The sequence below is a fragment of the Monodon monoceros genome, unplaced genomic scaffold (assembly GCF_005190385.1).
Source record: "Monodon monoceros isolate NGI ecotype Baffin Bay Population unplaced genomic scaffold, NGI_Narwhal_1 Super_Scaffold_15, whole genome shotgun sequence".
Classification (NCBI taxonomy): domain Eukaryota; kingdom Metazoa; phylum Chordata; class Mammalia; order Artiodactyla; family Monodontidae; genus Monodon; species Monodon monoceros.
In genome coordinates this window covers 18,853,294-18,925,382 of record NW_021703771.1, presented here as the reverse complement: position 1 = coordinate 18,925,382, position 72,089 = coordinate 18,853,294, and the positions used below count along the sequence as shown (strand labels likewise).

At 42.2% G+C, this 72,089-nt stretch overlaps 1 non-coding gene and 1 pseudogene across 1 annotated transcript; both read right to left on the bottom strand.

The window, feature by feature from the left end:
* Positions 1–22,911: 22,911 nt before the first annotated feature.
* On the bottom strand, positions 22,912–24,008 carry LOC114896360 (annotated as a pseudogene).
* Positions 24,009–51,483: 27,475 nt separating this feature from the next.
* Positions 51,484–51,590, bottom strand: LOC114896383. The gene has a single exon (XR_003793764.1). It is a non-coding gene; the product is annotated as a U6 spliceosomal RNA (small nuclear RNA).
* Positions 51,591–72,089: the final 20,499 nt, after the last annotated feature.

The following is a 72,089-nucleotide window of genomic DNA, read 5'->3' as shown; positions in this document are numbered from 1 at the left end:
GTTGGTTAAGTGAGCTGTGTAGGCTTCCAGGTAGAGCGGACTGGTGCCTGTGTTCTGGTGGATGAGGCTGTATCTTGTCTTCCTGGTTGGCAGGACTGCGTCCGGTAGTGTGTTTTTTTTGTTTTTTTGTTTTTGCAGTACACGGGCCTCTCACTGCTGTGGCCTCTCCCGTTGCGGAGCACAGGCTCCGGAAGCGCAGGTCTAGCTCCATGGCTCACGGGCCCAGCCGCTCCACGGCATGTGGGATCCTCCTGGACCGGGGCACGAATCCGTGTCCCCTGCATCGGCAGGTGGACTCTCAACCACTGTGCCCCCAGGGAAGCCCGGGTAGTGTGCTTTGAGGTATCTGTGCACTTAGTATAGTTTTAGGCAGCCTCTCTGCTAATGGGTGGGGTTGTGTTCCTGTCTTTCTAGTTGTTTGTCTTGGGGTGTCCAGCACTGGAACTTGCCTGTCGTTGAGTGGAGCTGGGTCTTAGCATTGATACGGAGAGGTTTTGGAGAGCTCCCTGTGATTGATATTACATTGTCCAGGAGGTCTCTGCTGGTCCAATGTCCTGAACTCGGCTCTCCCACCTCAGAGACTCAGGCCTGACACCTGGCCGGAGCACCAAGAACCTGTCAGCCACACGGCTTATGGTTGAAGGACACTTTCTCAGATTATCTATCTTCTCTTGTCAGATTCTGAGCTTCCTTAGCAGTGTTCTGGTTATAGTCTGACTTCTCACTATAGATTTGCCATACAATTCAGCAGTTGCACTCCTTGGTATTTACTCAAAAAGTTGAAAACTTACATCCACACAAAAACCTGCTTGAGGGCTTCCCTGGAGGCACAATGCTTAAGAATCTGCCTGCCAATGCAGGGGACACGTTTTGAGCCCTGGTCTGGGAAGATCCCACATGCCGCGGAGCAACTAAGCCCATGCGCCACAACTACTGAGCCTGGTCTCTAGAGCCCGTGAGCCACAACTACTGAAGCCCGCATGCCTAGAGCCTGTGCTCTGCAACAAGAGAAGCCACCGCAATGAGAAGCCCATGCACCACAACGAAGAGTAGCCTGCGCTTGCTGCAACTAGAGAGAAAGCCCGTGTGCAGCAGCAAAGACCCAACACAGCCAAAAATAAATAAATAAAATAAATTAATTAAGAAACAAAAAAACCTGCTTGAGTGCTGAGGCACCTTCTAGTCACCGTCCAGATGACTTTTTTTAACGTAATCCCTCTTGGCGCTGGTGCAGCTGATCTGGGTCTCGGTCTCTGCGCTGCTGCAGCAGTGGCAACTCTGGTCCCTGTAGGTGGTTGCTGCGGGGGCCAGGCGCCTACGCTGCTGTCGCTGCCCAGCTCACTATGGGCTCTGTGGCTGTAGGGGGCACCGGGAGGCCAGGACGCACGGCTCAGGGGGATGGCATTGGCCGTTTTGGTCTGGACAAAGAGGCTGTGCAGGGGGGCTGTGGGGCCCTGCGACATGCTGGTGGTTTGGCGGGGCGAGTTGGACTCGTCCAAGTCCTCGCAGTAGATTACGCCATTCTGTGAGACTTGGATGCTGTGGGCGCAGCCCATCCCTCGGCCAGCCTGGGTTCTCATTTGTGTTCCATTGGCCTACTTGTTTTTCCTTGGGGTAATTCTACACTATCATATGTGCTATAATTTTATGAGTCTTTATATTTAGTAGAGCAGATCTTCCTACCTCCTTTTTCTTTCTCGAGAGTGCCTTGATTCTTTACACATCTGTATAATTATCAGAATCAGCTTGTTGAGTTACACACAGACACATAAAATACTTACTGTAATTTTGATTGAGATTGCATTGAATCCACAAGTCAATATGGAGAGAACTGATAGTTTTATAAAGCTGAGCCTTCCAACGGATGGACATGAAATCCACCCATGAGGCTACCATGCTGTAAGAAAGTCAGGTACATGGGGAAACCACAAGTAGACTCCTGTCAGCAATCCTGACTTCAAGTCCTCCCAGCCCAGGGGCCGGGCATGTGAGTGAACAAATCCTCAGATAATTCCAGTGCCCAACTATAGGGTCATTCCCAGCCTTCAAGTGTTCCCAGCTTAGGCTCTAGACATCATGAAGCAAAGATTTTTTTTCCTTTTCTGAATTCCTTACCCACAGAAAATGGGTCAAAATAAAGTGATTGTTATTTTAAACACCTAAGTTTGGTGGTTTGTTGTATAACAATAATAAATAGTAATAGATAAGTCTTCAATTTCTCTCAATACAGTTGTATAATTTTTCACTAAAGGTCTTGCACATGTTTGTTAGATTGACTCCTAAGTATTTGATAAAGTTATATATCATTGTAAATAACATATTTTCATATTTATTGATCATGGGATACATTGTTTTATTTAGTTTTCTAACAGATTAATTGAATTTATATTTAAGAATTGATTCTGAACTCAACAACTTTATAAACTTTCCTATTAAGTTAAAAAAATCTTGTGCACATTTAAAAAAATTTTCCACGTATACTCTTTCTTGTGGTAATTTATTGGCTCACATAACTGAAAAGTTCAAGATAGTTTTGTTAGACATGGCTGGGTCCAGGTATACTCTTATCACCTATAAATTCTGTCAATTTTATCTCTTCCTTTTTTTTTTTTTTTTTTTTTTTTTTTTTTGCGGCACGCGGGCCTCTCACTGTTGTGGCCTCTCCCGTTGCGGAGCACAGGCTCCGGACGCGCAGGCTCAGCAGCCATGGCTCACGGGCCCAGCCGCTCCGCGGCATGTGGGGTCTTCCCGGACCGGGGCACGAACCCATGTCCCCTGCATCAGCAGGCGGACTCTCAACCACTGCGCCACCAGGGAAGCCCTATCTTTTCCTTTTTAATACATGTAAAATAGATGATATTTATTTGGTTGTCTTGCATGGCTATTCTGGCTAGGCTCTCCAATACAATGGTGACGATCTCTAATGTAGTGGCGTTGGCCAAAAAACTTGTCCTATTCCTGATCTGAAAGACCAGTATTCCACCATAGGTTTGTTGTGGGTTTATTGTAGGGTTAGGAAGTTATTTTTTTATTTTTAGTTTACTAGGAGTTTTTATTAAATGTTTAAAAAGCTATTTAATGCCTATTCTTCATGTATTTAGATAAACATATGTTTTCTATACATTTCTCTGTTTGCTTTGCAGATATTTTGCTTAGACTTTTTGAATTTACGTTTATGATAGGCCTGCAGTTTTACTTTCTTGTTCTGTCTTTGGTTTTGGTATCAGTGCTGTACTAGCTTCATAAAATAAATAGAGAAATATTCCCTCTTTTTTTATTCTCCGAAAGAGTTTGTGAAAAATGGAAATGTTTGTAAATGTTTGTTCTTTCAGTATTTGGTAGAAATCATATTTAAAATAATCTGGCCCTGGTGTTTTATTTTGTGTGTAAAGATTTGTAATTCTGGAGTAAATTTTTTTAATCAATAGAGGAAAAGTCAGGATTTCTATTTCTTCTTAAGTAGTGTGTAAATCTATATATTTTTAAGAATATTTCCATTTTACCTATATTTTAAGTGGTCTATTTGGTACAGATTCTTTGAAGTTTGTGGACATTTGCTTTATGGCCTAACATTTTTCAATGTTTCAAGTTAACAAAAAGTTGTTCATTATATTCTTCTTTATCTTTATAATCCATGCTGCAAACGTGGAGTTATAATCTTTTTAGTTCTTAATACTGTTTATTTGTGCCTTCTCTATTTTGTTCTTGATAAATCTTGCAAGAGATATATCAATTCTACTAGACTTAACAAAAAAGGAAGCAAACTTTTAGTTATTAGATTAGCTCTAATGTGTCACTGTTTTGTATTTAATTAATTTCTGCTCATATTTATTCCCTTTCTTCTGTTTTCTTTGGGGTTTATTACATTATTTTCTTTTTCTAACTTTTTAAGTTGATGCATAGGTCAGTTATTTCAACTTATTTATTTTAATAAAAAAATGTAAGGCTTCACATTTTTCCAAGTGTCATTTCCAAGTCTGATAAGTGTTTTTCATGATTGTGCATTTTTGATTATTTTTAAATTTCTTTGATGTGTGTATTATTTACAAGTATATATTTCAATTTCCTAATACAAGTGTGTTTTTAGTTACTATTTTCGTCTTAATTTCTAACTTAATTTTGTTGTTATAAAGTGTGGTCTTCATGCTATAGAATCTTCGAAATTTGTTGAGAATTATTGGGTCTACTTCTTGTTTAATATTTGTAAATGTTTTTTTTTTTTTTTTGTAAATGTTTTTTGTGTGCTTGAAAAGAACGCATTTTCCAGTCGCTGGGTGCCATATTCTATACGTGTCTACTGGCTCAAGGATAATATTTGTGTGGTATCATTTGTGTGTTTCTAATACCCTTTGGTTGTTGATTGTGAGCCCTGCTTTCTTTTTTTTTGGCCACACCCCTTGGCATGTGGATCTTAGTTCCCAGACCAGAAATCGAATCCATGCCCCCTGCAGTGGAAGCTCGGAGTCCTAACCACTGGACCACCAGGGAAGTCCTGTGGGCTCTGCTTTGACCTGTATGCCTGTTTGCAAGAGCATTCCTTCTGAGCTGACTTTCCTTTGCCTCTGTCTGGTGGGCATATGAGGGCACTGTCATGTGAGGCCATTTTAAACTATATTTTTAGTTTAGTTTTTTTGTTTGTTTGCTCTTTGACCATGTAGGTGGCATAAATTCAGGCCCCTATATCTGTCCTCAGTGAGTGTGGCTTGAGGTTAGGAATTAATTCTCAGTGGGAGAGACAGAGGGGGGCAGGTATTGGCATTGTCTCCTTCCATGGAGTGGATTTTATTCTATTGAAACCTCACCCACTGAGAAAACTGGTTCCCAGAAGTCCTGGCTTTTAAGTTTGTGTCTGTGACCTGAAGCCTGCCCTGCTCAGAGCACTAATGATTGGCATATATCTCCCAGACAGATGCTGGCTCCAGCATTTACTTACCCCTGAGGATTTATGCTTTCTCATCATTTCTGACATCTGAGGAATTCCATTACTCTCTAGCCAACTTATCCATGCATTAAAATCATGATTCTATATTTTAACTAGCAGTTTTATTTGTGCAGTACTTGGAGGGGTTTCCACATTGATAGAAAGATAAGTCTATAATGTAATTTGGGAACCAAGAAAAGTTAGAGTAATCCAGCATCAAACTATGATTTCAGGTGAAAATGGCTCTGGATTTAATTTTCCAGTTAGACTGTTCCAGAGTACAGGAGGAAATAGTGGAGTTAAAAGAATAAATGGAAAAAGAACTAAACAGTATGGAAGATTTCTCATCTCTATAATGAAATTAATATTGTTACTTCCCAGATTTGTGAAGCTTTAATAAGGAAAATGCTATATGTGGGACTTTGCATAGAGAAAGAAAGCACTCAGTAAGTGTGGGGTAGCACTTCATGCACGTGCTAATCTCAAAATGAGAACTTTGACTAAATCAAATAGAATGGTGATAGGCAATTCCACAGGAAAAGAATCACTTTGAAGCAAACATTCTTCTGGGTGCCCTTTAAACACAGGTCTCTGAGAATTCCCACAAAGTTCCAAGGAACATGGGCTCACAAGAACTCAAAAAACTTTAAGCCTGATAGATTTTAGACACCATTCTGATTCTTTGATTCTCAACAGGGCTGCTCATTTGTGACGGTGGTAAATGGGAGACAGTTCCCTGGATCCTAGAATCAAGGATAAAATGTCAAAACTTATTCTTACTGCCTTCATTCTTATTTGATTTTTTCCCATGTGCATTTTTTTATAGAGTGGGTAAGTTTTAATTGCTGAAAGGCAGAAGAGCAACTTTGGGTCATTTGGGTATGCAGACTGGGAATCCCGGGATGCCTTACAATCCAGTGAAATGTGGAGGCTTCAACTTGGCTCACTCAGGGTGAGCACAGATTATCTTTGACATTTACTGGATGGGGACATTCTTGCCACAGGAATGAAGTGTTTTCCAGTTTATTTTAAATGGAGAACGCTCAATTCACTGTGATAGTAGGTTTGGCAGAGTTAGTTTCCTTTCAAAACTCCCCCACCTTGAATGAAACTTAAAATGACTCTGAGTCCGGATAAAGAAGGAAAACTTGACAGAGTAACCCTGGGCACTGAGTATGAGTCATAGCAAAGGAAAGACATCAAGGGCATCTGTCACTTCACATCTCAAAGACCTTGAATGATGTGAGGAATGGACTCCAGGTGGTCACCTGGTCACACCCGTAGCTTCCTCCCTGGCACTTGGACCACTTCTCATGTTACTTAACGAAGGCTATGGAAAAAATTGCCTCCAGCATATATCACTCTCAGATCCTTTATAATCTGCACGTGTGTACACATACACATACACACACGTATGATGAAAAGGGCAGTGAAACAAAAGAATAAAGATAGAATGAGGTATTTCCACCAATGGTTAGAAAATTTGTAAAGAAAGAAAGTAGTGTAGTGCACGTGAATTGCTGGAAGAAAAGCAGAGTTCATTAAAGAAGTATATTATGGTTTCATCTGCATTTCTTTTTGACTCTGGACATGTAAGTATGAGTTAGTAAGCTTATAACGTGCACTATACAATGTTAGGCTCTTATCAAAGGCTTGTTATCTAAAATAGTTACATGATTAGATTGATTTATAAGTATGCGTATTTTACAATGACAAAAATGGGATGCAAAGAATATTTTCAATTACATCTATTATTTCACTATGAATATAATAGCAATAGTTATTCCTATGATTTATTTCACTTGCATACTGAAAAAGACACGAACTCTTAGATTATTATGTTATGCTTTCCCATCAAGAACATTTTCATAGAACTGATTAAGAGTAGCATCAAACAGGCCCATGTATCAAACGTTTTGGTCCTCTGAAATGAGATACATTTTTCTTTTCTAGAACACTTGATAAAGTTTAGCTTCCTGTGGAATTTAATTTGATTCCAATCTGCAAATCAAGCATTGTGTATTTTGTTAATTGATAAATATCAGATGTAATCTATGTGAAAACTAGAGAAAGGTTTGTTTCCTTTTAAAAACACAGTTTACTACATTGGGCAAGGGTTCCCATCTGAGGCCATGAATCCCCCCAAATGTGCAATATTTTGTGTATGAGAAGTAGTGCATCTGTGTAGGTTTGTGTGTGTGTGTGTGTGGTGTGTGTGCGTGTGTGTGTGTGTGTGTGTGTGTATGAGAGAGAGAGAGAGAGATGTTTGTTTGTTGATGTCATTTTTTTTTCTGGAGCAAAGTCTATAGCTTTTATCAGATTCTTAAAAAGGTCTGTCGCTAAGGACCCCTGTCCAAAAGTAAGAACACTTTCTCAGGTGAGTTATTTGGTTATAAGAGCCTTTTTTCTGCAGATGGAAACAGATTGTGTTGTATTTCTGAAATAATCTTTTCTAAAACATTTATCATCAAAAATCTTAATGTTGGAGAAATTAAAATGGAACCTTCTGCTAGTGTTTAAGAAAGAAGTGTTCAAAAACAGCTTTTGGGAGAGCCCCAGAATTTTACAGTATTCTGCAACTACGGCCTGTTTTCCTGAGACATGAATAATAAAGATATATGGCTCTATTTGACTCAGCGCCTTAAGGCTTATAATTTAGTTGTTCCATTTCACTTTGTTGTTTGCTGAGTGTTCACATCCATAGTTCTTCAACAGTGTCTAGAATTATGAAATTCAGTTATGAGATGATTGGAACTTTAGGATAGCATTCAGATAACCACCCTCCCTTCCTTCTTTTTTCCTTTCCTTCTCTTCTTTTTGTTTTATTCTTTTTACTTTTTGTAGTAGTCTAAAAATGGGTGTGTTTTGCAAAGAACTCTGTACAATATTATAAATAATAACAACAACAATAAAGCCTGATCACCTAATATCTTTCTTATATTTATTGCTTATGATTTATTTCTTTAAGAAAAAAAAGTCTCCTACCTCATTAAGTAGGAAAAAATAGCTATCCTTATTAAACTAACATCTGATCTACTGTAGTTCTAACTTCCATTTCAAAGCATTAATAACTTCTCATTGGTAGAAATACTCTGAATAGAGTACCGTCCCTGATTGACTGCAGGGCCATAATTCAATCACCAGCCTCTGCTGACACTGTGATCCCCAGGGGTGTGGCTTGAGGCTTTAGGAATGGCAGCTAAATCCCAAACCTGAATTACAGCCCCGTTATTCAATCTGGAGCCATGCTTTGTTATTTATAGTACTTAGAAAAAGAGTGTGGACTTTTCAAAGAGGAAAACAATAAATCACACTAACAAGATGACTGGCTCTAATATTAAAATGTAAATCTCTATGATGTAGAGGTAGAAAGATTAATGAGCATATGATGTAGGGTTATTAAAGGTGTGATGGGCGGGAGAGGGAATGGATTATGGGGAAATTAAATGAAGTATTTCACTGGAAGGCAATCAAGTTCCGTGGAAGTTTTTAAATGACCAGCTAGTAGAGCCAGTTTTACTACCATAGTGACCTAACCAAAACTCACAGGCCTTTCTCAGACACCCTTTCTCTTAAAATCCCCAAGTCTTGATGTAGTGACATACAATCACAATGGCGTGCAAACACAATTACATGTTACCGCAATGCTATTGATTCTTTTTTACAGTTATTGCTCTCCTGGGATGGGTAATCATGTCATTTGGGAAGACCTGAAACAAAGGAATAATAAAGTGATGGTTATCAGGAATGACCACCAAGTAATAAATGTACCAAGATCATTTGTCCGAGATCATTCAAATATATTAATATAGGTTAGAGGAATGAGAAGAAAAACATGTTTTCTGATGGTTTTGCTTGAGATAATACACCAGTTAAGATATTTACGAGTTAATATCAGAGGATCCCAGATTATTGACTCCTGTTTCTGTATAACAGAATCAGTTGCTAAAACCAATTTCTCATCACACACCTTTTAACCTTTGCTGTGGTGTTTTTGCAAAATCCGTTTACCTGATCCCTTCTTCCCCTCTGCTTCACCATCCCTTCAATACTTAAGCCTCATTTCCTGACTAGCAGTTCATAAAAGAAAAATATCAACCCCCTAACCCTCACCCAGGCCACCCTCCTTTTCCTTCAGATTTATAGGTGTTTGTCTTACAGTTTTAGTTATTGCACCTTTGTTTTAAGTTTATCAACCTGTTAAACCCAGCGAGTCCAAACCTTCAGAAATCTGCAAGTTGACGCTCAGTCTAACAATTGAGGTATCATTTGCTTCAGTGCAGAGTCCTGAGGCTGTATCAGAGGAACCTCTGTGAAATGTGGAAAGGGAGACAAATATGGTGTTAAAAAACCCACTCCACCAAAACAACAAAAAGCCTTAACTAGATATGGTTTATACGTTTCTTCAGGGTATATGAACGTCACTGGAGATCCAGTGGGACTGATGGATCTGGATGCTTTCTGTGCCTTCAGTCACTTCTATGGGGTCTAAGAGGGACTTGACCCTCTGCTAAATTTCACTCCAGAAATGTATTGAAGTAAAATTACAGGGACTGCTTACTATAGTTTCTTATGGAGGAACAAACATTTTAAAATTTGTACACTTAAAGGTTCTTCTCTATTAAGCAACTGAGCCTTAAAAAAGAATTTTAAAAATTCTTTATATAGAACTTGGTTTGCTAGTGTTGATCAGTGAATTGTTAGAGAACTAATGAGATGCAGTTCCTTTAACAAACACTTCTATTGTTACTTAGAGTATTTTATATTTTTCTTCTCTTGAGGGGAGAGATGATCTCAGGATGGTAGAACTGAAGAGGTTCTTAGATATCTGTTAGTTTGCTAGGGCTGCCGTAACAAAGTACCACAGGCTGGGTACTTGAAAAACAGAAATTTATTTGTCACAGTTCTGGAGGCTGGAAGTCCAAAATCAGTGTGTTGGAAGCTTTGGTTTCTTGTGAGGCCTCTCTCCTTGGCGTATAGATGGCTGCCTTCTCACTGCCTCACATCGTCTTTTCCCTGACTGTCTGGGTCCTAATTTCCTCTTCTTATAAGGACACCAGTCAGCTTGGGTTAGGTCCCACCTTAATGACCTCAATTTTATTTAATCACCTCTGTAAAGGCCCTATCTCCACATACAGTCACATATAAAATACCAGGGGTAGGGCTTCAACATATGAATTTTGAGGGGCATACAGCTCAGCCTGTAACTATATCATAGTCTCTTTATTTTGGACAAGAAGAAACTGAGACCCAGAGAGACAGAGTAGATTGTCCAAGGTCACACAGCTAATTATTGGCACATCTGGCCTCAGGATTGGATCTCAGACTTTGTAATTATTAGTGTCCTCTTGGCCAATGTTTAAACGAAAACAAATAGAAGCTAATAGAGAAGAATGTGAGGCCCCAGCATTGGTCAAAAAGTAAACATTCAGTAATATCTATTGAATGACTGACAGCCTTTCTTGAATTAGAAATAAGGACTTGTTACAGATTTGGTGGCTTTTTAAAGTGTGTGTAGGCAATACATTTAAAAGAATAAGGAAAAGGAGAAACACTTGCAGAATCCATGGAAGAATATTTGGAAGGATTTAATAGGAAGTAACTATTTTAAAAAGTCTTTTATTGATAAAGATGTATTCATTTTTGTGGCAAAGAGTAAAAATAATTTAAGGGATAAACTGAAGTAAAAAAAGAAATTATTCTATTGAACAGTAAAACCCTCTATTTCTTTAAAAATAGATTTCTTAAAAACAAAATAAGATGCCAGAAAGGAATTTCTGAAGGGGTGGTTTTATTTTGCTTCTTCAGACATGAGTTATGTTAGAAGATTACATGCTGTACATGTTTTATATTCAACAATGTGTGCACATTCTAAAGATAAAAGCAAGACAAGGGCAGTTATTCCCAACAATATGAATAATAAATTCCTTCTTACCCTGGAAAAGCTGTCTTCATAGGGACATTTACTTTGAGATAATTTTCCCTATTTTTAGTCATTTAGTGTACTATTAGATATGCCTTTTCTTTTTCCGAACTTCAATTTCCAGCCTCAGTCTAAGTCTGGAAAGTTATTAGAACTTATTTCTTTATATTCTTTTTACCTGTGGTTTAGGGAAAGACACATTTCCCAACTATTACTATTTTGGTGGACCAAATTCATACATACCCTGAGTATTAGTGGGGATATACGTGAATTTTATATACATGGTCATATCTCTAGTAGAAATTGGTTAGCATAGACTTTTAGAGATGCTTACTCTTGCTTTAACAATCATTAGTAGGAATCAACAGAATGGAGTGATGGGAAGAACATGAGCTTAAGAAGCTGACCTGCCTGAGGTTGAATCCTTGGCTGTGTCCTTAGGTAAATTATGAAACTCTGAACCATGATTTTCTCACAGTATGATAAATAATTCCCTGAATTTAAATGAGGTAATATATTGCAAAATATGGCTCTTAGTGGGCACTTAATACTTTTAGTTTCCTTTCTTTTTTCATCAAGCTTATTTCCTATTCAAAGATAGAATTCTGGTGAACTACATGGGCACTTGGGAACATGTTCAAGGCTGATTGATATTACTTAATAAATTCATTGGTTATTCCTGCTAATCTGAGCCCACAGACATCCCTGTGAAATCCTGCCAGAGGTCCTTTGGAAGATGGCATTAGTATAGCATTGACAGCTAAGGGAACTAGAAATAAGCCAAAGGTCCTAAATTGCCAAGCCTTTTACAAAGCCAAACATGATGGAAACTAAATGCCATTTTGGGGGTGATTTGAAAAGCACATGGTTTGGAGTTATTTTGACGGATTAAGTATTTTTCCTGAATCATCTAGGTTAGAAGATTAAAACTTGATTATAAAATAACAAAATGTTTTTAGATATAGGAATAGTTGAGCATAAATCAAATACTCTGGGTTCCTGAGAAAATAATCAAGTGGACAAGTAATGTGGTATTCTTTTCTGTCTGATATTGGAACTAAGAAACATTACAACAGTTTATTGTTCATAGAATAATATATTCTTACAGAATTGTTCTGGAATGCAGGCACTACCCAGAGCTGATTGGTGTTTGGCAACACACCAAAATAATGCCCATGATGAAGGAAAGTTATGAGAATGTAAACTTTTCCCCCTAGTACCTTATGTCTTTTACTTCAAATCCAGATAGAGGTGGTTTCTTAACTCTTCTATGGTTGAAAGACATTCCAGGATAGAAGCTTTCTGGCAGAAAAAGTGACATGATTGTCTAAAGCAATGGGGCTTAACTTTTTGAGTCACAGACCCATTTAAACAAGCTTTGTGGAAATATTTAAAGTCTGTATGATAATATGAAGCCCCCCAAAATGGCTGTGAGGTGCCATTCCAGGTTCTTGGCAGTTATAGCCAGTCTCAGTGAGACTTGCCATGTGATGGGAGAAATCCTAACCCTTGCCCCTGATCAGTTCTTTATCCCATTCTCAATAGCTATTCCTTAATTTACTCTTATTTCCATAATTCTTGCCCAAATGCAGTCTCAGCAGGGATCTTTTTTCCTTTCACTAAAAAACTTTAAAATGCTATGTGCATGAACCATCTTAATATCATCCCCACTCTATCCTCACCCCTCTCTCTTTCCCTCTTTCCCTCCTTCTCAAATTCAACCGCCTGTGCTTCAGACTCCAGGTCCCTTCTATTTCTTCCATAACTTTGCTGGAAGATCTTCCGTTTTTCATGATCTTTGACCTCTTCTTTTCTAGTGGTGATTTCTACCCCTCAAATAAGCACTCTTACCTCTGCCTGCACTTATGCTAAGAAAACTGGAAACAGGAAAGCTCTCTATGTATGCATTGTGGAAAGTATCAGAGGGAAAGGGTAGCCAAAATGACCACAGCAGAGAAGAAAGGGGCAGGGGGTGCAGTTGGATGGATATGAGAGGAATTTCCTGGCCACTTCCAAGAGCATGCCTGATCGTGCAGGCTGGCCCTGGGGGTGGAGTGAGCTAAGGACCGAGGGAAGGTGTTGCCAAAGTGAGACTCAGAATGAAGCCCTAGAAATGGGGGAATATGAGCACAGGAGAACATGAACAGCACGGAGGCCCTGCATGCCAGCCCACGAATTAAATTAAATATCTCTGGTTGTGGATGAGGTACACAGATGGTGTAGATCAAAATCACCAGAAATTCTCCCTGTTTCTAGGCAGGCCATCCATGGATGATTTAAGATACGCTGTACAATGTGACATTTCTGGTCCACCAGACTTTTTGATGTGACTTTGTGGTAAGAATTCTAATTCAGTATTTCGGATGTACCCAGGGGTACTGGGAGAGGGTCAGACTAGGAAGAGGAGGGCTTGGAAGATGGGGAAAAAGAGCACATGGCTGAGGTCTATGAATAAGATCTTATGCAATTAATAACCAGAGGAAGTGAATGTCACAAATGCATGGATTGAGGGATGTTTGTCAAGTACATGGCTAAAACAAAGACCCATCCACTGACTCTAAAGCCCTGATTTACTTCTCAAAGAATCCTACAAAAAACATGGTGTACTCAATGTCTTGAAGAAACAGATGTCTCCTTATGCTTGTACGATTATGTTTCATTAATGATCACAATCTGCCACTTAGGTAGGTCAGGGTAAGAGTTTCATTGTTCTTCATTTATATACGAGGAAATTGTTGGTTGGAGCAGTAGAGTGGTTTGATCAGAGAGGGAAAGAGTAGAATTGAATCCCACTTACCTGTCTAGAGTTCTACCCGTTGGAGTTCAGCTTCCCTGCTGCAGCCAAATCGTGTCATGCCATGATTTGATATCGTCTCTGGAGAACACAGCCACTCTGGGGGACCCTAGTGCTCTCCCCACCCATGGGAGCCCCGGGAGAAAGCAGCCCCACCTCATGGCTCTGCTGGCTATGGAAGACCAACCTCCTTCCCTTTGCCTTTTAAGGAGTACTTGGTGTTCTCGCTCTTTATAAGCGTCAGTCAGATTTTGGTTATGGAGGGCTTATTGATACTGTTTCATGGATGTTTTAACGCATTTTCATAGCTGGAAGCTAGTTGAGGAGCCAGTTTGAGAAGCTTGTAAATGAGAACTACAGGGAGTGGTCTTTCCCTAACAAATTCTGACCAATTGGCTTCTTAGTATCACATGAGTTTTTGTCATTTTCTGGGTGGACTTTTCTTCCTTGATGAATCTGAGCCTTGTTAGCTTGCAGAAGAATAAATATGACAAGAGTACATATGGGAAATAATTGTTTGCACAGACTTTTGAAAGCCTTCAAGCCCTGAGTCATGTTCTAAGGGCATGCAGGTTGCCCTGATCCACTGTCGGGGGCCAGCACCTTGAGGGCAGGGGTTGTACCTGGATGGGCAAAATCCCCCATCCTCAGAGCATCAGGGTCTGTGGGAGTGGAGCCCTTCACCCTCCCTTCCAAAGCCTGGAGGCCTGTGACTTAATTTTTCTTAAAAAAAACTATTCATTGTAGAACAGTTTTAGATTTATAGAAAAATTGCCAAGATAGTACAGAGAGTTCCCATATACCCTAGGCCCAGTTATCCCTTTTACTCACATCTTACATGAGTAAGATGAGTACATATGTTTTCATGAATGGACCAATATTGACACATTATTAATACTGTTAACTAAAGTGAGCAGCTTATTTAAATTTCCTTGCTTCTTCCCTAATGTCCCTTTTCTGTTCCAGGATCCAAGGCATCCACATTACATTTAGTCATTTAGTTATCGTGTGTCCTTAGGCTCCTTTTGGCTATGTGAACTTTTTAGGCTTTCCTTGTTTTTGATGACCTCGACAGCTTTGAGGAATACTGGTGAGGTGTTTTGAACACTGTTCCTCAATTAGGATTTGTCTGACGAGATTCTCATCATTCCACTGTGGTTATGGGTGTTGGGGATGAAAACTGCAGAGGGGATGGGCCATCCTTATCACATCATATCAAGGGTACATATTATCAGCATCACTGACGTTGAGCTTAAGCACTTGGCTGAGGTCATGTTTCTCCACTGTAAAGTTACTTTCCCCCTGATACCAGTAGACCAGGGTTCTTGGCCTTCCCCAATCAATAGAAATTGATAAGAGACCAGTCAAGAAATTCAGTCAAGGCTTTATTGGGGCCCCTGCCGCAGCAGGGGGGAGTGAAAACAAGTAACAGGTTCCCTTGCTCGCTCCCCTGTGGGAGGTGAGCTGTTTCCTTATATGGGACGAGGGTAGGGGTGTGTCCAGGGGTCGGGCCAGTGGGGTGTCTTTTAGGTGGTTTGCGCACCCCTTTGGTGGTGCTGAGTGCAGGGGCCATGTGCAGTACCCTGCTTTTTCTCCTGGCTCTTCAGAAGTGGCAGTTGGGTTTTTTTTTTTTTTTTTGGTCTCTTTGTATCTTATTGTCCAGAATTTGCTCAAACTGCAGTGCACACAGTAATTTTTAGTCCTTTATAGTTTCTTTTTATTTTGTTGTTGGACCAGATGCTTGTCCAGGTGCAAGCACTGCAGCAAAGGGTCCCAGATCCCAGGTCCCAGCCTATCTCAACCCTACCTTTCTATGCTGTCCTCTCTGAAAGGAAGTCACTTCTTGCAGTCCATGCTTGAGAGGGGCATTATGCTCAATTTCCTTGAGGGTAGAGGGTCTATGTAAATTATTTGGAATTATTCTACATGGTATGTTTGATTTCCCAATTATTTATCTATTTAGTCATTTATTTATATCACTATGGACTTGTGGACACTTACTTTATACTTTGAATTATAATCTAATACTACTTTATCTATTTTGTTGCTCAGGGTTTCCTAGCTCTGTCTATTGGGAGCTCTTTCAATTGGTTCCCCTGTCCCTTTGACATGCCCCTGTTTTATGGGGTTAAAAGTTTCAGTGTTTCCTTGCTTTCTAGTGCTACAAGATACTCCAGGCTCATACTGTATATTTCAAGCTCTAGAATCAACCATTTCTCCAAGGAACCCTGGTTCCTTTTACTGAAGAATAGTATTAGAAACCATGATATGTGTCCTAGTTGTGCTGGTTGCTTTTGGAATGTCATTGCTGCACTCATATATATCAGGTGTGCTGATATATATGAGTGTATACTGACCCATGTATCTAGACACATCTATAGATAGTCCCATAGGCAACCATCTGTTTCTATACGCAAATGTGAGTTTACACTGGTATCAATAACTCTAGAGACCGGAACTGAAATTTGACATATGATAGTGGGTTTTCTCCTTTATTCTGGAAAGTTGTAGCTTTCTCCTTGTTTTAACCAGAGATTGGAGGGGCGGCAGATGGGTAGTGCAAGGAATGGGAAGAATTACAGACGGTCCATAGCAACATGAGAAGCAGCAGAGGAAAATAGAGGCAGCTACGGTTAGTAGAAATAGAAGTATCAAGTAGAACATTCTGGGTGCATTTTGGTGTAGGCGCAACACTTTAATAGGCCTATTGTAGCCACCTAAAGAAAAGTGTCAAGAAAGAGAGTCAAAACTCCTACAGATGAAAACAGTTTAGAAGTCTGGGCTCTTAGAGAAATAATCAACAATGCCTATAACTCGGCAGAGTCACCAGCATTCTTCATTGCGATTCTGGTCATCAAGAAAGGTTGTGGCCTGTTTACTCTATTTATCATGGTTGGGGGCACATAATATATTTTGGAAAAAATTCTATTAGAGTGGTTAAAAATTGTTTTGGTGCTTTAAGCATTATTAGATTTGAATTTTCTGCCTTAGAGTCCACATTTGCTATGAACCCAGATTGCTAAATCCAAGGCCTCCCGCTGAGATTTCTAGAAGCCCAAATTTTGTAAAAAATAAAGTTGCTTATAAGAAGATTTGATTTTAATGAATTTCTGAACTGTGTCCCTTGAGCTGCAGTGTTACTCTGCCCCGCTTTGCCTTGGTCCCTGGCCCTTGGCAGCCAGAATTTCTGGTTAATCAGTCCCTCCATTCCCAGGCCTGGGGAAGTCTGCCTTTTTTGAGATATTCACTGCCTGTTGCTAAATGAAGTCCAAGGAAGCTGCTTCCAGCTGGGTAGAAGGTCTGAATACTTTGGACCCTCAAAAGGTGGCTTCAAGGATCAGAGATGCATGTCACCCACACTAGCCACTTAAACCCCACCCTCCTCCCTTTCTGAACAGGCAGGTTTAGGGGCAGTGATGTTGAGAGGCAGAGAGAGGTTCTGTGTCTTTCCTTCTCTTCCTCTCCTTCCCCCTCCCCCTCCTTCCTCCCTCTTCTCCCCACTCTCTTATTTGTTCAACAAATATGTCTGGCCCCTTACCATGTCCCTGGCACTGTGCTGGCTCTGAGGAGGCCAGTGGAGTCATGGACTTTGATATGTTGGAGCCTTCACTCTAATTGGAAAACAGACATGAAACAGTGTACTCAGCTCCTCAGTTATTCAGTTGTGTTAGGTGCCAGCAGAAATGGGATCTCACCTATTTGGTTGAGGTGGGTTGAGGCTTCTCTGTTGATTGAGATCTAAAGGATTCTGGTGTTCACTTCGACTAACTATAGTCCTGAGCTAAGCAGTCTGCCTGTGCTGTCCTATCTAATTCTTCTACCAGTACATCACCTACTTGGCCACTCTTACCCTATTTTATCTTCAGTTTACAGATGAGCATCCTGAGATACAAAAGGCTAAGGAGCTTGCCCAAGGGCACAGAGCAATGAAGTGAATGTTTCAGGACTTGCTTGAGGTCAATCTGGATACAAAGCCTGTGCTCATTGCCACCTGGTGTCCTACCCACCTCCCTGCTCCGCAGGTCTCATCAAGGGAAAAGCAAGTGGGGGGTGGGAGGGGAAGTCATCAAATAATGAGTAGAAGTTTCCTGTGGTCAACAATCTAGTCACCTGTTCCACTCATTTCACCAGGGACCATTGAACAATATTTAGCTATAATTATTTTTAAAAGGCTGACCAAAGGTTTTCGTCTTTGAGCCCCACAGGTACAGGATGGTCCTTGTCTGAGCCTTTCAGGGATGGATTAGAACAGAGCAGTTATTACTCAGCCACCGCAGTTATTACACCACATAGAGTATTCACTGAATGTATGTGATACGTTAACGTTGGTTAATTTGTTTTCTTCGAGACCTTTGAATCGTCCTCTCCATCCAGCTGCCACTGCCTTTTTTATTTCTGAGTCATTATCTCTGGCTTAGACCAATGCAATGCAATCTTCATTTGTTTTTCTTCTCATCTCTTTTCAATCTATTTTCTGTTGCCTCTTCTGTTTAAAACCCTGTAGAAAACCTCCACTGCTGACGGAATAGAGTCCAACACAGCCTCCTCATGGCCTGCGGAGACCTGCACTTTCTCCCTTCTCAGCTGCATCTCCCTCCACACCTTTGTTCTCCCCCCATGACCTAACCATTCTCAGAAGCCCCCCTCCCCTTTTGCCTGCTATCGTCTGCCTTTGCCCTTATTCCCGGCTGATCCTCCGTGCTTCCGCTCTGCGCAGGCGCTCCTTGGCAACCCATCCCCGCCTCTGTGGACTGTTGCATTATGGAACAGATCTCTGTTATCATATGGTCAGCAGACCTTTTCTGTAAAGGGCCAGATAGCAAATATTTTTGGCCCTGCAGGCAACAGCATCTTCAATGCAATGACTTAGATCTGCTATTGCAGTTTGAAAGCCACCATAGTTGATATATAAGCAAATGAATGTGTCTGGGTTCCTATACAATGTTACATACAAAAATTGGCAGCTGGTCGGATATAGCCCCCAGCCTGTAGTTTGTTGTGGAACATTCCAATCATTTGTTTACTTGTCTCCCATCCTTACTAGCTGGTGAGTTTCCTAAGATGAGAGAGCGGGTCTTGTTCATCTTTCTATTTTCAGCGTCTAATCTGGGCCTGGCACATAGTGAGTGTTGAATAAATCCTGCACGGATGAATATGTGAGTGAATAAATTAATCAAGTCAAATCAAGTTGGAAACTAAGCATTTAATGGTGTCAGTAAGACCCGTGACTGAGTGAATCATGGTGCAAGTAGAAACATCAGGTCTGTACAGGGGGGAATAAATATTTTTTGCTCATCTTAGGGGACTCAGATATAGTACCTTTGACAGGATCTGGATCAGTGTGGCTAGAAAGCTTTGACCCTTCCGTTGTTGGGCTGCCAAGGGTTAAAAGGAGCCTGAAGCCTTGGGCGGTGGGACCAGTTCTCCACCATTCTAGTGTCTGTAAATAAATAGTGTTAAAACTCAAGAGTAAGGTTATTAAATGTGGATTTTGCTTCGTACCTGCCACTTTCTGTGGAGGAATCTTAGTCACTGATGGGTTTACTCCAGGGGACGCTAAGTGTTTGCGTGCACAACCCTCAGCCTTTATGCAATTTAGGATTGGAAACTGCTATAGCCCAGCATTTACTGACACACAAGGGTTGGCCAGGCCTTATTCATTCAGCCCAAGGTACTGCAGGGGTGACCAGTTCCCTGTGGTGGGAGAGTTTGTAGACTTTCTAAGTAAGGTCTTCTGAGTTGGGAAAGGCTATCTGGAAAATTCACTTACTCTGAGCATCTCTTTCCTTGACAAAACAAGAAAATGAAGAAATTAGTGTGCTACCAGGGAAACACATCATCACTTGTTGGGTCTCTAAGATAGACTTTTTAAAAGAACTTTTCAATGTTACAGACATCTTATTGAGCCAAAGAAATTACGGAGTTATGTTGAGTAGCATTTGGGTATTGACTTTTGATTTGGTAGGAGAGGAAAATCATGGGCACACAGGGCATTTAGAAATTTTTTCCCATGTGTAAAATGGAACAGAGGAACACAGGATAGACACTTTGATTGGAAAAGGGAACAAATGACTTGCACTTAGCTGAATTGGATTGATTTTCCTTTTTACTGAATACTTTCCTCTATTTTGTGCTATTTCAGTTTGCTTCGCAATACCAGGTCCAACTCCTCCCATAGGATTTTCATACCATGAAGAAAGGAAAAGTAAAGAGCCATTTCTGTAAGAATCCTCAAAACATAGTATGATAAACCTAATGCATAGATATATTTTCTAGGTTATTTTTGGTCCAAATGTGTAGATTTCCAAAACTGTATAAAGCTGAACATTAAAAAAAAAAGATAGCAGACATTCCAGCCTTTCAATTGGACTCAATAAATATTTGGTGAGAGCCTCTTTTGTGCCTCTAGGTATCATACTATAAACTAGGATACAGTGATGACTGAATGTTTCCCCACTTTCCAGGAGCCCAGAGTCTGATTGGGAGGTGCTCCAGTTGCCTGCTTTTGGGTAACAAACTGCCCTAGACTGAGTGACATAAAACAACAACCGTTTTATTTTGCTCACAGATTCTGTGGCTCAGAAAATCAGACCGGGCATGGTGGAGTAGGCTTCTCTATGCCCCACAATATCTGGGAACTCGGCTGGGAACATTCCAGTGGCTGGAAGAGACTTGAGTGGCTGAGGCTGGAATCATCCAGAGGTTTCCTTACTCCCATATGTGGTGTCTGGGTTGGGATAACTCAAAGTGTAGGCTCAGCCAGAGCTGTCGATTGGAGCATCTACACATGACCTCTCCATGTGGCTTTAGTTTCTCTAGCATGGAAGCTGCCCCCAAAAAGGAACACCTAAGAGGGGCATCCAAAGAGAGAGCTTTCCAAGAGACCAGGGTAGACGTTGAAAGAGCTCTTTTGAACTATCCTTGGAAGTCATGCACTGTTACTTCTTCCACATTCTGTGGCTACAAGTAAGTCACTATGGACACCCCAAATTCAAGGGGAGAGAAATTGGACTTTACCTCTTGAAGGCAGAATGGCCAGGATACAGCAGAAGAGTATGGGAGATGTTGCTGCAATCACCTTTGGAAAATCTAGCCCGCTGCAGAGAATTAGACGTGTAAACATGTAACTATAATATACCATAGGAAATGTTTCAGTTACCTTGCTGGGAAATAACCCACTCTGTAGCTTACTGCCTTGAAACAACAATTATCAGTTATCAGCTGGTGGGTCTGTGCCATATGGAGTTGAATGGGGTCACCCATTTGGCTGCATTGAACTAGGAACTTGGAATGCCCAAGATGGCTTCACTCATGTCTGCTGCCTCAGCTGGGGTGGCTGGAATGGCTTGGGGGCTCCTTAGTTCTCTTCCACATGGTCTTGTGTCAAATAGTAAACTCGTCCACGCTTCTTTATCTGGTGTCTGGCTTCTTTTAAGGCTTAGTCCCAGAGCTGGCACGGGGTTACTTCTACTGGATTCTAGTCAAGTCACAAGGCCAGCCAAAATTCAAGGAGTGGAAAATACACTGGAGGAGTGGCATGTACATAAAGGGATGGGGAAGGTTATTGGTGACCATTTTTGGAGAAAATCTACCACATTAGAGGTGTCAAAAATGCTCTGAGATCACAGATGGAGGACCAGTTTTGTCAGGTGGCCTCTGAGGGTTTCTGTGTCAGGCTGTGGAGACAGGGTGGGTGTTGGTGGGGGCATGGTAGATGGTGGGGTATCCAGGGAAGATGTAATATTTGAACTCTGAATGCCCTAGGTAGACAAGATGTGGAAGCATTATAGGCCCAGGAAATCCCATGAGTAATGACAGGGAAGCTGGAAAGGGCATGGGGACTAGAGGGCGGTGCAGTAGAGCTACAGCAGTATGTGTATATATTCGGGCACGAGAACGTGGTGGGTCTGGGGTAGAAAGAAATGTCAGGAGATCAGGCATGTTCGTGAAGGACTTTCTGGGTCTTGCTGAGGTATTTGGATCTCATTATATTGGGAATATGAACTGAGAGTTTTTAAAAGGAGGGAACATAAGAGATGAACTAGAGGGAGGAGAGATTAGATGTAAGGAGAGCAGTTGTGATGATATTGTGACAGCTCAAATGAGATCTAATCAAGATTTGTACAACAGACAGAAGGGAAAGGAACCTCCGTGAGGCAAGATATAGAGAAAAAGCAAAAACCATTTGTTCAGAGAAACTGGACCAGCAGGGACAGTGTTGTATATAATCTGAGGGCCATCAGGAGGGTAACCTGCCAAAGTCCTCTTCTATTTATTGATATTATCATTCTGGAATTCTCCTGTTGTGGTTGGTACATTTGTATTAAGACTTGCCTGTTCCTTTAGTCCCCAGAGCAAATCCTAGTGTCCACGACTTCATCAGAACTATTTCCTTGGAACAAAAAAAATCCAAAGTAGTATACAACCAGCATGGAGTTTTTAGAACTGCTGCCTCGGAAGCATTGACATTAATCTGAGCTTTATGGAAGCTAACTGGATACTAGAGGCGTTTCATTTCTACATAGGCTCAAACTTCTTACCACTGTACAGGTGTTTCCAGTAGAACAGACTAGCCATTCACCCATCCAATAAATATTTTTCAAGTGCCTACTATGCAAAGCACTGTTCTTGGAGATGGATATGGCAGTGAGTAAAATAAAGTCCTTGCTCTCATGGATGTTCTTTATATCCTAGTAACATGGATTTATCAAACTCAGAGAGGCTTTGAGAACTGGATATGGAGTTTTATCAGGCTGACCTGGTATAAGTGATGTCCTCTCCTCAGTGGGTTAGGTGTGCATTTTGTGGTGTCTCAGACCATAGAGTTGGCTGCACTTACCACTCATCATTAACTTGGGCGATCACTTATCATTAACAAGGAAGTCATCCTACGAGCCTGAGCACAGAAGTGACAGTATGTGGCCTCCCAGAGAAGGAAAGGGACATGCTCAATTGCTGGGACCCAAAGTTTTGTCTGCTTGTGCCTATTCAAAGTCTGACATCTGAGGAGTATGTTCATTCACATTGTGCATTTGTTTCCATCCCATTTGATTTATTTTTTAACACCCATTAACTGTCATGCCTTTGCCTCTGAAATGGGTCTCCAGTAATTGCTTGACGGGAAGGATTTTGGCTGTGAGGGAATGTGTTTCCAGTTGCTGCCTTTTCTAGTAGCATGCACAAGTGTAAAGCAGAAGCCTAGGGGCCACATGCCACAGAGAATTAGAGCAGTTTTTCTCTGGGCTGTATGTATGTATGTATGTATGTATTTTTTCAGTGTCTACAATCAATTTTGATTTAATATGATCTAAATGCACACCGTTTAGAAAATATCAAGAAAAACTTATGTACAAGAGTTGACACTATTGCATTTGGTTAAAGCTGGCAAGTTCTTGCTACTAGCATAGCCCAGGAAACACCAAGGAAACGAATATATTGGAAAAGATGTTGTGGTGTTTGGCCCACAATTTGATAGCTCTCGGGGTTAACCTGAAATTGTCTATGTTTGGTACTAGATGTAAAATTTCATCAGTTACCCTGCAACTATTAAGACTTCTTATGCATCTTATATCTAGATTTTTAAGCAGACTTTCATCTCTTAAGTCCAAGTCTTCTGGGGTAGTCTGTGGTGCTAATCTTGCAAACAAAATATCAATCTCTATCCCAGCAAAGCACAGTTTGATAACTGGTACAAAAACCTCCTCAGCAGCTCTTAAATCTTTTACTTCTTCCTGTAATTTCAGCTTATCATAGAGTGAGGTGAAAAAGTCACTTCAATCAACATGCCTTGGTGCAACACACAACTCATCAATATCGGCACCTTTTGTATGTACTCTTTTTTTTTTTTTTTTTTTTTTGCGGTACGTGGGCCTCTCACTGCTGTGGCCTCTCCCGCTGCGGAGCACAGGCTCCGGACGCGCAGGCCCAGCGGCCACAGCTCACGGCCCAGCCGCTCCGCGGGCACGGGGGATCCTCCCGGACCGGGGCACGAACCCGCGTCCCTTGCATCAGCAGGCGGACTCTCAACCACTGCGCCACCAGGGAAGCCCTTGTATGTACTCTTAATCCATAAGATCCAAATGTAAAAATTTTCCCCCCAATATTTTCAATTACAGACTGTGGAAGATTCTTGCTTTCACTGATTTCTTGTATCCACTCTTTTACCAGGTTATTTAATTTTCCCCAAATTAAAATTCTGTGCTGCAGTCCCTCTTCCTCTTCAAAAACCCCAAAAGGCTTCAGAGTCTCAGTTCTTTCCTGTGTAAGTCAGTCTCCTTGGGGGCTGCTAAACTGATGGGAGAGGTAATGCCACAGTGCTTCTGTGGCGGCTGTGTTTGTTGTGATCCCTGCGCTGTAACTGGAAAAGGCATTGTCTCCTGCGCGGGCACCGTCCAGTCACTCCCCTGCTGCTGCTGCCTTGGGCATGACCCACTGAGGCAGGAAGGAGGGGGGTGCCTGCCTCAGCCCTGGGTCCAACCCCACTCCTGCACCCTCTCCCGTGGCTTTAAGTGCTTCTCCTCTGGGTTGTATAATATTTAGATGGGCACTTAGAGCAGTCCAAGTCTTGACATTAATAAAACTTGGAAGGGCTACACTGCAAGGTAAATGTCTTTCTGGGTAACTCTGAATTTCACCTATAGTAAACCTTCTGGTATTCATCAGAATTCTGTTAGCTGGTACTTGGATACAATTGTAGTTAAGTGATATTTCTTGCTAACCATGGTGACTATAAGGCTCAGAAATATTTTGAAAAACCTTTAACTGCCTCATCAAAGAAAGGGGATGTTCTTTTAGAGTACTAAGTATATTTTATGATAGTCTAAATTACTGATTCACATATGGAACACATATTAACCAGAGCATCTCCCTCGGCAACCAGGCAAGATAACTAATAATTTATGATAAATTTTTTTAAGCTCAAATTTTTAACTTCCTTTTTTAGCCGACTTGCATTTTTTTTTGGACCATGTTTTTGTTCAGTTATGTGCACCGCACTCTCAATGACTTAAATGGTAAAAAATGGCCCACAGTTTATCTGAAATTCAAACAGCTGTTGTCTTTACATTTTTATTAATATGTATTAATGTTTTCAAAGTAATTTTGCTGCTGGAATGAGAGTGTGCTTGTGTGTGTGTGCGTGTGTGTGTATTGTGTATGTGCACACGCACACACATCATTCTTCTCAGAGGCATTTTTGGCAGATAAGAACATGATCTGAGTAGCAGATATATGATCTCATTTTTTTTCCTGGGTAGTTTGCAATTTGGATTTAGGCTCAAAGGATTAAGTGTTTTAGCCTATGATGATTTCATAGACACCAATGCCTAGAACTTCTAATCTGCACCCCTAAGCTATTTGGTAATTTTTGACTATACAAATTATAGAGCCTCTGTGAGCCCATTCTACTAAGATGGAAAGGAGTGTGATGCCTGTATTTTGGGAAGATGACTAGAACCTTTGAAGCATTTAATTCTTACTTTCAACATTTTGTTCCTCAACAAGGATATTTTGGAAGCAGTAGTAGCAGGAGTTTACTTTTTTTTGGAATTTCCTCTATGTTCATTTTTGGTGGCAGTTTTTGATGAAAAAGACACCAAGGATAACACTCTATGCATACCTATCTAAAAATGAGAAAGTGAGGATACTGCCTTTCAGCTGGAACCCTCAAGGCGTTATCTAACCACTGAAAACTTGATCTAAATAAAAATGGGATTAAGAATAGCAGAGATCAGAGGTGGGCAAACCCTCACATCTGCTGTGTCATGTTGCCTTTTCCTATTCATTCATCCTAAACATATTGGATGAACAGCTATAATGTGCCAGGCACTTTGTGTGTGTGTGGATATATCAGTTAAAATAGATAAAGATCCCTGTTTTCATGAACTTTACTTTCTAGTAGGGGGAGATGGGCAATATAAAATAGACATGATAATTAAGTAAATTGTATGATACACTAGAAGGTGATAAATGTTTTTCAGAGATAGAAGAAGGAGAGCAGGGTAAAGGAGATTCTGAAGCTTTGGAACTGGTGGGGGAGATTTGCAATTTTAGGTAACCATATTAGGTCTTACTGAGGAGTTGGCATTTAACTGAACTAGTGAGACAGCTAGTCATACATAAATCTGGGAAAGGAATGTTCTAGGCAAGGAGACTGCCAGCGCAAATGCCCTTCCGCAGGAATGTGCTTGGAGTGTTGGAAGAACACAAGGAGTCCAGTGTGGCTGGAGATAGTAGGTGATGAGGTCATCGGCATCACTGCGGAGTCAGTCCTGCAGGACCTTCCTGGCTTTTGTAAGGCTCTCAGCTTTTTCTCTGGGAGGAGAGGGAAATCACTGGAGACTTTTGAGTGAATAAGTGGGATGATCTGCCTTATATTTTAAAGGAACTCCTCTGGTTGCCATGTCGAGACTAGACTTCAGTGGGTATATAAATTTCCTAGGTTTTCTGTAACAAAGTACCGCAAACCAGGTAGCTTAAAACAGGAAAAAGTTATTCTTTCAGTTCTAGAGGCCAGAAGCTGAAAATCTAGGTGTTGGCAGGGTTACCCTCCCTCTGAAGTCTCTAGGGCAGAACTCTTTCTTGCCACTCCTGAGCTTCTGGTGGCTGCTACCAATCCTCGGTGTTCCTTGCTTGTAGCTGCATCATTCCAGTCTCTGTCTGGTTGTCACATGGGCTTCTCTTCTATGTGTTCCTTTGTTTCTATGTGTTTTCTTCTTTCCTTATAAAGACACCAGTAGTTAGATTTAGGGCCTATCCTAATCCAGTATGACATCATCTTAATTTAGATCTTAATTACTTTTGCCAAGACCTTAATTCCAAATAAGGTCATATTCACAGGTACTGGGTATCAGAACTTGAACGTGTATTTTGGGGAGACACAATTCAACCCATTAAATTGGAGGTAGAGGAGGGAGACCAGATGGGAGACAGGAGCACAGATGATGAGGACCAGAGTGGGAACAGTGAGATAGTGAAAAGTAATCTAATTCCAAATGTGCTTTGAGGGTAGAGCTAATGATTCCCTGACAAACTGGCTATGAGAGAAAAAAAATCATCAAGGATAATGGTATGATCTGAATGTTTGTGTCCCCCTAAAATTTATATGTTGAAATCCTAATGCCTAATGTGATGGTATTAGAAGGTGGGGCATTTGGGAGGTGCTTAGGTCATGAGGGTGGAGCCCTCATGAACGGAATTAGTGCCTTGTAACTGAGGGTCCAGGGAGATCCCTAACTCCTTCTGCCAGACGAGGATGCAGTGAGAAGGCTCCAGCTATGAACCAGAAAGAGGACCCTACCCAACTATGCTGGCACCATGATCTTGGACTTCCAGCCTCCAGAAGTGTGAGCAATAAATTCCTGTTTTTAAGATACCCACTCTGTGGTATTTTGTTATAGCAGCCCAAACGGACTGAGATAAATGACTCCAAGACTTCAGGCCTGAGCAACTGGAAGAAAGAAGTTGCAATTAGCTGAGATGGAAAGATTGGTTTTGGTGAAAAGATCAGGAGTTCAGTTTTTAATTTAATTTTGAGATGCCTTTTAGATGTCTAAGCAGAGGTGTCCTTGTGCAGTGTGGACTGTAATGAATCCATGTTACCTCTGGTGTCACTTAGTAATCTATTAACCACTGAAAATTCACAATTTGGGGACAAACTGCACAGGCAAACCATGGTTTCCATCATGGACAGGCCAAAACCAAAACTTCTTTTTATCCATTAGTTATCTTTTCTTCCAGCAAAACCTTCTAACTTTACTTGTTCTTCAGAAGCCCACATTATTGGGTCTGCTGTCCCTGCCCAGTGACTCATCGAGTAGCATTTGAACAATAAGGAGCTCCTAAATCAGTTGTGGGGAATTACAGAGGGACTCCTGGGCTAGAGTCACCAAGAATTGACAGTCAATGTAAAATGTATTTCTGTTGTCTCATCTGATCACTGTGGAGACTCCAATTCAGCATTCTCTCCAAAACTTCTCTGTGCTCATATGTTCTCTTTCCTCTCAGTTTTCATCATATAAACCAAAGCCTGGCACCACTGAGTGCTGGGTTAGCAAGTGAGGCATGGTAGCTGTGGGGCCTCCCCATAGCCGTGAGGTAGCCGATTTCTGATGGAAACTGCACTCCCTCTGGCCAGCAGAGTCCCTTTTAGTAACCTAAATTCACTAAACACATGGTATGAAAATGGGCTTAAACTTGTAGAGTTAAATTTGGGTTGAAAAATCATACTTACACTTTTCACTATTTTTCCAGGAAATCCTTTTCTGGGAATTATGTACATTTATTTTGCCAACTTCTCTTACTTTTTGTCCAGGATAACACTGCACTTCAACTGGTAATTTCCTGAATTCTTAGTCTAAGCATTCTTAGTCCAAGTTTTTGAAACCAGTAGTCTTTGGTTCAGTAGGTTCTCTTGTAAATATGTAGTGGTCACTATTACTGATGCTTACCAGTGATACCTTCAAATCATGTCTTGAGTATGAGGGAGACTCGTAAGGTTGTAAATTGTTTCAACTGTTTTGCACTTTTATTCAAAGATTATAATTTTAGCATTTTTTCAATAAGACATTGATATAAAAATCGTGGAATATTAATTTACTCAGCAAATGTTACTCAAGGTAGTGAGGATACATGAAGAACAATATGGACAAAAAAAAATCCTGTTCTTGCATAGCCTTCATTCTAGAGGGGAAGGCAGAAAATTAACAAACTATGTAAATAAAATACTCTCTCAGATGGTGGTGATAGCTATAGAAAAAAATAAGGTAGTCATAAAGTATGGAGAATGTTGGGGGGAGACGGAATGTTGCAGTTGTAAATAGGGAAACCAGAAACAAATGTTAAGAAGAAGATACTTGAGTAAAGACCTTGAAGAAGTATGAGAACCACATAAATATGGGGGACAAGAGAGTCAAGCACCAGAACAACAAGTGCAAAGGCCCTGAGGCAGAAGAAGCCCTGACATGTTGAGAGAAGAGAAAGGAGGCCAGGTGGCTTAGAGTGAAGAAAGTGAAAGAGACTTTAAAACAAAGACTCCTACAAGAGACAAAGAAGGACATTACATAATGATCAAGGGATCAACCCAAGAAGATATAACAATTGTAAATATTTATGCACCCAACATAGGAGCACCTCAATACATAAGGCAAATGCTAACAGCCATAAAAGGGGAAATCAACAGTAACACAATCATAGTAGGGGACTTTAACACCCCACTTTCACCAATGGACAGATCATCCAAAATGAAAATAAATAAGGAAACACAAGCTTTAAATGATATATTAAATAAGATGGACTTCATTAGATATTTATAGGACATTCCATTCAAAAACAACAGAATACACATTCTTCTCAAGTGCTCTTGGTACATTCTCCAGGATGTACTTGGGGCACAAATCAAGCCTTGGTAAATTTAAGAAAATTGAAATCGTGTCAAGTATCTTTTCTGACCACAGCACTATGAGACTAGATATCAATTACAGGAAAAAATCTGTAAAAACCACAAACACAAGGAGGCTAAACAATACACTACTTAGTAACCAAAGATCACTGAAGAAATCAAAGAGGATATCAAAAAATACCTAGAAACAAATGACAATAAAAACACGATGACCCAATATCTATGGAATGCAGCAAAAGCAGTTCTAAGAGGGAAGTTTATAGCAATACAATCCTACCTTAAGAAACAAGAAACATCTCAAATAAACAACCTAACTTTACACCTCAAGGAATTAGAGAAAGAAGAACAAAAAAACCCTCAAAGTTAGCAGAAGGAAAGAAATCATAAAGATCAGATCAGAAACAAAGGAAAAAGAAATGAAGGAAAGAATAGCAAAGATCAACAAAACTAAAAGATAAACAAATTTGATAAACCATTAGCCAGACTCATCAAGAAAAAAAGGGAGAAGACTCAAATCAATAGAATTAGAAATGAAAAAGAAGTAACAACGGACACTGCAGAAATACAAAGGATCATGAGAGATTACGACAAGCAACTATATGCTAATAAAATGGACAACCTGGAAGAAATGGAGAAATTCTTAGAAATGCATAACATTCCAAAACTGAACCAGGAAGAAACAGAAAATATGAACAGATGAATCACAAGTATTGAAATTGAAACTGTGATTAAAAATCTTCCAACAAACAAAAGCGAAGGACCAGATGGCTCCACAGGCGAATTCTATCAAACATTTAGAGAAGAGCTAACACCTATCCTTCTCAAACTCTTCCAAAATATAGCAGAGGGAAGAACACTCCCAAACTCATTCTACAAGACCACCATCACCCTGACACCAAAACCAGACAAAGATGTCACAAAGAAAGAAAACTACAGGTCAATATCACTGATGAACATAGATGCAAAAGTCCTCAACAAAATACTAGCAAACAGAATCCAACAGCACATTAAAAGGATCATACACCATGATCAAGCGGGGTTTATCCCAGGAATGCAAGGATTCTTCAATATACACAAATCAATCAATGTGATACACCATATTAACAAATTGAAGGATACAAACCATATGATCATCTCAACAGATGCAGAGAAAGCTTTCGACAAAATTCAGCACCCATTTATGATAAAACCCTCCAGAGTAGGCATAGAGGGAACTTTACTCAACATAATAAAGGCCATATATGACAAACCCACAGCCAACATCGCACTCAGTGGTGAAAACTGAAACCATTTCCACTAAGATGAGGAACAAGACAAGGTTGCCCACTCTCACCACTATAATTCAACATAGTTTTGGAAGTTTCAGCCACAGCAATCATAGAAGAAAAAGAAATAAAATGAATCCAAATCGGAAAAGAAGTAAAGCTGTCACTGTTTGCAGATGACATGATACTATACATAGAGAATCCTAAAGAAGCTACCAGAAAACTACTAGAGCTAATCAACGAATTTGGTAAAGTAGCAAGATACAAAATTAATGCATAGAAATCTCTAGCATTCCTAACCCTAATGATGAAAAATCTGAAAGTGAAATTAAGAAAACAGTCCCATTTACCACTGCAACAAAAAGAATAAAATATCTAGGAATAAACCTACCTAAGGAGACAAAAGACCTGTATGCAGAGAATTATAAGACATTGATGAAAGAAATTCAAGATGATACAAACAGATGGAGAGGTATACCATGTTCTTGGATGAATCAACATTGTGAAAATGACTCTACTACCCAAAGGAATCTACAGATTCAATGCAATCCCTATCAAACTACCACTGGCATTTTTCACAGAACTAGAACAAAAAAGTTCACATTTGTATGGAAACACAAAAGACCCCAAATAGCCAAAGCAATCTTGAGAAAGAAAAAAGGAGCTGGAGGAATCAGGGGCCCTGACCTCAGACTATACTACAAAGCTACAGTAATGAAGATAGTATGGTACTGGCACAAAAACAGAAATATAGATCAACGGAACAGGATAGAAAGCCCAGAGATAAACCCAGGCACATATGGTCACCGTATCTTTGATAAAGGAGGCTAGAATATACAGTGGAGAAAGGACAGCCTCTTCAATAAGTGGTGCTGGGAAAACTGGACAGCTACATGTAAAAGAATGAAATTAGAACACTCCCTAACACCATACACAAAAATAAACTGAAAATGGATTAAAGACCTATATGTGAGACCAGACACTATCAAACTCTTAGAGGAAAACATAGGCAGAACACTCTAGGACATAAATCACAGCAAGATCCTTTTTGACCCACCTCTTAGAGAAACGGAAATAAAACCAAAAATAAACAAATGGGACCTAATGAAACTTAAAAGCTTTTGCACCGAAAGGAAACCATAAAGAAGAGGAAAAGACAACCCTCAGAATGGGAGAAAATATTTGCAAATGAAGCAACTGACCAAGGATTAATCTCCAAAATTTACAAGCAGCTCATGCAGCTCAATATCAAAAAGCAAACAACCCAATCCAACAATGGGCAGAAGACCTAAAAAGACATTTCTCCAAAGAAGATATACAGACAGCCAACAAACACATGAAAGAATACTCAACATCACTAATCATTAGAGAAATGCAAATCAGAACTACAACGAGGTATCACCTCACACCAGTCAGAATGGCCATCATCAAAAAATCTACAAACAATAAATGCTGGAGAGGATGTGGAGAAAAGGGAACCCTCTTGCATTGTTGGTGGGAATGTAAATTGATACAGCCACTATGGAGAACAGTATGGAGGTTCCTTAGAAAGCTAAAAATAGAACTACCATGTGACCCAGCAATCCCACTACTGGGCATATACCCTGAGAAAACCATAATTCAAAAAGTGTCATGTACCACAATGCTCATTGCAGCACTATTTACAATAGCCAGGACATAGAAGCAACCTAAGTGTCCATCATCGGATGAATGGATAAAGAAGATGTGGCACATATACACAATGGAATATTACTCCGCCATAAAAAGAAACAAAATTGTGTTATTTGTAGTGAGGTGGATGGACCTAGAGTCTGTCATACAGAGTGAAGTAAGTCAGAAAGAGAAAAACAAATACTGTATGTTAACACATATATATGGAATCTAAAACAAAACAAAACAAAACAAAAAAACAAAATGGTCGTGAAGAACCTAGGGGCAAGACGGGAATAAAGACACAGACCTACTAGAGAATGGACTTGAGGATAAATGGAGAGGGAAGGGTAAGCTGGGACAAAGTGAGAGAGTGGCATGGACATATATACACTACCAAACGTTAAATAGGTAGCTAGTGAGAAGCAGCCGCATAGCACAGGGAGATCAGCTCGGTGCTCTGTGACCACCTAGAAGTGTGGGATAGGGAGGGTGGGAGGGAGGGAGATGCAAGAGGGAAGAGATAAGGGGACATATTTATGTGTATAACTGATTCACTTTGTTATAAAGCAGAAACGAACACACCATTGTAATGCAATTGTACTCTAATAAAGATGTTTAAAAAAAAAGTAAAATCCAAAGTTAATGTTATTTTTAAAAATAAAAAAAGTTAATTATAGATCTCAAAAACTGTTTGCTGAATGAGAAAATGGAGTAGTATGATTTTAATGCAAATAAAAATATCAATTGGCTAGAAAACAAAAGATTGCTTTGGCTGTCTGGGTCTTTTGTGTTTCCATATAAATTGTGAAATTTTTTGTTCTAGTTCTGTGAAAAATGCCATTGCTGGTTTGATAGGGATTGCATTGAATCTGTAGATTGCTTTGGGTAGTATAGTCATTTTCGCAATGTTGATTCATCCAATTCAAGAACATGGTATATCTCTCCATCTCTTTGTATCATCTTTAATTACTTCATCAGTGTCTTATAGTTTACTGCATACAGGTCTTTTGTCTCTTTAGGTAGGCTTATTCTTAGGTATTTTATTCTTTTTGTTGCAATGGTAAATAGGAGGGTTTCCTTAATTTCTCTTTCAGACTTTTCATCAGTGTATAGGAATGCTAGAGATTTCTGTGCATTAATTTTGTATCCTGCTACTTCACCAAATTCATTGATTACCTCTAGTAGTTTTCTGGTAGAGACTTTAGGATTATCTATGTATAGTATCATGTCATCTGCAAACAGTGACAGCTTTATTTCTTCTTTTCCGATTTGGATTCATTTTATTTCTTTTTCTTCTATGATTGCTGTGGCTAAAACTTCCAAAACTACGTTAAATGATAGTGGTGAGAGTGGGCAACCTTGTTTTGTTCCTGATCCTAGAGGAAATGGTTTCAGTTTTTCACCATTGATCACGATGTTGGCTGTGGGTTTGTCATATATGGCCTTTATTATGTTGAGGTAAGTTCCCTCTATGCCTACTTTCTGGAGGGTTTTCATCATAAATGGGTATTGAATTTTGTAAAAAGCTTTTTCTGCATCTTTGAGATGATCATATGGTTTGTATCCTTCAATTTGTTAATATGGTGTAACACACTGATTGATTTGTGTATATTGAAGAATCCTTGCATTCCTGGGATAAACCACAATTGATCATGATGTATGATCATTTTAATGTGCTGTTGGATTCTGTTTGCTAGTATTTTGAGGATTTTTGCATCTATGTTCATCAGTGATATTGACCTGTAGTTTTCTTTCTTTGTGACATCTTTGTCTGGTTTTGGTGTCAGGGTGTTGGTGGTCTTGTAGAATGAGTTTGGGAGTGTTCCTCACTCTACTATTTTTTGGAATAGTTTGAGAAGGATAGGTGTTAACTCTCCACTAAATGTTTGATGGAATTCGCCTGTGGAGCTATCTGGTCCTTCGCTTTTGTTTGTTGGAAGATTTTTAATCACAGTCTCAATTTCAGCGCTTGTGATTGGTCAGTTTATATTTTCTATTTCTTCTTGGTTCAGTCTTGTAAGGTTGTGCTTTTCTAAGAATTTCTCCATTTCTTCCAGGTTGTCCATTTTATTGGCATATCGTGGCTTGTAGTAATCTCTCATGATCCTGTATTTCTGCAGTGTCAGTTGTTACTTCTCCTTTTTCATTTCTAATTCTGTTGATTTGAGTCTTCTCCCTTTTTTCCTTGATGAGTCTGGCTAATGGTTTATCAAATTTGTTTATCTTCTCAAAGAACCAGCTTTTAGTTTTATTGATCTTGCTATTGTTTCCTTCATTTCTTTTTCATTTATTTCCGATCTGATCTTTATGATTTCTTTCCCTGTGCTAACTTTGGGGTTTTTTTGCTCTTCTGTCTCTAATTGCTTTAGGTGTAAGGTTAGGTTGTTTATTTGAGATGTTTCTTGTTTCTTGAGGTAGGATTGTATTGCTATAAACTTCCCTCTTAGAACTGCTTTTGCTGCATCCCATAGGTTTTGGGTCATCGTGGTTTCATTGTCATTTGTTTCTAGGTATTTTTTGATATCCTCTTTGATTTCTTCAGTGATCTCTTGGTTATTAAGTAGTATATTGTTTAGCTTCCTTGTGTTTGTATTTTTTACAGATTTTTTCCTGTAATTGATATCTAGTCTCATAGCTTTGTGGTCAGAAAAGATACTTGATAGTATTTCAATTTTCTTAAATTTACTAAAGTTTGATTTGTGTCCCAAGTTACGATCCATCTTTGAGAATGTTCCAAGAGCACTTGAAAAGAATGTGTATTCTGTTGTTTTTGAATGGAATGACCTATAATTATCAATTAAGTCCGTCTTGTTTAATATATCATTTAAAGCTTGTGCTTCCTTATTTATTTTCATTTTGGATGATCTGTCCATTGGCGAAAGTGGGGTGTTAAAGTCCCCTACTATGATTGTGTTACTGTTGATTTCCCCTTTTTTGCTGATAGTATTAGCCTTATGTATTGTGGTGCTCCTATGTTGGGTGTATAAATATTTACAATTGTTATATCTTCTTCTTGGGTTGATCCCTTGATCATTATGTAGTGTCCTTCTTTGTATCTTGTAATTGTCTTTGTTTTAAAGTCTATTTTGTCTGATATGAGAATTGCTACTCCAGCTTTCTTTTGATTTCCATTTACATGGAATATCTTTTTCCATCCCCTCACTTTCAGTCTGTATGTGTCCCTAGATCTGAAGTGGTTCCCTTGTAGACAGCATATATATGGGTCTTGTTTTTGTATCCATTCAGCCAGTCTATGTCTTTTGGTTGGAGCATTTAACCCTTTTACATTTAAGGTAATTACCGACATGTATGTTCCTGTTACCATTTCGTTAATTGTTTTGGGTTTGTTTTTGTACATCTTTTCCTTCTCTTGTGTTTCCTGCCTAGAGAAATTCCTTTAGCATTTGTTGTAAAGCTGGTTTGGTGGTGCTGAATTCTCTTAGCTTTTGCCTGTCTGTAAAGGTTTTAATTTCTCCATCAAATCTGAATGAGATCCTTGCTGGGTAGAGTAATCTTAGTTGTAGTTTTTTCCCTTTCATCACTTTCTTCTGACACTCCCTTCTGACTTGCAGAGTTTCTGCTGAAAGATCAGCTGTTAACCTTATGGGGATTCCCTTGTATGTTATTTGTTGTTTTTCCCTTGCTGTTTTTAATATTTTTCCTTTGTATTTAATTTTTCATAGTTTGATTAATATGTGTCTTGACCTGTTTCTCCTTGGATTTATCCTGTATGGGACTCTCTGTGCTTCCTGAACTTGATTAACTATTTCCTTACCCATATTAGGGAAGTCTTCAATTATAATCTCTTCAAATATTTTCTCAGTCCCTTTCTTTTTCTCTTCTTCTTCTGGGAGCCCTACAATTCGAATGTTCATGCCTTTAATGTTGTCCCAGAGGTCTCTGAGACTGTCCTCAATTCTTTTCATTCTTTTTTCTTTATTCTGCTCTGCAGTAGTTATTTCCACTATTTTATCTTCCAGGTCACTTATCCGTTCTTCTGCCTCAGTTATTCTGCTACTGATTTCTTCTAGAGAATTTTAAATTTCTTTTACTGTGTTGTTCATCATTGTTTGTTTGCTCTTTAGTTCTTCTGGGTCCTTGTTAAATGTCTCTTTATTTTCTCCATTCTATTTCCAAGATTTTGGATCATCTTTACTACCAATTCTCTGAATTGTTTTTCAGGTAGAGTGCCTATTTCCTCTTCGTTTGTTTGGTCTGGAGGGTTTTCACCTTGCTCCTTCATCAGCTGTGTGTTTCTCTGCCTCTCATTTTGCTTAACTTACTGTGTTTGGGGTCTCCTTTCTTTAGGCTGCAGGTTTGTAGTCCACATTATTTTTGATGTCTGTCCTCAGTGGCTAAGGTTGGTTCAGTGGATTGTGTAGGCTTCCTGGTGGAGGGGACTAGTGCCTGTGTTCTGGTGGATGAGGCTGGATCTTGTCTTTCTGTTGGGCAGGACTGCATCTGGTGGTGTGTTCTGGGGTGTCTGTGACCTTATTATGAATTTAGGCCGGCTTTCTGCTAATGGGTGGGGTTGTGTTCCTGTCTTACTAGTTTTTTGCATAGGGTGTCCACCACTGTAGCTTGCTGGTCGTTGAGTGGAGCTGGGTCTTAGTGTTGAGATGGAGATCTTTGGGAGATCTTTTGTGATTTGATATTACATGGATCCAGGATGTCTCTGGTGGACCAGTGTCCTGAACTCAGCTCTGCCACCTCAGAGGCACAGGCCTGACACCAGGCCGGAGCACCAAGACCCTGTTAGCCACATGTCTGAGAAGTAAAGGGAGAAAAAAAGAAAGATTCAAAAAAATAAAATAGAATGAAGTTATTAAAATTTAAAAAGTTATTAAAAATAAAAAAATTAAAAAGTAATAAAAAAGAAAAGAAAGAAAGAAGAGAGCAACAAAACCAAAAAACAAATCCACCAATGATAACCAGTGCTAAAAACTATACTAAGAAAAACAAAAAAACAAACAGGCAGAACCTAGCACAAATGCTAAAAGCAAAACTATACAGACAAAATCACACACGGAAGCATACACATACACACTCACAACAAGAGAAAAAGGAAAAAAGTATATATATCATTGCTCCCGATGTCCACCGCCTCAATTTTGGGATGATTTGTTGTCTCTTCCGGTATTCCACAGATGCAGGGTACAAGTTGATTGTGGAGATTTAATCCACTGCTCCTGAGGCTGCTGGGAGAGATTTCCTTTCTCTTCTTTGTTCTCACAGCTCCCAGGGGCTCAGCTTTGGATTTGGCCCCGCCTCTGCATGTAGGTCGCCTGAGGGCGTCTGTTCCAGCCCAGACAGGACGGGGTTAAAGGAGCGGCTGATTAGGGGGCTCTGGCTCACCCAGGCCGGGGGGAGGGAGGGGTACGGATGCAGGGTGCATCTGCAGCCGCAGAGGCCAGCATGAGGTTGCAGTAGCCTGATGCACGCTATGTGTTCTCCTGGGGAAGTTGTCCCTGGATCATGGGACCCTGACACTGGTGGGCTTCACAGGCCCCCAGAAGGGAGGTGTGGATAGTGACCTGTGCTCGCACACAGGCTTCTTGGTGGCGGCAGCAGCAGCCTTAGCATCTCATGCCCGTCTCTGGGGTCTGTGCTGATAGCCGCGGCTCGCACCAGTCTCTGGAGCTCGTTTAGGCGGTTCTCTGAATCCCCTCTCGTCCCGCACCCGGAAACAATGGTCCCTTGCCTCTTAGGCAGGTCCAGACTTTTTCCCGGACTCCCTACCGGCTAGCTGTGGCTCACTAACCCCTTCAGGCTGTGTTCATGCCGCCAACCCCAGTCCTCTCCCTGGGATCTGACCTCCGAAGCCCGAGCCTCAGCTCCCAGCCCCGCCCGCCCCGGCGGGTGAGCAGACAAGCCTCTCGGGCTGGTGAGTGCTGGTCGGCACCGATCCTCTGTGCGGGAATCTCTCTGCTTTGCCCTCCGCACCCCTGTTGCTGCGCTCTCCTCCGTGGCACCAAAGCTTTCCCCCTCCGCCACCCGCAGTCTCCGCCCACGAAGGGGCTTCCTAGGGTGTGGAAACCTTTCCTCCTTCACAGCTCCCTCCCACTGGTGCAGGTCCCGTCCCTATTCTTTTGTCTCTGTTTTTTCTTTTTTCTTTTGCCCTACCCAGGTACGTGGGGACTTTCTTGCCTTTTGGGAGGTCTGAGGTCTTCTGCCAGCATTCAGTAGGTGTTCTGTAGGAGTTGTTCCACGTGTAGATGTATTTCTGATGTATTTGTGGGGAGGAAGGTGATCTCCACGTCTTACTCTTCTTCCATCTTGAAGGTCTCTTTCTCTTGTATTCTTTGAAGTTCCCGTAGTTTTACGAGTTTTCACCTCATTGGAGGTGCACTGAAGAGCTGAGAAAATGTGATAAAGTCACTGACCACAAACTGACAGCCTAAAGTCTGGAGACAAGCAAACAATTTGTCATTGGAAGATCTGTTGCTCTTGGACAAAAGTCAGAGTGAGTGTGAACTGTGAGGGAGATGAGCTAGTGGACTGCAGAGGGCATGGTTTTCTATCTTTGTATGGGAATATCATTTGCATGTTTTAATGGGGTTTCCAGATCATTGATGAGAAAATGGAGATCTGCACAGAGCAGGGAGGGTTGCAATGGAACATCTGAACTCCCCTCATTTTCCCTGGAGCCAGATCAACACCTGGTTGCTTCCACCCACACCTCTCCATGTCAAGCAGGAGATATCGATGTCTGGACAGCCATGTTTCCAAGGGTCTGGCTCATTCCCTGCCGGGTCCCCGGTGTTTAGTGTAATGCCAGGTACATCAGGGCCACTGTGTACACACTTGTTGAATGAATGAATGTTGAATGAATTCCTCAGTCTCACAGACGTGCAGGAAAAAGTTTATCAACTCAATATGACAGGTGAAGGATCCTCTTTTTCTGCACCTGTTGGGCTAGGAATCCTTGCGCTTAATAAATTTGCTTAGCAGCCCTTGGGAAAGTAACATTGAGTGATGGAAGGAGCATGGAGCTGGGAGTCCACATCCCTGGATCCTAGTGCTGGCTCAGCCATCCCAGGATGTGTGACTCAGAGATTAGATGAGGAACATAGCATATAGAAACCTTGGTTTCCTCCAAGGAAACATTAAAGAACAGTACCAATTAATCGTTTGTGGAATCCTTGGATTCTCTATTTCTTCCCTATTCTTTGTGGAGGAAATGGGCCTCACTGGAATTCAGATGCCAGTTTCCCTCTGATAATAAATATTCTATTTGGTCCACTTCCTTTCATTGTAGTAAAACTAAAATAAATCATTTTGGATTTAAAAATTTAAAAGATGTGTAATGAGTCAAAAATTCTATATATCATTTATCTTCATAATGTGTTGACTTTCTTCTGTGTTTACATATGAAATCTACCACCTTCCAAATGATTACTGCTCCATGAAGCATTCTCTCTTCCTCCCAAGCAGCAGAGACCTCCCCTCAGAGTTTCAGTGGGCATCTGTGCCTTTCCCATGGCACAGATGGTCTACTTCACAGCTCTTTCTATCCTATTCTTCCTTCCATCACAGATTCTTAGGTATCAAGGACCGGTATCATTGGGTAGTCTCCTGAACGTGTCTCTGGTACAGTGCTAATATTTGTTGAATTAAATTTTATGAGCAAATTACTTGAATGCCAATGGATTTAAACTTCATCCTGTGGCCGAGTGTAATGGACTGTTTTGGAGAAGGGGAGTGATATGAGACTACTAGTATTTTGAAGTTGGTTTGGATAATATTTCAGAGGATGGTTGCAGAGGGAGGGGACTGAGGGAGCAGGGTGCAGGTTGGGGGTGGGTGGGTGACGACAGTGGTCCAGGATGGAGACTACAGATGCTTGAACAAGCATTATGATGTAGAGGAGGACATGGAAATGGGAAATAGTTCATTGATGGAACTGATCAGACTTACAAGCTAATTTAGGCTTATTAGAGACAAAGAGAGACTGGATGAATCAACTTCTTGTTTAAGAGAGTGAGTGGATGGTGATTTCTTTAACCAGGTGGATGAGCAGATTTGAAGGAGGAGGGAAGTCAATGAGTAGGACAAGCTGTGTTTCAGAGGCTTGTGCTTGGGACCAGAGTGAACTGGTGAGTGTTTTGAGTCTGAGTCTCCTTCCCTAGCGTTCATCCAGGGGGTTAGGCTGGCATTTGTGGCTTTAGCAGGGCTACGGATGGTAGCAAGAGAATCCTTAGATTCTAGAAATCTAATCTAAATCTAATCTAGTCTAATCCTTAGATTCTAGAAATCTAATCTAAATCTAAATTAGAATTTCTAATCCATAGAAATAGGTGTTAGACCAATGGTGAGAGATGTTATTAATTAAGGATCATGGATCAGGGTTAGGTCATTGTGAGAACAGTGGTCCCAAGTGGGTCATCCAAGCAGTGGTGGCTCTGGGCTGGTAGCAGGAAGCAGAAATGAAAGCCAGGATGGCAGGAGGAAGTAAGGCTGAGTGAGGAAGTGTGGATGGGGCCGAGCAGGACAGACACTATCCAGTGCTGAGCTCGATGCTCCTCAAGGTGGGAAGACTGGACCTAAGGGGTCCCGACTAGAGTGGAAAGTTTGAGCAGCTTCTTTTAGCAGAGCCACGTCTTTCACTGAAAGATCAAATCTGCGCTAGTTTATTTTGCCAAGTTTGCTTACCAACATGTCCTTTTGTAACTCACATCATAGCCTGGACAATTTCCTGGCAAAGATAAACTTGTATCTTCTTTCTGAACAGAGAGGTGTAGGAAAGGAAACTGTCAGGAGATGAGGTTCACGTCAAACGCAGAGAATGACTTTCTTCACTTGGCAAATGTCTTTTACACTTCATGATCTGGGTGTAGGAATGGGAGAGCCGTTGAATTTCCATTCTACGCCACGAACTCTCACTTACCCGCCCATTTATTCACTTGTTCAAAAAGTATTTGAGGGCCAGGCATGAGCTTAGCACTAGGGATGCCGCAATGAGGAAGACATAAGTAATCCTTCCCTCAAGGAGCCTGGAGAAAAAAATGGGCGATGGCTGAGTGCCGAAAAGGAAAAGTGTAGAGGATGCAGGAGTTTGACAGGTCAGGGATGCCTTCCTGAACAAAGAAGCAGCGTTTAAAAGCCAAGGGCTGCAGGAGAAGGAGAAGGAGATGCTAGCCAGGCAAGGGGAGGTGGGGCGGGGAGAGACGGTGGAGGGGGGGTGGCTTCAGTGTAGGAAGACCTGAAGGAGGCAAAGAGCAGGGACAATAGAAGAGCTAGAAACGGGGAGATAGGTAAAGCTGCAGAGGTGGGCATGGACCGTGTGGGTCTTGTAAATTGTACCAAAAGTTTATTTTTAGATAAAGAACAATTAGGGGCCCATTCATAGTGGCTGGTGGTCCAAAAGGAAGTAATAAGAACTGGGGTCGTTTTCCATGTGGGCTGGGATTGTGGATTGTATTCTCCCAGGTGTGTGATGTCTCATGGCAGGTCCCGGGGGCAATACTTTCTTTCTTAGAGACAGGGTCATCGTAAACATGAGGGGAAAAATGTCAGCTGGAAAGGTTTGGAGGCTTTTCTCTAATCTTTTTGGTTAAGTACAGAGTCGTTTTAGTAGTTCCTCTACATTTTAGTGTCAGTCTCATCAAGAACTACAGCTCAAAGTTTATTGTCAACAATCACTTCAATAGAATTGGAAGCATCCCTCCCAAATTGTAGGAACAAAAACTGCATTGGACCAGTTTCATTAATGTGCACTAAGGTCTGCAGACAGCAGTGCTAGGGTGTCCAGGTGCAGTATGTCACCTGTGTTGTATGGCAAGTTTCTGGACTGGAAATTCCACCCTCCGGAGTCTTCCCTTCCGTGGCCATCCTCTGCAGCCATGCACTTGTAGTTCAGCAGCACACAACGTGTTACTCGTACATCGAAGGGGAAGGTAGGATGTGGGGAGGATGAGTTTCAAAGGTGCTAATATTTAATGAAGCCAAATAATAGAAATTTTGATGCATTAAACACATGGGGACAAATACAGGTTTTCTGGTATTATCATTTCCCAGAACAGCACACTTTGTTTTTACAGACATTGACACTGAGTTTAACTAAAAATATATATTCTCTATATTCTTTTGTTCAGTGATACATACTTCTTTTGGGTAGCTCTGTCTGCATTTTGGTGTGTTTTCCCACTTTTTATTTTACTTCTATGATCAATGCTTCTAGCTATATTTTTAAATTCCATAATTAGGGGTCTTTTTGTTCTCAATGGGTACAAGCTAGCAGTGCTAGCTCTACAAATTATAAAAGGATGCTCCCTCTAGGTGAATAAAGTACGAAATGATGTCCTTTCTGGTGATAAAATTACATAAAGGACTCTCTCCTCCAGGCCAAGGTGTAAGGCTTGGCAGCATGTAGGCTGGATTTCAGCCCCTACTTGAGCTGCTTGTCCCCTCAGCAGGTACCTTTGTGCAGTGTACCAACTGTGCAACCAGACAAAGTGACCTGTGGTGTTTTTATTGTCTTCATCTTCAGGCTCCTCATAGTTTATTTCACTCAAAAATGTTTACTAGACAAGGCACTATGTTAGCAGCTCTGAGGGATGGGAAGATGGGGGGCTTTCAGGTGCTTCCCTGGAGCAGTTTACAGTCTAGTACTGAAAGTAAGACAAGTACAGACACTAACAACCATATTAATTCTCTTTCTTTGTGTATGTATATATTTATATATATATATATTTATATGCAATGCTTCATCCTACAGAATGTATGTGAAGCTGCTCACAAGTGCCTCCACAATAAGATGATGTTACATTTAAATTAGGACATTATTAAATTTAAAAAATCCTGATCACATATAAGAAGGAGGAATAACATGAATGGCAACCCTGGAGGCCAACCTAGAGCTTCGAGTTCTGAGTTTCCTGGCATCCAAAGTGAAGAGTGAAACCTGTCCAAGTACATAATTCTCAATATCAAAGACTAAGTCCACCCTGAATTGATCAGGATAGGCCAGGTCATGCTGGCTCCAAATCTCAGAGGCATCCATCACAACAGATACTTATTTCTCATCCCATGACTAGACTGCAGGTAAAGAAGGTCTCCAGGACAAGGCACCATTGTGACTGCAGGGTCCAGGCCACCTTCATCTCGTTGATTACCACTTCAACCCAAGGCCTCTGTGTTGGCTGTAGGAGGGAGGACGAGAGTGAGTAGAGAACATGTCACTTCTGCTCACAGCTCATTGGCCAGGATGAGTCATATGACCGTGCCAGACTATAAGGGGCCAAGAAATGCAATACTTGGTCAGGTTAGCACCTCTGCCACACACACGGGCCATGCAACCTTCTCATAAAGCGGAATTCTCCGAGAGCTCTTTCACATGGGACTTTCTTCAAGGCAGAACCTCAGAGGAATAAATATTGTGTTGTGGGGATTCGGAGAGAGAGATGAGGCTCTGTTCATTTACTCAGGGTGATCAGTGGAGACTGCATTGGAGGAGGCTGGAAATAAAGTAGGTTTCAAAGGTTGAAGGCAACTTTGGAAGATGGGAAGGAGATCAGGTAGGAAGGAGGTCATTGCCCAGAGAGGAAACGCTGGAAATTTCTCATTCTCTGCTGGGAACATCCAACGGTCTAGTTTACCTGGTGTTTGAGGAGGCGTGGGGGGATCACATGGCATGGGTGGTGGCCGCAGTGCAGAGAGCGGAGGCATTTGTGTTTATTTCAGTAACAGTTTGGTGGCAGGAAGCCCAAACTGCTGCTACCCTTTTAACGTCTTGTATTCTGTGGAGCTGCTGAGTGCTCTCCAAAAATCTTTAATCACGTTTTGAGGGATTAAAAAACACAGAAATCACACAATTTTTTCCCTCCTCCCTTCAGACACATACCTTAGCAGCGAGAGATATATCCTTAAATATTTCCTCAGGAAAAATTAATGAAGTGCATTAAAACGGACCTTCTTTCAAGCTGTTCCCAACGAACTCATTTCATAGCCTTTATCATGGCTTCCTTGCCATTGGGGAAATTTATCTAAGTTATTAAAAAAAAAATTCCCTACAATTCTCAGCTGAAAAATTGGCTTCTGTTTTTTCTACAGAGCTAACTCACCTGATTTGTCAGAACAGCTTGAAAATGAAGTGCTAACTGGTGGATTTTATTGAAAGGAAACCAAGTGGAACAACATATGTATTTTCTTAGGAAACTCACAGTCATGTGGTGTTCCTCGGGGTGAATTCTTTGTTATGAATTACAACCTGCTTACTGATGAGTTGTTAATAAAAAGTGGGCCTGCCGGGCCATTATTTTTTTCCACACAGTACACACAGTTTAGTTTTCTTTCTTTCTCTCTCTCTTTTTTTTAAAGTTTTCATTAATGCACTGAGTGTGAATAAATGTTTCTAATTTGTAATTGTTTGCCCTTCATCTGGACAATAATTTATTGCCAAATCTCACACTTGTCCATTATTAGCAGCCCTCCCCACAGGAGCACGCTTGAATTTTTCTCATCCCCCATCCTTTCTTGCCCCCCCTCCCTGCCCGCAACCCACCGCCCTTTTTAAATTGAGGGAATGTGGGACCAGAAAGTTGCAGGATGGCAGGGGTCTTGTGCGTGGAGGTCAATCCAAATCTGGGCTCACGGAAAGCTAGAGGTAACCCAAGCGCTCGTGGGTCTGTCCACGTTGCATTGTAAGGCCCACCAGCTGGAGCTGTTTGGAGCTGAGAAAACAAGCTGAGGGAAAACTGTTGAGGCAAACTCGAAACAGATGGTAACCTGAGGTGGCAGGACAACTTTATTTAGCGTGGCAGTTCGACTTTATTTATTTATTTTACACGCGCATATGGTCGCGCTGGGGCGCCTGTATGCATACTCGTTATTAGACTGTTAATAGTGGATCTGATTTGCCAGGGAATATGAGCAATTAAGTTCACTATGTATTCAAGTCGATTCTTATTTTAGGGGGCCTTTGTGAGGCATGTTAGTGGTTAGGGTTTTATGTGGAAAGGGCATAGGAGCTGCCCGTTTGAAGCTCTAGTGGTGTGGAAAATGCGTATCTACAAATTAAGGATCTGAAAGTGGCCCCGCCACCGGAGAACAGGCCAAGTTGTCCCTAAATGGCCAGCAGGATGCTACTGCATTGCTGTGGATGCATTCTTGATTTTAGAAGTATTTGGGGTTGCTCCTTTGTGGACAGGTGGACGGCGGGTCCGTCGCTGTTCTCATTGGTGGCGTGAGTACAGGGCTAGGGATGGGTTTGCGATGCGTAATTCATTGGCCCGTGTGTCCTTTCTCCATCAATAGCTCCATCAACACTTAAAATTACAAAAATCATTTTGTGATGGGAGAGAACGCGAGATGGAAACTTTCTTTGGTAAGAACAGAATAAAAAACTCAGACTGTTTTTTCTTTTAGTTCCTATTGGGTGTAATTTTCACCCTTCTGAATTTGATCTGGGTCTTAAATTTCTAAAAAAACTGCAATCACTGTGGTGGTTTCCATTGAGTTGGCAGGGCTCGGTCTTTGGGACAGGTGGGTTCTTGCCTGATTTATAGCTAATTTTGTGGAATTGGGAAGCTTAGCTACTTTGAGTTGTCACCTGGAAATCTGACGAGTCTTATCATTACCCAGCAGATTCAGTTTTTCCAACCACTGGGGGCTCATTCCCGATGTGTGCAGAGCTCTATCTGCTCTAAATGTACTGGTCACCCTGACACTTGAATTAAATCCACAAGGAACTTGGTACAGAGGACATTGCATACGTGAGCAAGGCTGCCAGTTATATAGTCGCTGCTCACCTAAGAGCTCCAGAACTTGTCAGTAATGAAAATGTCACTGAACTAAGATTATCGAAGTGTGTCCTAGTAAGAAGAGAGAGAGAGTGTGTGTGTGTGTGTGTGTGTGTGTGTGTGTGTGTGTGAACTAGACTCTTTAGGTATGTTATGATGATGTGAAAAGGATAAACACCCTCTGTCTCTCAGCAAATAAGGACACTGCCCTTTTATGAATGAGAGCAGGCACTGCTTTGATCTGAACTTAAGGGGTGCGGGCTGCCGTTGCAAAGCTGGATGCTGCCGGGGAGTAGTAAGGATGACATGCAGGCATGTCACTCCTCTGGGAGTCTGTTTGCCTCTTCTGGTGCCCAGAAGACGGTGCTGTCATCACTAAGCAGGTCCTGCCCCATGGCAGTATCACAGATGAGTGCCAGTTGGCTACTTGTTCAGCTGTAGATGTGGAATGAGAGAGCAGAGACGAGAGACAAAGGAGCTGGGAACTTTCAACCCAGGACATTGATGTCAAAGTGTCATAGAATGTTTTACATCCAGGACAGTAGACATCTACAAAAATTCCATCCATTTTCACTGAGTCAGCATCTGTTTAATCAGACCCACCATAGACTCACTTTCTTCTTCTCTAGACATTAGAGTTCTGAATAAACAAGGACTGTGTCATGACTGTTTATGACCAGAATGTCATGTTCATTGCAGGAATCATACTCGATGGTTGGTGGGCTGACAAATCTCTCGCATCTCCAAACATTGAAAAGGAAAGAGTTTAGGCTTTGGGGTCAAACTGACTGGCTGTGTGATGATGAACAGATGAATTAACGTCTCTGAGCGTCATAGAGAAACTCATCTAAAAATACTCCTGCCCCAGTTCTTGTGAGGATTAAACAAGATAATGAATGGAAAACACATAAAGATAATAAGAACTTAAGCAAACAGGCAAAATAATCAGTTTCTCCCTCCCTTGTTCTTCTGTGGAAAATACTTGTTAAGGATTTAAGATTAGATCATATTTTATTCTGCTAACGTGTAGCCACATGTGGAGTCTTCATGACTCTTTGAGCCAGATTTAGTCACAACTGGTCAAGGAAGGAGGTTTTCCTCAGCCACCAAAGCATGATGAAGCCTGTTGGAACAGGAATCCATGTACTCTGAAGTCAACATGTCCTGATAATGAGGTTAAATGAATCCAGCCTTTTTTTTGCGGTACACAAGGCTCTCACTGTTGTGGCCTCTCCCGTTGCAGAGCACAGGCTCTGGACGCGCAGGCTCAGCGGCCATGGCTCACGGGCCCAGCCGCTCCACAGCATGTGGGATCCTCCCGGACCGGGGCACGAACCCGTGTCCCCTGCATCGGCAGGCGGACTCTCAACCACTGCGCCAGCAGGGAAGCCCCAGCCTTTTTTAAAATCACAATTCACATGAAAAAATTGAGCAGTAAAATATATATTGCACGCACAGAGATGACTGTTAAAACCTCACATCCCCTTTAAAGACAGAACAACATTACAGATGATAAAGGTCAAGCAAAGAAAGAATCGAAGTAGTGAGAAGCCTTTTGATCAGAGGTTCAAATCCAATGGAGGACCACTTCAATTACCTTTTCTTCTGAGCAAACGGGTGGACTGGTGTCACCTGTGATGCTTCCAACTAAACTTCTGCCTCCTTCAGTCCCTTCCCTGGAGGATAACTTAAAGAGTCTCTGCTTTCTCACTGAAGGCAACCTGCACTGGAAAAGTTCTCTGCAGACATAATTATATACATTAACAAAATCCATGCGTATGTGTTTGTGTGTGTGTGTGTTAAACCACACTTAATTCTTCCCTTTGGCCCTGATTTTTAGGACTCAAGCCCAGAAACGATAGGAGCCTAGCACCTTACTGTATGATTTCTTTCATCTTGTTTATTTTTTAAAGCTTGTGAAAAAAAATTCCTGATCCCTTGAGTTCAAAGCACTCATATGTCCCCCATCTCCTAAAGGACTTTCTCCAGCCAGGCCTCTTCTTGATTCATTGGGTCAAATCCTCCTACACAGCCTGCTTGTTTGGCAGTGTGGATCAGCTGGTATCTGGCCCCCTCCTATCACCAGGGACTCTTCAAACCCCATAGTTCTCATCCCATCGGTGACATTCCCTCTCTGGGCAGGATTTTCTCTGTGTGCGCGTGCGTGTGTGAAAATCCAAGTTTTTACTATCTCTCTCATCGTCTCCAGGGGGAGTTCAGGCTTCCTGTTCTGTGTTTTTCACAAGTCTGGATATTTTCAGCTCCCACTATACAACTTTACACATTCCTTCGTCTGGATATCAGCTGTGGATCTGGGAACATAATGACGCATCTGAGTACATTTCTTAGATGAATAAAACTGGTGAAACTCCCAGCGTTTCCATCATGTCTTCACCAAAGGAAACTGCTGCTGTCCTAGGTGTCTCCAGCTTTCCCTCCTTGGTTCTGAGGGGTTGAAGGATGGGATGTGGTGAGGCGATGCATGTAGAATCTCTCAGTAGGGTTGGAAATATTTTCTCTTCATTGAGGGACTACATATTCAGCTCAGTCCTTGGAGTTGGTAAACTGTTGAGAAAAGTTCAGCCGACTTCTAAACTTCGCCCCGGGCCAGATTTTCTCAAGGTCTGCCCTGCCTGTCATGGTAAATGGGCATGGTTGTCAGTGCAAACGGTACCCTGAGAACAGTTGGCGTATCCTCTCTGTCATGAAGGTGGGCTGTGATGCAGCCAAACAGCCATCCTGCCAGCAGTGGCCAGGGTCAGTCTGGCGGGTCCACGCTGTGTTTAGTGGATCCATAAACACATTGTGAGGAAGAAGAGTGATGGAGAAGGCTCAACACCGCCCCCTAGGGCTTGGTGCAAGTTGGAAGTCAGAACAAACCCCGAGGATATAACTGGACGCATTATTTCCAGAGGTCTTTTCAGACCAGGATTTTGCTTCCCTGCCACCCTTCCCCCCAAGAGATTATAAAGACATATGATTTTCTACACACCATGTTTCTTCTCTTGTCTCTATTACAAGTATGACTCCCACTGGGCTTGTTTTACCCTGTTCTTAAAAAATGTTAATACCTAGCAAAATGTTATTTTCAGGGAATATTATAGAGCAAAATCTAGACGGAATTAATAAACTCTCTGGTATTGGCTGACTTGTGTCTGTTCAAAATCATATGTTGAAATACGCCTAGTACCTCATAATATGACTGTATTTGGACATAGGTCTTTAAAGGAGTAATTAAGGTTAAATGAGGTTGGTGGGATGGGCTCTAATCCAATATGACTGGTGTCTTTACAGGAAGATGAGGTTCAGATACAGACATGCACAGAGGGAAGACCTTGTGAAGACACAGGGAAAGGCCATCTACCAGCCAGGGTGAGAGGCCTGGGAAGAAACTATATCTGCTGACACCTTGGGACTTCCAGCCTCCAGACGGTGAGAAGTAAATTCCTGTTGTTTAAGCCACCCAGTCTCGGGTACTTTGTTATAACAGCTCTAGCAAACTAATACACTCGCCTTGAGAAAAAAAAAATTTGTTCAAAGGGTGAAAATTTACTGAAAACAAGTATATTGGCTTGGAAAACTCTTGAGTGTTTTTCTTGAAGTTTGTTTCCTCCTGAAGCTGCATTTTACAGGTAAAGTATAAACGTGCTAAAATTTCTTGAAAGATTTTTCTTATAAGAAGATCAGCTACGTTCCCCACCAACTTTCTAGCCTATGAATGCACTTAGCAGATTATTTATTTCTTCACTGATAGTAGAAAAATAAGCCTAGACAGAGTGCAGGCAAATGATCAGACACTACAAAGGAATGAATTCAAATCAGTTCATTTTTCAGATATTTCAGGGGTTTAAAAACTGGCTTAGCTTGAAATAAAATCTCCCCCATGAAACATATCTAGAGGAATCATGTTCCCACTCAGACAACCTTTGTGTGGATCGTCAGTGGGAGTTTTATTCTTGTTTGTCCCCTGCTGTGTCCGACCATTCAGCACAGTCTATGTCATAGTGAGATTGCTTCCCTAGTCTGTGAGTTTCCATGTGGGAAACATCCCAAGACTACTTGTTTTCATTTTTTCCTTCTCTGGGAGAGACTGACAGAGCTAGGAGTTTGTAGAACCTATGCCCCCCCGCTTTAAGTTTACTTAGAAAAAGGAATTGACATTGGTTCCAAAGTGTGCTTTGCAAAATGCCCAGGGAACACACACTTCTGCTTGCCTCACACACGGCCAGAGCTCAGGAGGCTTCTCCCACCCCCTGAGTCTCAGCTAGGCAGCAGGGAGACCCTCCATCCCACTGGCAGACCTGTGGTTCCCATTGTCACCCAGAGGATGCAAGAGCAGAGTAGGGACGCATTGCCAAGGCGGCTAAAGGCTCGCGTAGCTGGCTGACGGGCAGGAAGGGCCTTCTCCCTTCCGGTTTGGTTTTATCACATCAGCCTCCTGCCCTCCTGTGGTCCATTAGCTGAGGAAGGGGCGTTGCAATAATGCAGGGGGTGAAGGAAGGGAGTGAGGATAGTTACTATGGAAAGAGGCAAAACCAGATAAGAAAAGAGGACTCTTGGGGTGGAAGAGAAAAAGGACCCTGAATTAGAATTATTTTATGAGAAGTTTTAACCAGTTCCCAGAGGGGAATTCAATTCTGAGACAAGGGTTCTTATGAAAGGGATTTTCCTTGACCCTCGAAACACATGGGTTTGAACTGTAGGGTCCACTTACACGTGGATTTTTTTCAATAGTAAATACCACAGCCCTACACGATCCCCAGTTGCTTGATTCCCTGGATGTGGAAACCCCAGATACGGAGGAACCATGGAAATGGAGGATTCCCAGATATGGAGGAATCGCATATATGGAGGGCTGACTATGATTTTCTGATTTTCTGATACTCTGATTTTCAGCTGTGCAGAGGGCCCGCACACCAGCCCCGCACTGTGCAGGCTCAACTGTATTAGGAAGCATTCCCAGGGAAAGCCTGTAGGGGGATGGGAAAGCATGAATTCATGATTAGGGAGAGAGGGCAGGCAATGCTGTAGTATTGGGCCAAGTCCCAAGGAGGGAAACCCTATTCCTTCTATATTTCTGTGTAACAGATTGCCCCAAACAACAATAAACTTTTATCACCTCTCAGAGTTTAAGTGGGTCAGGATTTCAGGAGTGGCTTGGCTGGGCAGTGCCGGCTGGTGTGTCCTTGTGGTTGTAGCCACAGTATCAGTCAAGATCTCGGCAGGTTTACCTGGGGCGGGAGGATCATTTGCAAAGCAGCTCACTCACCAGGCTGGAGAGCTGGTGCTGGCTGTTGGTGGGAGGCCTCAGTTCCTCTCCACATGGGCCTCTCCCAGGACTGCTTGAGTGTCCTCCTGCTGTGGGAGTCCCCAGGTTAGTGTAGCCCAAGAGAGAAAGCCAGGCAGAAGCTATCCATTTCATGACCTAGCCTGGGACCATGACGAGCATCGTTTCCCCCATCTTCTGTTCTGCAGAAGCACTCAGGCTGGCCTTTATTTTATTTTTTATTTTTATTTTTTTTGTGGTACGCGGGCCTCTCACTGTTGTGGCCTCTCCCGCTGCGGAGCACAGGCTCCAGACGCGCAGGCTCAGCGGCCATGGCTCACGGGCCCAGCCGCTCCACGGCATGTGGGATCTTCCCGGACCGGGGCACGAACCCGTGTCCTCTGCATCGGCAGGCGGACTCTCAACCACTGCGCCACCAGGGAAGCCCTGGGCTGGCCTTTATTTAAGGGGAAGGGAATTAGGCTCCACCTTTTTTTTTTTTTTTTTGCGGTACGCGGGTCTCTCAAAAATATGGAATGCTTCACGAATTTGCGTGTCATCCTTGCGCAGGGGCCATGCTAATCTTCTCTGTATCGTTACAATTTTAGTATATGTGTTGCCGAAGCGAGCACTAGGCTCCACCTTTTGAAGGGAGGAGGGTCAAAGAATTTGTGGACATTTAAAAACTTTGGCTGTGTCCTGCAGGGAAGCTCTGGAGATAACATAGTTTACCCCCACCCCCCGCCCCCAGACTGGTCTCCATCAGGGGCCGGGGAGCTGGAATACTTGTTCTCTCCTACCTGCCCATCTTTGGATCCGGGCTGCCTGAAGTGGGAAGGGCTTCAATTCCCAGGCTCCCAAGGGCGGAGTCTGAGAACAGCCCTTGGAGGAGTGAGGCAGGTGCTGGCTGTGGAGGGTGAACCAGCCCCTTGCCCCGCCCCCATGGCAAGCAGGGCAGAGGGACCTGAGGGATGAGATGCGGCACGCTGACGAGGTCTTCCTTCCCTTTCTTGTGCGATTTTGTCTCTGAGCGGAATTCACTGTTGTCTCAGAGAGCCTGGGAGCAGATGTCGGAAAACTACATAATGAAATCAAATAGCAAAATAGAACCAGGCAGATGCTTGCCCAAAGAGCAGGGGAAGGAGATGGCTGGACACCAAGGGTTATTAATAGCACTCTGTACTTTGATGGTGTCTTTCATCTGAGTTTCCAAGAGCTGCACGGCCATTTAAGTAATCCAGGGAGTTATTTTCTTGGCTAGAACCCTGAAATCCAACAGGTCTTTTGAAAGTTTGGTGCTTTGAATGTTTTACTCTTTCTGGATTGTTCTCGAGGGAGAAATGATTTTGATTTATAAATCGTATGGAGGTTTTTAAAAGTCAGTTATTTCTTAAAACAATAGATAGTTGCACTGCCTTTGGCAACATTCTGTGGAATTCACAGGGCCTTCTTCTTCCTTGTCTGTCTCAAAGCTGTCTTCATGAAATTATTTAATTAAGTGATAGAACATTTCTGTTCAGCAGGGAAAACATGTCTAAAGATCCTGTCCGAAATTCGAGTAACCATGGTTCCAGGCTTCTAACCATCTGTTACTCCTTCTTCGTGAGATGCCAAATGACGGGTTGCAGAGGTCTGTTCTGCTCTTCCTCTACCACATACACCTAGAAAGGGAACAGGGCTGCAGCGGTAAGGTGGCCCTGGCATCAAGAACGGGCCATCTCTAAGCTGATATTTGGCTGGTGACTAAGAACGGAGTCTGTGAGCCACTTTGCCTTGGCGGTTCTTCACCAGAGAAGCGAAGCACAGGAGAGAGATCCCACCTGGACGTGGAACCAGAAGCAGGTCTCCCACGCGAGCCGATGCCTGCCTTGATTAGAGTCAGCCGGCACCGGGCACACTGCGGCTGCGCGGACCTCCTGTGAGCGCCGGCCTGCCTGTGTGCACGCGTGAGGTGCGACCGGGAAGAGGCTGCGGCTGCATCTCATTAACTTGTCACATCTCTTCCCCCAAAGTGGACGAGCATGTGTTTTGCCTACTGACTGGTCACTGATGGTTTCATCACCAATGGTTTCAGTCCTAGACTGAAAAGGGCTGCCGCATAGCAAAGCCCAGACCAGGAAGAGAAAGAGTCCGCTGCCAGGACTGGAACCACAGCAAAGGATATGTCCCAGAAGGGCCCAGGATTCACCTGCCTTCTGCTGCCTGCAGCGCCCGCTGTGTTCCTCCAGCGCTCAGCATGAGAAGCGTCGCTGGGCCTCTCAGGCCTACAGGGTGAACTAATAAGGGATGTGTTTGCAGCTGTCAGGAGGCTGGTTGCTGCTGCTCTACAGATACTCTGGACAGGACATGTTTTCTTTTTCTTTTTTTAAATCGGGAAGCGGGAAGTTTTCCTTTCCTGGCCCTTCCCAAGCCTTTGTAGTTACCAATTATATCCACTAGGTGGCAGCACAGAGCGCAGGCCACAGCTCGCTCTACTCTCCAGCCGGGGTCTGCGTCTTAGCAGGACGGAGAAGTCCAGGATGGCCTCCCACCCGCTTAGCAAGGGTTCATTCTGTCTCTCCCTTTCCTTTGAGAAACGACCATTCAGAGGCTTGTGCCTTTGAAGACTGTTTCAGCAGTGGGTCCAACTTCCTCCCAAATGGCCTACTTCTTTGCGTAAGAAGTGAGAGAATATTTTCTGCCCCAGCTTTATTTTGGGATAAGGCAGGCATTTATAATTCCATTTGTAATCATGCCACATTACCTTTTATACGATCTGAAAGTGTGTGGAAATGAATGATTCTCTCTGGAGGAAGGGATTCTGTTCATCCGTTGATCATTTCTTTCTTTTGGAGGGTTTGTCCCCCACCCTTGGTTGAGTCTGGGTCCCCTGGGCTCCAGGACATTTTGCCAAACATGAGGGGGGTGAAAGGGGAGTGGAAGACAAGGTCCTGGCCCTCGAGGGGTTGAATGGTTCCTGAGAGCCCTGAGGAACCCAAATAAATACAAGTCCACTTCGTTTGTATTCTGTGAGCTTTGCTCTAGTTTTCTGTCGCATTGCCTTGACACTTAGTTCCAGGGCGCTTCTGGAGGGGCAGTCTGTACAATTTAACGTCAGTTAGTCAGCTCTTCTGGGCAAATTAAAAAACCCAAATGTTGTTGAGTCACTAATTTATTCCTCACCGCTGTGATTCAGAGCTCCTGTCTCATTTCTCCAAGTCTCCCCCATTCCCAAGCCCCATACCCCACCCCTCCCCTGGCTGCAGAGCAGACAGCACTTCCTGTCTCATCTGTGTTCACTGCCCCCATTTCTTTTTTTAAAATTTTTATTGGAGTATAGTTGATTTACAATGTTGTGTTAGTTTCTGCTGTACAGCAAAATGACTTAGTTATACATATACACATATCCACTCTTTTTTAGATTCTTTTCCCATATAGGCCATTGCAGAGTACTGAGTAGAGTTCCCTGTGCTATACAGTAGGTCCTTACTAGTTATCTATTCTATATATAGTAGTGTGTATATGTCAATCCCAATCTCCCCATTTATCCCTCCCTTTCCCCCTTACCCACTGGTAACCATAAATTTGTTTTCTACATCTGTAACTCTATTTCTGTTATGTGGATAAGTTCATTTGTACCCTTTTTTTAGATTCCACATATGAGTGATACCGTGTGGTATTTGTCTTTCTCTGTCTGACTTACTTCACTCAGTATGACAATCTCTAGTTGCATCCATGTTGCTGCAAATGGCATTATTTCATTCTTTTTTATGGCTGAGTAAATTCCATTGTACATATGTACCGCATCTTCTTTAGCCATTCCTCTGTTGATGGACATGCCCCCATTTCAACACGCCTTCACTGTTACTGAACACTAAGGCCATCTCCCCCTAACCGTCCAGAGTGAAACAAAAGAAAGGCCAGTTCTGAAGGGGGCAAAGGCAAGGAGCCGAGTCCAAGAAAGGCTGCCTGGGAGCCCATGTCTGGGCTGTTAGCATCCTTTCAATCTTCTTCCTATAAGAGTACCTTGGATTTCTTACGGGGGGATATTATATGTCCCCTCCCCACTGCCGCAGGTTGGGGAGACATGACCCTGCCCTCACCGCCAGGGGCAAGCCTGATTGGCCTCATTCAATTTGCATATTTAATCCTCCAGGCCAGTTATGGACGCCTTGATTGGGGGGCCCACGTGACCTGTCAGTGTGTTGACCTCTCAGTATGTGGAGCTCAAGGCGTTCACTGGGTCTGCTGAGAACTAGATGTGAACCGAAGAGCTCTTGGCATCCGTCCTGCACTCATGAGAGAAAAGCTGTCACAGAGCAAGCCAGGATGGAGAAAGGAGGGCAGAGAAACAGAAGAAACCACATCCTTAGGACGTCACTTGAGCCCCTGGATTAAGCTTTGCCACCAACAAGCCCTACCCTTGAAAATTTTGTGAGCCAATAAATAAATACTTTTTTTCCAAAAAAATCCAGGGTGAGTGAAGGTTTCTGATACCTATCATCTAAACATTTCTGGTTGATGTGCTCTGGGAAGGGTAAGATTATCTCTGTAGAACATGATGAGAAATGGACCAATGAGGGGCAGTCAAGCCAATCTTGTCCCGCCAGAGTCAGCTGCTATTCCATCTCCATAGCCCAGGTCCTGGCCACCTTCTTAGCCCACTGCTCTCAGAGACAGAGTCCTCCGGTGGCTGGGAGGAACCAACCTAGGGTTCAGGTGGAGAGTTTAGACTTCTAGCAGCTGGTGATGCCCAAAGATCTTCATGGGCTGTTGGAGAAAGTAGCCAAGGAAGAATGGCAGTTCAGTGGTGGAAGGTTCACAACTCGGCAATGGGAAAAGTTGTGCTACTGGGGAGTCACGGGTATAGGTTAGGAGAATGAAGTGTAAGGGAAGAAGAGAAAAACGAGGTGAGGAATGAAGTAGGATAACTACACTCTGGGTCTCACAGTTCAGAATTTATGTTTGAACTGAGCCTAAAATGTTAAAAACGTCCAAAACACATGCAGAAAGATAGCAGGGAGTAGAGAGAAGTGCTAGGTATGTCCTATCAGGCAGATTCTGGTTGCTTTTGCTGCTGCGTGCAGACTTTGCAAGGGAGATCTTCTGTGATGATGAATCTCTTTGCTGTCTGGTGGTCTTTCGTGGTAGCACTTGAGGAATGATATAAAAGTCTCCACTACATTTATAATAGGCTGAGACTTGAACCACATGTTTTAGCAACCATATGAACCCTGCGGAATCAATTGCTGGGTGAAGTTGAGCATGTATTTAAAACATGTGAGGGGATGTTTTGTGTCTCACTAGACTAATTTTACTACATAGAGGCTTCATCTCTCTCTTACCTCTGGGGTTTTAGAAAAAAGTCTACCTTCTGTACGTCTGATGAAACTATGCGTTTGCTGTAACCCTGTGGTTAGTCATTAGGGCTGTTTGCCAATATTTGGGGCTTCCGGGCACATGGGAGAATTAAACTTTCCCTCTTCCTTTGAACTTAGGCAAAGCCATGTGACCTATTTTGGCTAATGAAACGTGAGTGGAAGTTATGTGGCGGAAGCATTAAAATCCAGAACACAATTTGTATGCTTTTTTTTTTTTAGCCTCTGGCATGGTGACAATCAACGGTTGGAATGGTGGCCGCCCCATCCATCTGAGTGACTCTGATCAGCCCAGAGATGCCACCACTCCATCTAACCCCAGGCGACTTGTAGCCTAAGCAAGAAACAACCCTTTGTTGTTTTAAGGCATTGAGATTGCTGGCTTGTCTGTTACTGCAACAGAACCGAATTCATCCTGATGTATATAAAACTAAAAGTATTCTAGCAATTGTACTTGAAATTGGGATGAATCAGATTTGCCACTTAACCTTTGGTAGCTCACCATCTTGAGAAACGATGTGAAGAAAAATTATAGAAGGCAGTGCTTAAAATATTAATTAAAAACTTTAGGGCTTCCCTGGTGGCGCAGTGGTTGAGAGTCCGCCTGCCGATTCAGGGGACGTGGGTTCGTGCCCCGGTCCAGGAGGATCCCACATGCTGCGGAGCAGCTGGGCCTGTGAGCCATGGCCGATGAGCCTGCGCGTCCGGACCCTGTGCTCCACAACGGGAGAGGCCACAGCAGTGAGAGAGAGGCCCGCGTACCGCAAAAAAAAAAAAAAACTTAAAAAAACTTAAAAAAACTTTAAAGTACTTTATAATTTACTTTTAATTTCTTTAACTGTGATATAACTATTTCTTGTTAGTTCTATTCATAATGTACATATATAGATATATTCATGGTTTTTATGCAGTTATAATTATATTGGATATACTTTGGTGTATTTAACTGTCTTATTTAAGATTACTGACAAAATAAGTTTACATTAGTCTTCACTGTTATGAGGGATATGCAAGATTAAACTAATTTTGATTCTGTTAGATGCCTTTGGCAGAGGAATCAGAAAAACTGAACTCAAACTAGCTTAAGTTACAAGAAAGTTTAATATCTCACAGATATGGGATTTTTCACATATAATGGAAGCTGAGGCTTTGAGATGCTTGACTTAGTAGCTCAGTGCTGTCATCCTGTCAAGGACCCACGTTTTTTCTGTTTCTCTGGGAAGCTCACACCTCGGTGTTGAATTCCCCTCTGGTGTATCTAAGATGGCGGCACCCGTGCCAGGGTCCACATCCAGCACAGCACCCAGAGTTAGAAGATGAGCTGTTTCTTCCCGTGCCTTTTTCTTAGGAGGGAGATACCTTTCCCCCAACACTCCTAAGGAAACTTTTCCTCTCATCTTAGTAGGCAGAATCAAGTCCTGTGGCCATTCACAAGCCCACACTGGCCTGGAGGTAGAATTATTATGGTCAATGGGGATCACAGTGTCCCCATGGACTAGCCATAATTAGATAACCAATCTTTTTTTTTTTTTTTTTTTTTGCGGTACGTGGGCCTTTCACCGCTGTGGCCTCTCCCATTGCGGAGCACAGGCTCAGCGGCCATGGCTCACGGGCCCCCCGCTCCGCGGCATGTGGGATCCTCCCGGACCGGGGCACGAACCCGCGTCCCCTGCATTGACAGGCGGACTCCCAACCACTGCGCCACCAGGGAAGCCCCCCAATCTTTTATTGTTGGCTGTTTAGGCCATTTCTTGTTTTCAGTTGCTGGAAACAATTGGGTATATGTCTTTTCTACTCTCTCACTCTTTTCAAGTTTTCCTAAAGATGGAATGATTGAGTCAAAGGGAATAAATATTTTTACCGTTCTTCCTATGTATTACTAAAATATTCTTCAGTTTGATAAAGGTTGTACCAAAGTACAGTGCCATCAGCCTTGGGAATAATATTCTGTTTTATTTCTAACACATGCTATAGAGTAGTAACTTATTGGCTTGAGTTACAATTCCTTAATTACCAGTGAGGCTGAACATTTTTCCAGAGTTTGTTTACTCTTTTTGGAATGAGTTCCCTCAGAAGGTAGCCTCTCTGGCACAAGGGTCAGAAATATTGAAGTCTCAATCCCCCAAGTAAACGGCATCTGGCTCTATCTCTGACCCAGCAACACTGGAACTAGGGACTGACTCAACATAAAGTAAACGCAAATTGCCCAGAGACTCACACGATCCAGATGGAACCCATGGGGGACCCTTAGCAGGGAAATGTCACCCAGGCTTTAGGCCAAATAAAAGGAATTGCAGCTCTTGGAACAGAATCCTTGGAGAGCTCTTAAACACAGATTATTTTTATGACCACGTGAAATTATTGAGTTAGAAGCATCAAAAATTTTAAAATGATACCCACATTTAAACACTTCGAAGAATGACCTTATTCTTAATAGAATATCTCTGAAGGAAATAAAAAGGGATATAGAGCCATGTCTTGACCTGGGTCTCGCACAAGTTTTGATTTAATAGACTCCGCTGCCTTCACTGAAGCAGAATAGTTTGGGCTGGTAGTTTTGTGTTGGATGACACAGCTGTCTTCTTCACCAGTTTCCTGTCTCAGCATCTTGATTAAACACTACTGTCGGGTTCAAAGATGTTCGCGTTATTGTTTCTCTAGAGTGCTACAGGTGGCTCTGAGGGGGTCTATGGACTTGACAATGGCGGTAGAATGTTGTGGGCGTGCGCATTCCACCCTGGCTCCCGGCCTGCGTCGCCAGCAGACTTTCAGGAAACCAATCAAAGGGCTCACAGTCATTCCACCTGTAGTTTTCATTCATTTTCATTTTTCCTACAGCTCCCCTTCACCTTCTCCTACCCTCTAGTTTGCTTCCTTTCTATTATTTTTCACTCAATTTCCCTGAAAACCCAGTGTTTTGGCTTGGGCTGCTCTCCGTAGGGTTTCCTCTCTCTGCTGTTTTGAACACTTTATGTGGCTCCTTTTCCTTCATACGGGATGGTCAGGGAACAGGATTTTGGGGTTAAGATGTTACACTGAATGTCTAAAGTTTAAAAAAATGTGTTAAAACATATTCAAGGATATTGGACATTATTTATGGATTCGTTGGTTTAGAAGTTACTTCAGGATGTTTTGTTTTCTCATATCAACATTAATTTTCACTCTAACAGTAAATAAAGGGTCATTTCTGCTTTCTGGAGCCTCCCTTGAGCTTGTTACATTGGAAAAGTGCTGCAAAATTATGGAAGGCCTCCAAACCCTTAAAGGAGGTAGACCTATCTTGTCTGTCCCTGGTGAGCTCAGCTGTATCCTTCTGGCTTAAAAATTAGATAATTACATGCATGTTTTTTGCTTAGCCCTAGAAGTATTCCATGTACGTAAAGAAGTTCGTATTGAGTTCAGAGACTATAGGATTTTAGATATTTGTTCCAATACCGGAACCTCAGGAGTATATTTTTCTCTCCTCTGATAGAAAATGACAAAGAATAAAATCAAGTTTAAAAGTAGATCTTGTGTTTTAGAAACTAGTAGATATCAACGAAAAAAGTAATCTAAGAAAAACACTTCTCTGTCAAAAGAAGAGTCAGAAACACAAGGGCTGTAATAGAATCTGAAAGGTGGGCTGGATTTCAAAGAGCATCAGCAAAGTACAGCGTGGCAGGGACAACTACCTCTTTTATTTTTAAAGATGGAAATCTTTTTATCTTTATACAATTTATTTTTAAACATCATTCATGAGACAGAGAGAAAGGCTCAGTGTAGTTGCCAGATAGTCAACATATGATCCCTAACAGGGGACCCCATCTGGGTGAAATATGGCCATGCAACAAAGGGGCAGGGGCTTTTACATTTTATGTAAATCCAGACTGAGTGCTTGAGAACTTCCCAGGAAAAGCCTTGTGCAGAGATAGGCTGTGGATCCTGGAACACCGTGCCTTCTTGACTGCTGGATGCTGCTGAGAGACCAGAGCGAGGCCCACTGTCTTAGTGATGTTTGCAAAGTGATGGTTGAGGTTTTCGTGGTGGTGGTGATTGGTGACTTAATGCCGTGTGCTCTGATCCCAGCTGGTACCAAAGAGGTGGGAGACCACCCCTGACCTGGAGTTTGCGGGTGTGGGAAGGGGATACGTGGGGCTAGTCTCTTCACTGTTAGGGCACACTTGTTGACTGCATCTGGTTTAGAAGAGCAGCAGATCAAGAGAGTGTGTGTGTGTGTGTGTGTGTGTGTGTGTACGCACACGCACTGAATTTAATTCCATAGTACAAGGTGTAGGTATTTGTTGGTAATAGAAATGTGCATTTGGAGAATTTTATTTCTGCAGTCCATGTTTCTACACAGGCAAAGTCACTCTGAATTTAATTATTTTCTCTCCACATTCACATTTGTTTGCCCTGTTTCAATTTAATACATTTAATGGTCTTTCACTGGTATTTGCTTTTCAATATTTTTTTTTCTCCTTTTCTTTGAATTCTTTCTGACCATCATCTGTTTCTCTCTTCTTTCCTTTATCTCTGTTTTTCTACACCCCTTTTCAACTTTCTGTTGATCAAGTCAATGAAGGCCAGTTTACCACTCTTTCCAGCCATCGCGTTGACATAGGGTCCTTTTCTTTTTGGTCCATGAAGAGAGTTGAAAATTCTATCTAAAAATCCCTCTCCCTGGAGTTAGTTGCCAAGGGTGGCTCTGGTGAAGTTGGGGCTAGCTGAGCTCTTTCTGGAAAGATAGATGGGTTTTAAGCAGCGGGAAAGATGCCTAGAGTATGGACTAGCGCTAAAGCAAAGGCATCTGCATAGAAATGACTTTTAATAAATACCCTTGGCACAATTTTCTATTTACAACTTTTGAAATCTGAGAGGGGTTAAAAATGAAGAGACCATAAATCTGCGATGGGATGCTGGTAGGCGGAGGTGTGGTCAGACCCTGCAAAGTTGAGGCACTTAGGGCCAGTGCATAAAGAATGAGAATATGAAGAAAAATGCTACAAATCTCTCTACATGGCGAATGCAGAAAACAATGGGAAATTTGCTTCCAAGCTAGCCTGGATAAGACTGTGTTTATAGCTGTGAATGTAAACAAGGAAGCAAAGCACCGGGCTCACAGCATGAGGGCGACATCATGTTTTCGTTACAGTGACTGAAAACTATGCATAAAAATTGGAAGATTACTTGGTATTTAAATACAAATGTGAACTTAGTTACAGACCTCTAAAGATGCATTTAATTTTATAATTCCTCTTAACTCCGGCATCTTGTAGCAGGTATTTACTTATTAACCACCCATGCCTAATTGTTGACCTATCAGGCCTTATACTGACTCAATAAAGTAAATAGATATTTAGGTCAAACGCGAAAGATATCACAAGAGTGCTAGAATTTGACATGCCCAAAGGGAGAAGGCTGATTCTGACAGCAGGGATTATAAATGTTTTAAAGTAATTAAAACCTGACTTGCCCGACTTGATGTATGCCATTTTCAAAGTGTCTGATTGTTTGCACAATTTAAAATAAGGGGGAAAAAACATGGCAACTTTACTGAGCCCAAGAGGGAGTTAGGTGAAATGGTTCAAGTTCTGTTTAGATTCATGAACGGGTATTTGAAAGAGCTCGGAGGCTGCAAGAAAGGATATTTTTCCAGATGATTAAATGCAAATATTGTTGAAAAATGCTTAAGAAAATGATTTCAGAATAAGCAGGAAATAAAAAACGATGGAGGTGGGGAGCACAGAGGTGAAGGAGGGGATTGTTTGGGAGGGATTTCTCCTCCTGCCGTGACCCAATCTTGACGTCCTGGGATCTGAGGAGTCTTTGTTCTGCGGGAGAGGGCTGGCAGGAAGGAAGATGATGAAGATGCTGAGGCAGCACTCGGGCCTGCATGCATGCTTGCCAAGAGGTACCCAGGATGAACCCTCATCACTTTCCTCTCCAGACGGGCGGGCAGTGCCTACTTTCCCCAGGACGCGTGAGGTTTCCGAGGTCACTCGTGTACAGACCCTTGAGCAAAGCACAAAAGACCCATCCTAACCCCACGCATCTCCTTTCCAGTATTCGATACTAAAACCCACACCACAGTGTCCACACCAAAGGACCAGCTGGAAACCACAGTTCTGATACAGCCTTTCCTCCTAAATTCTATCAGTTTGCATTTGGCTTATGTTAGGATTATATTATGTATGAGGTAAGTGGAGACTTATTTTAGTCTGGGCCTTCTATAGCTGATGGCTGGGCTACACTGCATGTTGGATCCTGGTGGGTGAGTTTGGAAACATCAAAGGCTCTTGTGTCTTAAAAAGGTCATACCGCGGGAGCATGATGGGAACTCTCCCAAAGAGTGGGAGCCGGAACAACTGTTAGCGTAGGTTGGGGCAACTGTTCTGCTGCGGTTGAGGTGAGACCTGGTGCCATGTCTGTTGACACCCCAGCATTCCTGCTTTTCATCTAACATGAGTTCAGAAAAGGGAAAACAAGCCCTGAATTGGAGGAAGTTTCAGAAGCTTCAGGGAATTCTGTTTCCCATGGGTTTAAACCATCTACGTGCTGACAAGAATGTTTTATCAAGACAAGAGTTCTCTTTCAGTTCTGAGTGTCGATCCAACTTACAGAAATTCTGGAGTGGAATTGTTTTAGCATTGGCAAGGGAGAAAAGGCGAAGGAAAGGACTTCTAAAGCCTTCTTGGACATCAAATGGCTATTTCACAACAACTTTGTGATGAGTTAAGTGTAAATGAATCAGAAACATACGGACGAAATTTCCTTTGAAATTCACATGGGTGTAAGATTAAGGCAAAAAAGTTCTTGGCAAAGAGTATTTTGGGATTTGCCAAATTCAAGCAATTTGAGAAAGAGTCGAAGATGCTCTTCGCGGACCCCAGAATGCTGCCGGGCTCCATCTCTGTTTGTTTGTTTGTTTTGGGGTTTTTTTTGCGGTACGCGGGCCTCTCACTGCTGTGGCCTTTCCCGTTGCGGAGCACAGGCTCCGGACGCGCAGGCTCAGTGGCCATGGCTCATGGGCCCAGCCGCTCCGCGGCATGTGGGATCCTCCCGGAGCGGGGCACGAACCCGTGTCCCCTGCATCGGCAGGCGGACTCTCAACCACTGCGCCACCAGGGAAGCCCCGGGCTCCATCTCTGTTCATTCCTCTTCACCACCCATCAGTCGAGGTGTCCCGCAGCCTGGAAAGCTTCAGGTTGGCTGGAAGTCGGGCATACAGGAAGTCCTCCAGTGCTTTCGTGGTCTGCTAGGGAGGGTCAGCACCATGCTTTAGAGCCAGCAGTGGAGAGCAGTGCTTGACTTTGCAGTCAAAGGGTCCAGCAGTTTGGATCCTGTCCACATGGGTGCTGCTTCGCATCAGGGCTGCATCCGAAAATTGCATAGTTGGCGGGAGATTTTTCAACTCTTTTAGGAAGGGTTTGGCTACTCAGTGGGGAGTATCTACTCTGGAGGCAGGTAGAAATGTTGGGCAGAAGAACTGACTTCTTTCTCTAGACTTGGTCTTGTTGCTTCTGCTAAAGAGGGAACATCTCTAGGGCAGAGACTCAGGGGTGGTGTTATTTGTTTTTTGCACACAGACTTTCCTACGGGAGATGTCTGCAATGCTTGTTGTACCGAATTGAGAATGAATTACAGAGGAAGTGGTTTGCAAAACTGCAAAGCAAATTTTCAGTGAGAATCAGAAAATATCATCAGAGGAAAGGGTTATTTTAGCAATATTTGGGGATTTGGACATCACTTACTTGTTGTGAAGAGGTTTTCACTGCAGTGGAATGTGTTCAAATGGAATTTAACTTAGAAAGTGGGGAAAGGGACTGGAGAGTGGTGCTTTTTTGTAAGAGGAACGGCGTGTAGGTGTGTGATGATGTACAATATCCAGCAGGGGAGGGGCAGTTAAGGGGGGAACAACGAAGAGAGAAGCTGGAAGTCCATGATTCAGAAAGGTTAGAGGACCAAGCTGTCCTGTTCCTTGAACCACAGTGAGGGTCCCGTCTGCTTGCCAGCATCACTCACTATGCAAGGAGAGCTGATGCCCTCTTGGTGTCCCAGGCCCAGCACATTCTCCCAGAGGTGGTACCTGAATTCAGACGAGCCGATTCCCTCCTCAAAGCCATGAATGCGGTACCTGGCCCATCCTGGACACTCAATAAAATGTTATCAAATGAATGAAGGCTGTGTTTTGTGGATGGCTGTTAGCTAATGCTAAGGGAAGAAAAGGCAAAGAAGACTGAGGACGAATGATCTCAGAGGGAGGCAACAGAACCCCAAAGAGTGAGAGACCCCTAAAACAATGTAGGAAGGCCATCGTGTAGATCCAAGAGACTCAAAAGGAGGACAGAAGATGAGAAGCTATTCGGTTTAGCTGTCTGGGACTGTCTTCTAACTTTTCCAAGGGAGATTTCAGAAGAGAGAGAGAGAGAGAGAAATAAAAAACCCAGGAGGTGAGAATTTATGGGGTGGAAGTAGAGGCAGTGGATGTAGATGTTGCTGTGAGCTTTCCACTTGTCTGTCATCCATTGACTCATTCGGCAGCCATGTGATGAGCACCCCCTGGGAGCCAGGCCCCGGGGGAAGCATACACATGAACGCTGCCACCTCCAGGAGGTATGTGGTCTTTTAAGAGAGAAAGGACCACAAACAAAAGCTCACAAACAATGAACACAAGCTGATTAAGAGAAACTCTAGAAGGAAAGCACAAATTGCTCAAGTTTGAGAAAAAAGCAGTTTTCTCCGGCCAGCCCGCGGAAGAGGGTGATGTCCAAGGTACACTCCGTGTCCTGCCTCGTTACACCCTGGAGAGAGCTCTCAGCCTCCCAGTCTTTACATGCCTCAGCTTCCCAGCCCGCCTGTGCAGCACCTGCCAGAATTCAGCCTGCCTCAGAATTCAAAGAGTTTCCCTTCCAATCCCAAGGCAGATGCTAACTAAGTAAAGCCAAACTGAAACCTGGGGCCAGGACCACACGAGCCCTCGTCTAAGGGGACACTGCTTCTCAGAGAAGAAAAAGGACTTGTGAGGTGGAGGGTCCCAGGCTGTGCGTGCCCACCTGCCTCTCGCCCCACCTTCCCTGATGCCATAGCAGCCCTCAGGGGTTTCTGGACATCTGTGTCTAACATGAACATATGCAAGCTGTTTGCATTTCCTTAGAGAAGGCCATAAGATACCAGTTTTCATTAGTTCAGGTGTTTACCTCCTCCAACTGCTTATTTTTGAAGACAAAGACAATCTGCTGTATATTTTCTTGACTGCTTTGAGGTCATTGGTTTCCAAGGGTCCAGGGCTCTTTTTTTTTTCTTTTGTTTCTGTCCAGTACTAAGCGCTCTTAGATGGCCTCATCCCTCTCTGACCTCTCTCTGTTCCTTTCCTAGTTCTTTTCCACTCAACCGTCCATCCTCCATCCAATTCAAAAGGATTGGGGCATCAAGACCCATCCTAGGAGTTGAGGGAAGCCACAGAACAGGTATATGACAAACTCCCCTCAAGAAACATCAGGGCTTCTCAGAATTCTGCTTAGCCTCCTTGACTTTTACTGACCCCTTGGACCCCTGCCATTCACGACTGCTTGCTTTTTCCATATGTGATCCTGTAGGAAAGAATAGAATTTCTGTAAAAAGAATTAAGCTGGGAAAGAAAAGACATTTTGGCAAAATCTGAAACATAGGCAATATTTATATTTTAGGAATGTTTTCCAGAGCTAAAGTCACTTTAGTACTTGGAGAACATTAAAATATGTAATGCAGTCAACAACTTGTTTTGCTCATAAAATGATTCTATTTGATATTCAGTATAAAATATAATTTATTCAGGAATAATTGAAACTAGCTAGTTTGAACTTACTTCTAAATGTTTTACATTTTTTTACAAAATAAATTTTGAGTCCACGAGCTCCGTGGACTCTAACAGCTCTACTTTTTGCCAGTGTATGAGCTGGCAAAAAAAGTGGAGGACGACACCCCAGACAGGCTAAACTTATTCTGGGGAATTGTAAAAATAACAACAACAAAAGCAAGCCTGCTTTTTCCTCCACGTTTTCTCCTGGGACCTTCTTTTCTCCGGTGCTTTCCTCGGGCGTTGGGGGATGTCTAATGAGTCTCTCTGAACTTCGTGTTGTGTCGGCCCCTGATGGGCAGGTTGTTCTCTGCCATCCTGGATCTGACTGCCGGCTTCGTAGTTCTTCCCCGACCCTTTGCTCTCTCTAGTTCTCTTTCCACATGGCTGATTTGAAGCATTTGAAGAAAGAAGTGTAGACGTGCATTGTTTCCATTTTGCAGCTGTTCTCCGTGGTTTTTTGAGTTACTCCATGGTTGTCTTACTCTGTGTGTAGATGGACATCCATATGAGTAACTTGGGAAGTACAGCTGCGATCTGTTGGCAAGGAGGCCTCTCTGGGGTCAGCCTGTGGTCCTTCCTCTGTCATGATTCCCACTGACTAAGGAAGGGTGTGGTTAAGAGGTCTTGATGGTTGGTTGTTAGGATTGGTCCTCCATGACTAGATGACAGAGCCCCTGAGCACATATCTACTTTTTTAAAAAAACATCTTTATTGGAGTATAATTTCTTAACAATGTTGTGTTAGTTTCTGCTGTACACCAAAGTGAATCAGCCATATGTACACATATATCCCCATATCCCCTCCCTCTTGAGCCTCCCTCCCACCCTCCCTATCCCACCCCCTAGTTGGTCACAAAGCATCAAGCTCAGAGGGCAGATCTGTTTTACTCACCTCTGTCTCTCAGTGTTTTAACTGTGTACCCAGCACCGTAGTCGGTGCACAATATTTAATGTTGCTTAAATGAATGAACAAAGAGTTTAAATCTAAAGTGCCTTTAGTAATAGAGTCCTTAAATGTATATGTATGTTATCTTGGATTTTTAAAATATTGCTATGAGGTACTTAAGCCAATTCTATAGTTATAAGCCTAGTAAGATGTTACCATTGTATCTAAAAAGAAATAATGATACAAAGTATTTAGTACCTGTTATAATTAAAAGTAATCTAAAAGGAGAACTTGAACTTTTTGGAGATTAACGTGGACATAAAACATGATCTTGAAGCTGTGCTTACTTAGCACAAGCTTAGTGTTGCCAAAAAGACTTTTAAATCAAGAAATTCCGTGAGTTCAATCGTTTTTTACAAAATATTATGTTTTGTTCATCCAGGTCCTCTAAAAGGAAGAGGTAAAGACAGAATTAAACATGCAAGGATTTTATTAAGGGAAGTGCTCTGTGTGAGAGAAAATAGAGAAAATAGGGAGAGGGCTGGGAGACCGTGGTCAAGGCTGATCCCTGATCCCAAGTGAAGACAGGAGGAAGGTTGGGCGAAGCATCTTGGACTGCTCTGCCGTCTAAGAAGTTTCAGCAAAACTGTCCAGAGTCTTTGAGCCAAAATCAGCTGTCAGAGGTGTCCTGGGTCTCTCAGGAATGAAACTGTCTTTGCAATTCTGCCCCAGTCCTCGTTGGCTGGGAGCAGCTGCGGAAGGTGTGGCATGTCGTCAATTTACAGAGGCTCCCCGTGATGGGAGGGCTGCAAGTACATTCTCATGGTGGTCACATCTATATTGGATTCATCTGAAACACCCAAGAACAGTGCTATGTGAGGAAACATCCTTCACTTTACACTTGAAGTCAGATTCATTGGAAATATCAGGAAACTGCTTTATGTTACAGAATAAGGTATACGCTTCTACATATAATGTCTCAAGTGAACATTTTAGCAATGATGTTGACAGGACAGTATAGCAGTCTGGCACTGATTTCCAAATCCTATCCCCTCCTTTTCCCTTTTAATATAACTCCTGACTTGCAGCTAAGACCATGACATTCCAGAATAAAGATCGATTTCCCAGTCTGCCTTTTAGTAGATGTGAATGTGACAAGCTTCTGACCGACAAAAATAGAAGTGTTGTGTGCAACTCACAGGAAGTGTATGAATGGGAAGTGGTGTACCCTCCTTCTTGTTGGCTGGAATACAGATGTGATGGTTGGAGTTTGAGCAACTATATTGAGCTCTGAGGTAGAAATCTCATGCTGAAAAATGACAGAGCAACAATGTAAAAGGAGCTTGGAGCCCTGATTCATGGGGTTACCCTGGATTGCCCACCTCCAGATGTCTTTTATGAGTAAAGGAAATAGACTTCTATTTTTTTAAAGTCACTCTTATTTTTGGTTTCCTAGCACTCAGAACTAAACCTAATTTTACTAATATAGGCAGCTCTTTCTGAAATTGGGTCCAGAGAGACTGAAAGTAACATGCTTCTTATGACATAGCTAATAAGTGGTGAAGTTGGACTTTACCCAGTTCTCCTGACTTTTAGGTTGAATGCCCTTGGAATTAAATTTGAACTGTAACTAAATTAAATTTCACGGTGCTACCGTTATCTAGGCATTGCTGAACACATCAAGAGAGGTCTTCTCTCTCAGCCTGAGCTTCTTTACAAAATGGAGAGAAACATTTTTGTTACCAAGATTATAGGGTTTCTGAATTATTTTGATGAGATAATAATGACTATGTATCTATCTACTTTGTAAAAACCCCCAAGTCCTCAGAATGAAGAGTCATTTTATCATCATCAATTTACTGACTTCAGGTTTGAACAATAGGAACAAAAACTTATGCTCCTTCATACAAGCTGGGACTGACCCCAAGAAGCTTCAGGCAAAGCCCTAACCAGATTATTAAGCGTAGACCAGAGAGAGCATGAGGGAGAAGAAGAAGAATTTATCACTTCAGTAGATGATATACGATATTTTCCACTAATTGTTTCCCTGACTTATCATCCCTATGGCATCATAAACTTCTTAGAATCCAGAGCCATGTCTCACATTTCTGAGTGTCCTATATTTACTGTGTGTGGTGAATATTTGTTGGTTAATTGGTTGGGTGCTTGATAGTTGCTGTGAATATTATTCCTTGCAGCTAAAAACAACTGTGAGAATCTATGAATGCTACCATTTTTAAAAGATGATGTTCTTCTGAATTCTTGACCTCACTTTTATCTTTCCTGACTTAAAAAAAGCTAAATAGATACTGATTGCTTAAATTACCAAATTTTTTGTTCATTTCTTTAGGTTTTTTGAGCCAAACTCCCCTCTTTTTTAAGTCTTAATCTTGATTCTGCCTCTAAAACATGAGGAAAATGATAAAACATATTTTTCTGAAATTGATTCAGAATAAATTATGTAGCTTGTTTGTATAATTTTTAGCTCAGAACCATGTTTATGTGAATCCATTTGATGATAATGATAAAACATAATGAAGTAATGGAAATTTTGTTATGGAATATTTGGTGGTATTACAACTCTAATGGAATGAATTAATAAGCAAGAATTCATAGGGTCATAATCTCCCTACGGCTTGAACAAATGATGCTGAATCTCAGATCGCTCTCTGAAGTAAGAGACTTACTTCAAAAGACAGGGGTTTAAGCTCTCCTCTTTATATATTTATATAAAGTAAAGATAACCCTGCCCTGCCTATTGCAAATGAGATCATATTGCATGAATTTGTTTGTTATATTACATTCCATTTCACAAGGTAATAGCAAATATAAAATTGTTCCAGAAACATAAAAAGAGAATCACATAGATGAGCTAATTCATGTAAAAGTCCCTTTAAATGTAGTAGCCACACGAGTTATTATTAAGTATTTGAACAGTAAATCTCAGGAACTGTGTATAGGCAGGGATGATAGCTATGGTGCTAAGGTATTTAATAATGTAGAGAAACATTTTAGATTTCTGAAGCCTGCACTTTTTTAGATGTTTAGAAGGAAGCATTTAAGCATTAAAAAGCCAAATTATTGACTTGGGCTGACACTATTTTGGGCAGCTCTAAAGATGTTCATAGTCACAAAGTGCCCTTGACTGCAACATCATAAGGTAACCTAAATTTCCAGGTTATGGAGGAAGAGGCAGCATGGAGTGGTGGCAGTAGCCGTAAGTCATGGGTTCAAGCCTCAGCTTAGCCACTAGTTAGGAATGGGACTCTGCACAAGTCTCTCAACTGTCTTGAACTGCACGTCAGTTTCATTCTTGGTAAAATTAAAGGTTTGGTTTTGCCTTTCCAAATCGACATTCACCTTTCAACTTGAATAGCCTACATTCTACTGCAGTGTATGTGCCACACAATTAAACTATAAGACGTAAGACTCCAGTGCTCATGGAGCTGAAAATTTCATGTATTTGGGAAACACTACATGGGAAATATTGGAAAAGCTGATATCACATTTGGGCTGGGGGCTGACTTGTAAAACAGAGGAATGGTGGGTGCAGAGATTATGTTCCTTAACTGTGAAAGTTTGGAGTCACAAATTCTGTGTGCACATGATTCAGACGAAATCTGAAACAATTATTAGATATTTTCTAACTACCCAGGGGTTTGTAATTGTGTTTGACAGACCACATGGTTGACATCACATTTTTCAATTTTTATCCAGATGTTAGGCATCACATGAGCCCAGTCAAAGGCGGTCCATACTTCACAAAGGCAATTGCAAGTGATGAAAAAAATTAGTTCTTTTAGTTGCCACAGAGAACATTAAAAAGCCAAATTATTGACTTGGGCTTGACTTTAGCATGGTTGAGCTCAGCCAAACTGAACTGTGTTTTATCGCCTAACTGGGTGATTATTGGTTAAGATCCTTCCCTTTGCTGTTTATGCTATCAGTCTGCTTTTTAGTTTTTAAAAATATGCCCCACCCCCTTCACTTTCAGCAGACAGCTTCATTCTATGGTTTAGGACTCTTTTCAGCAAATGAGAGAAAACCCAGCTCAAGCTGGCTTAAGCAAAAGTGGAATTGACTGGTTAAACTAATTGAAAAGTCCAGGAAAAGATGTAGCTTCAAATGAAGCTCAGAGCAGAGCCTTGACCTCTATCACCAAGACCTGATTTTTCTCACTCTCTCTCAGCTCCATTCCTTCTGGTTTAACTCTATTCTCAGAGCGTCTTTTCCCACCACAGAAACAAGACAACTCAGATCATCTCTGCTTGAAGCCCTGTGGGAAAGTTTACCTGCCAATGTCCCATCACATCCTGTTAGCTCCAATTGTAACCCATGCCTAGACCAGTCACTATAGACAGAAAATGTGGTGCCCTGATTGGCTGAGGATGCGATCATGTGTTCCACTCCAGAGTCACAGGGTGGAGAATGGAAAGGGAAGTCAGGCTTCCAAGAGAAGTCAGGCTTTGGTTACCAAAAGAAGGGGGCGTGGAGGCTGGGCAGCCAAACCGACGTGTCCTCTGCACTGGGAACTTACTTCATCAAGACAAGTGGACCCTTTTCAACTTCCCAGTTCACATCCTCTTTCTTGTCATGGTCTTAGAAGAATAGATTCCCCCTCCTCCTGTTCACGGCCAACCTATCCACCAGTAGCCCTGACTCCTTACATCTGGTCCAGGATCTGACTTTATCAGTCATGGTTACTATTTCATGTGTCTTCACCTTCTTCCTTTCTACTCGCTCCTGCCTTAGTGTATAACCCTGCTCAGGTCTATCTCATAACACACACACACACACACACACACACACACACACACTCCAATATTTTGCTCCATCTCCCCTTTCAGCTGCTGTCTAGTATGTTGCCTCTCCTTCTCATAAGGGTTTTCCCCCTAAAAGTTTGTCTATGCTCCCTGTCTCTACTTTTTTCATGTATCACTCACTCTCAACCTGCTGTCATTACACCTCTATGACACCATACTTTCTATATTAATAAAGGTTTGTTCGTGAAGACAGACCCTATTGTATTTTAAGGAAGAGATTTTTTTTCTTATGGTTTTTTTTAAACATCT